Genomic DNA, 72089 nt, shown 5'->3' with positions numbered 1-72089 from the left:
TGAGGTTGAGCACCCTTTCATGTGCTTGTTGGCAATCTGTATATCTTCTTTGCAGAAATGTCTATTTAGGTCTTCTGCCCATTTTTTGATTGGGTTTTTTGTTGTTCTGATATCAAGCTACATGAGCTGCCTGTAAATTTTGTAGATAAATCCTTTGTCAGTTGTTTCCTTTGCAAATATTTTCCCCAATGCTGAGGGTTGTCTTTTGGTCTTGTTTATGGTTTCCTTTGCTGTGCATAAGCTTTCAAGTTTCATTAGGTCCCATTTGTTTATTTTTGTTTTTATTTCCATTTTTCTAGGAGGTGGTCAAAAAGGATCTTGCTGTGATTTATGTCATAGAGTGTTCTGCCTATGTTTTACTCTAAGCCTTTGATAGTGTCTGGCCTTACATTTACCTCTTTAATTGATTTTGAGTTTATTTTTGTGTACGGTGTTGGGGAGTGTTCTAATTACATTCTTTTACATGTAGCTGTCCAGTTTTCCCAGCACCACTTATTGAAGAGGCTGCCTTTTCTCCATTGTATATTCTTGCCTCCTTTATCAAAAATAAGGTGGCCATATGTGTGTGGCTTTTTCTTTGGACTTTCTATCCTGTTCCATTGATCTAGATTTCTGTTTTTGTGCCAGTACCATACTGTCTTGATTACTGTAGCTTTGTAGTATAGTCTGAAGTCCAGGAGCTTGATTCCACCAGATCCATTTTTCTTTCTGAAGATTGCTTTTGCTCTTCGGGGTCTTTTGTGTCTCCATACAAATTGTGAAATATTTTGTTCTAGTTCTGTGAAAAATGCCATTTGTAGTTTGATAGGGGATCGTTGTGTTTCATTGCCATTTGTTTCTAGGTATTTTTTTATTTCCTCTTTGATTTCTTCAGTGATCTCTTGGTTGTTTAGTAGTGCATTGTTTAGACTCCATGTGTTTGTATTTTTTACAGATTGTTTTCCTGTAATTGCTATCTAGTCTCATAGCACTGTGATCAGCAAAGATATTTGATAAAATTTCAATTTTCTTAAATTTACTGAGGCTTTATTTGTGACCCAAGATATGATCTATCCTGGAGAATGTTCCATGTGTACTTGAGAAGAAAGTGTATTCTGTTGTTTTTGGATGGAATGTCATATAAATAAAAATTAAGTCCACCTTGTTTAATGTATCATTTAAAGCTTGTGTTTCCTTATTTATTTTCATTTTGGATGATCTGTCCATTGGTGAAAGTGGGGTGTTAAAGTCCCCTACTATGATTGTGTTACTGTTGATTTCCACTTTTATTGCTGTTAGCATTTGACTTATGTATTGAGGTGCTCCTATACTGGGTGCATAAATGTTTACAGTTTTTATATCTTCTTCTTGGATTGTAATAGTCTTTATTTTAAAGTTTTCTTCTTGTAATAGTCTTTATTTTAAAGTCTATTTTGTCTGATAGGAGAATTGCTACTCCAGTTTTCTTTTGATTTCCATTTGCATCGAATATCTTTTTCCATCCACTCACTTTCAGTCTGTATGTGTCCCTAAGTCTGAAGTAGGTCTCTTGTAGACAGCATATATACATGTCTTGTTTCTGTATCCATTCAGCCAGTCTATGTCTTTTAGTTGCAGCATTTAATCCATTTACATTTAAGGTAATTATCAATATGTATGTTCCTATTACCATTTTCGTAATTGTTTTGGGCTTGTTATTGTAGGTCTTTTCATTCTCTTGTGTTTCCTGCCTAGAGAAGTTCCTTTAGCATTTGTTGTAAAGCTGGTTTGGTGGTGCTGAATTCTCTTAGCTTTTGCTTGTCTGTAAAGGTTTTAATTTCTCTGTCGAATCTGAATGAGATCATTCCTGGGTAGAGTAATCTTGGTTGTAGGTTTTTCCCTTTCATCACTTTAAATATGTCCTGCCAGTCTCTTCTGGCTTGCAGAGTTTCTGCAGAAAGATCACCTGTTAAACTTATGGGGATTCCCTTGTATGTCAATTGTTGCTTTTCTGTTGCTGCTTTTGATATTTTTTTTAATTTAATTTTTCATACTTTGATTAATATGTGTCATGGCATGTTTTTCCTTGGTTTTATCCTGCTTGGGCCTCTCTGCACTTCCTGTACTTGATTGACTATTTCCTTTCCCATATTATGGAAGTTTTCAACTATAATCTCTTCAAATATTTTCTCATTCCTTTCTTTTTCTCTTCTTCTTCTGGAACCCCTATAATTCAAATGTTGTTGCATTTAATTTTGTCCCAGTTGTCTCTGAGACGGTCCTCAATTCTTTTCATTCTTTTTTCTTTATTCTGCTCTGTGGTAGTTATTTCCACTATTTTATATTTCAGGTCACTTATCCGTTCTTCTGCCTCAGTTATTCTGCTATTGATTCCTTCTAGATAATTTTAAATTCCATTTATCATGTTGTTCATCATTGTTTGTCTGCTCTTTAGTTCTTCCAGGTCCTTGTTAGTCATTTCTTGTATTTTCTCTGTTCTATTTTCAAGATTTTGAATCATCTTTACTATCATTACTCTGAATTGTTTTTCATGTAGACTGCCTATTTCCTCTTCATTTCTTTGGTCTGGTGGGTTTTTACCTCGCCCCTTCATCTGCTGTGTGTTTCTCTGTCTTCTCATTTTGTTTAACTTACTGTGTTTGGGGTCTCCTTTTTTTCACAGGCTGCAGGCTCATAGTTCCCGTTGTTTTTGGTGTCTGCCCCCAGTGGCTAAGGTTATCTCAGTGGGTTGTGTAGGCTTCCTGGTAGAGGGGACTGGTACCTGTGTTCTGGTGGATGAGGCTGGATCTTCTCTTTCTGTTAGGCAGGACCACCTTTGGTGGTGTGTTTTGGAGTGTTTGTGACCTTATTATGATTTTAGGCAGCCTGTTTGCCAATGGTTGGGGTTTTGCTCCTGTCTTGCTCTTTGTTTGGCATAGGGTGTCTAGCACTGTAGCTTGCTGGTCGTTGAGTGGAGCTGGGTCTTAGCATTCAGATGGAGATCTCTGGGAGAGCTTTTGCTGTTTGATATTATGTGAGGTCAGGAGGTCTTTCATGGTCCAATGTCCTGAACTCAGCTCTCCCACCTCAGTGGCACAGGCCTTACACCCGGCCAGAGCACCAAGACCCTGTCAGCCTCAAGGTTCAGAAGAAAAGGGAGAAAAACAGAATGAAAGAAAAAAATAAAATAAAACAAAGTTATTAAAATAATTTTTTAATTAGTAAAAATAAAATAAATTAAAAAGTAATTTAGAAAAAGAAAGGAAAGAAGAGAGGAACCAAACAAAAAGCAAATCCACCAATGATAATAAGCACTAAAAACTATACTAAGAAGAAAAACAAAAGACAAACAGAACCCTAGGACAAAGGGTAAAAGCAAAACTATACAGACAAGATCACACAAAGAAGCCTACCCATACACACTTACAAACTGACCAAAAGGAAAAATAAATATATATATATATATATATACATATATTTATAAAAAAGGAAGAGAGGAACCAAATCAATAAACAAATGCACCAATGATAATAAACTCTAAATACTAAGGTAAGATAAACATAAAACCTGAAACAAATTAGATGCAGAAAGCAAACCCCATGTCTCCAATTGCTCCCAAAGTCCACCACCTCAATTTTGGGATGATTCGTTGTCTATTCAGGTATTCCATAGATGCAGGGTACATCAGGTTGATTGTGGAGATTTAATCTGCTGCTCCTGAGGCTGCTGGGAGAAATTTCCCTTTGTCTTCTTCGTTCGCACAACTCCTGGGGTTCAGCTTTGGATTTGGCCCTGCCTCTGCATGTAGGTCGCCTGAGGGCATCTTTTCTTCACTCAGATAGTATGCAGTTAAAGTAGCAGCTGATTAGGGGGCTCTGGCTCACTCAGGCCGGGGGTAGGGAGGGGTACGGAATGCAGGGTGAGGCTGCAGCAGCAGAGGCTGGCATGACGTTGCAACAGCCTGTGGTGGCACCATTTGTTCTCCTGGGGAAGTTGTCCCTGGATCACGGGACCCTGGCAATGGCAGGCTGCACAGGCTCCCAGGAGGGGAGGTGTGGCTAGTGACCTGTGCTTACACACAGGCTTCTTGGTGGCTGCAGCAGCACCCTTAGCGTTTTATGCCAGTCTCTTGTGTCCGCACTGATTGCCATGGCTCACGCCCTTCTCTGGAGCTCATTTAGGTGGTACTTTGAATCCCCTCTCCTTGTGCACCCTGAAACAATGGTCTCTTGCCTCTTAGGCAGTTCCAGACTTTTTCCCAGACTCCTTCCCCGCTAACTGTGGTGCACTAGCCCCCTTCAGGCTGTGTTCACCCAGCCAACCCTAGTCCCCTCACTGGGATCTGACTTCCGAAGCTGGAGCCTCAGCTCCCAGCCCCCACCCACTCTGGCGGGTGAGCAGACAAGCCTCTCTGGCTGGTGAGTGCTGGTCGGCACAGATTCTCTGTGCAGAAACCTCTCCACTTCACCCCCTTCACCCCTGTTGCTGCTCTCTCCTCCAGGGCTCCGAAGTTCCCCCACCACCACCCCCCGTCTCTGCCAGTGAAGGGGCTTCCTAGTGTGTGGAAACTTTTTCTTCTTCACAGGTTCCTCCGAGAAGTGCAGTTCCTGTCCCTATTCTTTTTTCTCTGTTTTTTTCTTTTTTCTTTTGCCCTACCCAGGTACATGGGGAGTTTCTTGCCTTTTGGGAAATCTGAGGTCTTCTGCCAGCGTTCAGTAGGTGTCCTGTAGGAGTTGTTCCACAGGTAGATGTATTTCTGATGTATTTGTGGGGAGGAAGGTGATCTCCACATATTACTCCTCCACTATCTTGAAGGTGTCACTTACTTTGGGTTTTATTTGTTCTTCTTTTTGTAGCTCCATTAGGTGTAAGTTTAGGTTATATATTTGAAATTTTTCTTGTTTCCTGAAGTCAGTTTGTATTGCTATAACTTTCCCTCTTAGAACTGCTTTTGCTTCATCCCATAGGTTTGGGATCACGGTTGTGTATATAGATGATTTTACTACTTTTGTCTTTTAACTTCCATACTAGTTTTGTGTGTGGACTATTTCCTACATTTCCTGTATGTTTGCCTTTACTGGTGAGCTTTTCATTTCATAATTTTCTTGTTTCTAGTTGTGGCCTTTTCTTTTTTACCTAGAGAAGTTCATTTAACATTTGTTGTGGAGCTGGTTTAGTGGTGGTGAACTCTTTTAGGTTTTGCTTGTCTCTAAATATTTTGATCTCTCCTTCAAATCTGAACAAGAGCAATGCTGGGTAGAGAATTCTTGGTTGTAGATTTTTCCCTTTCATCACTTAGATATATCATGCCACTCCCTCCTGTCTTGCAGACTTTCTGCTGAAAAGTTAGCTGATAGGCTTATGGGAGCTCCCTTGTGTGTAACTTAGTTTTTTTCCCTTGATGCTTTTAATATTCTCCCTTTATTTTTAATTTTTCCATTTTAGTTACAATGTGTCTTGCTGTGTTCCTCTCTGGTTTAATCTTGTATGTGACTCTGAGCTTCCTAGAGTTGGATGCTTGTTTCCTTTTCCAAGTTACAGAAGTTTCTGCTATTATGTCTTCAGTTATGTTCTCAGGCCCTTTCTGTCTCTCTTCTCCTTCTGGGACCCTTACAATGCAAATTCTAGTGCACTTGATGTTTTTCCAGGGGTCTTTTAAACCGTCCTCATTTCTTTTCATTCTTTTTTTCTTTTTTATCGTCAGCATCAGTGATTTCCAATACTCTGTACTCTGGGTCCCTGATCTGCTCCTCTCTATCATTTAGTCTATTGTTGATTTCTTCTAGTGTATTTTACATTTCAATTCTTGTTTTCTTCATCTCTGTTTGGTTGTTCTTTACATATTCCAACTCTTTGTTAAAAACTTCTAACTTCTCGTTCTGTACATCCATTCTTCTCCCAAGTTTTTGATCATCTTTATGATCACTACCCTGAACTCTTTCTCAGGTAGATTGCCTATCTCTACTTCACTTAGCTCTTCTTCTAGGGTTTTGTCTTGTTCCTTCATTTTGAACATGTTCTTCTGTTGCCTTATTTTGCGTATGTTGCTGTTTTTATTTTTATGTATCTGGTCGGGTGGTTACATTTCCCAAACTTGGAGAAGTGTCCTTCTATAGGAGATGTCCCATGAGTCCCAGTAGCACTCTCCCCTCTCATCACCAGAACTATACGCTCTAAGGATTTCTCCTATGAAGACTGCATGTGTCTTTCTTTTGTGACAGGCTGACCATGTGTGCAGTCTGGTAGGCTTGGTTGGCCTCCAGTCTGGTTAGTTGTCAGGCCCTGCCTCCTGCGGAGGCTGCTGGTTGCTGATTGGTGGGACCGTGTCACAAGGCAACTCGCGGCTGGATCCCAGGGGGCCCCAGGCTATTGCTGGGTTACTGGTGGGCAAAGTCAGGGTCCAGGAGACCCTGGGACTATTGCCCACCCTCTGATGGGTGAATCCAAGTATGGGGTTAATGCCAGCCTACTGGTGGGGAAAGTCAGGTCCTAGGGTCTGGTTGTAGGGCCCAGGGTTCCCAGAACTGGTGTGGGATTGCTGGTGGGTGGGGCCAGTTCCTGACAGAGTTGGCTGTGGGGTCTGTGTTTTCCCAAAGCTTGTGTTGGCTTATTAGTAGATGGAGCCAGGGCCCAGCCAGTCCCAGGGAAATATCTGGCCTGCTTTGGTGGGCCAAGTCCATAGGCTGTGGGGCTGCATTTTTCTTGCAGCTGTTATCTGCCCACTGGCTGGTAAAGCTGGGCTCAAGGCTAGAGAAGGCTCACTGGTGAACAAGACTGGGGTACGGCCAGTCCCAGGGCAGGGTCTGGCCTGCTGGTGGGTAGACTGCAACTGCAGATTGCCGACCTGTGGTTTTCTTGTGGCTGGTGTCTGCCCCCTGGTGGGTAAAGCTAGGCCCAAGGCTAGAGCAGGATCCTTTGAGGGAGGGTCCAGGGCTCAGGGCATTCTGGGCCTTGAGCCTGCCCACTGGTGGGTAGGGAGCTGTATCCTGGGGTCTCTGGCTGGAGAGCTTTGGGGTCCCAGGTCTAGTGCCTATGCACTGATGTGTGGGGTCAGGTCCTGCATCCTCTGGTGGGCAGGAATGTGACCAGGGTTTGCAGTGTGTTCAGGGGGTCTTAAGGCAGCCTGTCTGCTCATGGGTGAGGCTATGTCCATGCCAAGTTAATTGCTTGGCCTGAGGCATCCCAACACTGGTGCCTACAGGTTGTTATGGGGGCAGGGCTGGGTTCTGGGGCTAATAAGGTAGAGTGAGGATTTCAAAATGGTGCTTGCCAGCACCAGTGTCTACGTGGTAGAAGGAGCTCCTAAAAAGGGCTGCTGCTGGTATCTATGTCCCCAGGTTGAGCTGCAGTTGCTTCCTGTCTCTCCTGGAGACTCCCTAAGATCATTAGGTAGGTATGACCCAGGCTCCTATCAAAATTACTGCTTCTGCCCTGGGTCCCAGAGTGTGTGAGATTTTGTGTGCACCCTTTAAGAGTAAAGTCTCTATTTTCCCCAGCCCTCTGGGACTCCTGAAAGTAAGTCCCTCTGGCTTTTAAAGTCAAATGCTCTAGGGTCTCAAGTTCTTAGTGCAGCACTCCTGGGCTGGGGAGCCCAACCTGTGGCTCAGACCTCTCACTCCTTTGGGAGAACCTCTGCAATTATAATTATTCTTCTTTTTGTGGATTTCCCAACCTGGGCTATGGGACTTGACTATGTCATGACTTCACCCCTCCTACCTGTCTAGATGTGGTTCTTTCTTTATATCTTTAGTTGTAGATCTTTTCTGGCAGGTTACTTTCTTTTTCTTTGGTTGTTCTGAAAATAGTTGTGATTTTTGTGTGCCTGTGAGAGAAGGTGAGCTCAGGGTCTTTCTACTCCCCCATCGTGCCACCAACCTAAATTGTTTTTTAAATACCCAATTCAAATTTCATATCTTCTATAAAACCTTTGCTGATCACCCCAGCATGCATTTGTGCAACTTCCAAACTGACAACTGTCCTTTTTATTTGGATTTCACATTCACTGACTTGTCATATTTCTTCCAGTGTTTTCTCAAACAGTCCTTTAAATGTTGCTATTGAGCTTTCATCCATTGGTCCTATCTGCCTCTTCCCTTCATTAATTTGTAAAACTCTAAGACAAGAGCTCTTATTTTATTAATAGTTGTATCCTGAAACATTCAGCATAAATCTTGCACATAGTAGAAACTCAATGATTATTTATTGATTTGATTTTTTTAATAGCCTGATAATTTGCAAAGTTCCATATATTTTCATATAATTGGCCCATGCTATGCAGTCATTTTAAACAGTAAACCAATAGTGAACATAAGTCATTTGTAGCCTTCAAGTTCTTTTAAACTTTAACTTAATTTTAAATTTTAACCTTCTGTGTATTTGAAAGAGAATAGACTTTGAAAGTCTTGCACCATTATTGATCTTTTGGACAGTCTCCTCTTTGTACTTTCTGGTTTCTTTTAGTCTTCGTTGTTACAGTGATTTCATCCTTAGACTTACATATGCATCATTGATTCATTCAACATCTCTGGTTCTTCTCCACTGAGGACTAAATAATTTTCAATCTGTCTCTTTCATATATAAGTTATTTTTCCATTTTAGTTAGAGATAAATGCAGACAAAATGGATAGAATGATGCCATAGACATCACAACCCAGGGGATTTTACACTTGGCAAAACAGCTACAAATCCATATGCCTACTTTGTACCTTTCTTCCCTGCCTTTGTACACCTAAAGCATAGCTGTAGCTCTACTACAAGGACCTAGGTGAAGGATTCTGAGAGGTTGGTGGAGGGAGGATGGAAAAGACAAGTGAGGAAAGAAACAAGTAAAGCAGAATTCAGGTAGCAATATGAAATGCAGTACTAGAAGGGAAAATAAGAAGAAACTTTTCTTTTTCATGTTGAATACTTCTCAGGCACTAGTTTTTTTTTTTTTTAACATCTTTATTGGAGTATAATTGCTTTACAATGGTGTGTTAGTTTCCGCTTTATAACAAAGTGAATCAGTTATACATCTACATATGTTCCCATATCTCTTCGCTCTTGCATCTCCCTCCCTCCCACCCTCCTTATCCCACCCCTCTAGGTGGTCACAAAGCACTGAGCTGATCTCCCTGTGCTATGTGGCTGCTTCCCACTAGCTATCTATTTTATGTTTGGTAGTGTATATATGTCCATGCTACTCTCTCACTTTGTCACAGCTTACCCTTCCCCTTCCCCATATCCTCAAGTCCATTCTCTAGTAGGTCTGTGTCTTTATTCCCGTCTTACCCCTAGGTTCTTCATGACCTTTTTTATTCCTTAGATTCCATATATTTGTGTTAGCATACGGTATTTGTTTTTCTCTTTCTGACTTACTTCACTTTGTATGACAGACTCTAAGTCCATCCACCTCACTACAAATAACTCAATTTCATTTCTTTTTATGGCTGAGTAATATTCCATTGTATATATGTGTCAGGCACTAGTTTTATCTTTTTGTGATGTTCTCATTTTTAGGAAAGGAATTAAATGGGAGAAAACTTTATTCCTCCCTCTACCTACAGAGCAGAAGTTTTCTATTATAGGGAATTCCCTGGAGGTCAAGTGGTTAAGACTCAGTACTTTCACTGCCGTGGCCTGGGCTCCATCCCTGGTCAGGGAACTAAGATTCTGCAAGTCACACAATGTGCCAAAAAAAAATAAGTTTTCTAATATAGCTTTTTCACTCAAAAATGAAGTCCCTTGCTTTCAAAAATGACCAATTTGTCTCTCCTGTAATTTTTTCCAGTTTTATTGAGGTATGATTGATGAATAAACATTGTATATATTTAGGTTGTACAATGTGATGCTTTTCTAAGGTGTACAACATATGATGATTTAATATACATATACATTGTTAAATGTTTACCACAATCAAGTTAATTAACACATCCATTACCACACATGGTTACCTTTGTTTAACATCACTAATCATCAGGGAAATGCAAATCAAAACCACAATGTGATACCACCTCACACGTGTTAGAATGGCTATTATCAAAAAGACAAGAGATAATAAATTCTGGTGAGGATGTGGAGAAAACGTAATCCTTATACACTGTTGGGAATGTGAATTGGCACACCCATAATGGAAAACAGTATAAACGTTTCTTTCCTGTCATTTAACTATTTATTGGTAGTCACTACACCGAAGTACACTAATACCAGTTCTCACAAGGGGCAATGATGATTTCCCTGGCTGACTCCTATTTATCCAGCAGTCCAGGCTCCACTCTGGCATTGTAGGACATAGGCTTGCCTGCAAAATGGCTCTTTAGACATTTTCTCCCGGAGTGGTGTATCTATAACAGCCTGTTCTCAGCTTCAAGTGTGTTGATCTTAATTTCTCAAATATACAGAAACCATGCTCTACCAGTTACGTGGCCTCAGACAAATCATTTCCCCTCTCTGGGCCTCAGAACTTCCATCTATAAAATGAAATGTTTAGACTAGATGAACACTAAGGTACCTTTAGTTTCTATCAGTCCTTCAGTCAATGGTGTTTGTTGGTATCAACTTTCTCCTTCTCCCTCTCACTCACACACACACACCCCAATCCTATTCTTTTATAAAGCTGACACAATATGGTAACAAGGAAAGAACAGCAGATTTGTCCTCAGAAGAGCTCAGTTCCTATCCTAGCTCTGCTATCAAGTAATCTTGGAACGATGACATCATATCATATATCTGTACTCAAATTTTCAATCTGTAAAAGAGATATTTCAGTTAAGTAGATTTCTAAAGGTATAATATTTCCCTTCTAGCTCTGAGGATCCTACGTCTCAAAAGTGCAGCACTTTGCAAGCATCCTTCTGAAGTTCTTATCTTGTTTATTGGAAAAAGCATTTTCTTGGTTACCCAGGCTCTCTCCAATTCCCTATATCCAATCAATAACTAAGTCTTCCCAAATATCTCTTGCAAACATCTCCTTCTCTCTATTCTCACATTTACTATCCAGCTTGAGTTTGTCCCTTGCATTGTTGCCAGAGTTATCTTTCTGGAGGACATCTTGGAACATGTTATTCTACTGCTTAAAATCCTTCAATGGCTCCCCATTGCCTCTAATAAAATGATTGCCTCTAATGCAATGATATTCCCTCTGTCAACCAGCATTCTCCCTATAGCAACACTTTTTGCTTGCTGGATTCTATGCATCTTTTAAGATTCAGCTCACATTCTTATTGCCTCCATGAAGCTTTCTCTGATTTCCCAAATATATAAAACATCTTCTGATGCTTTAATCCCACAGTTCTGCTTCTGAATCTCTTTAATGGTACTCATTATAGTCTACTATGTATCAACTCATTTATGCATATTATACTGTCCCTCACTGGACAGCAATTTCTTTGAGACCAGGGTCCATGTTTTAGTCACTCCTGTTACTACTCTTACCTTTAGTACAGCATAGCTTGACACAGGGTCCTGCTGCTCTGCACATAATAAGCACACAAAGAAATTTAAAAGTAATGTAACTGACTCCAAACAAAGAACAGAGACAGTTTGAGTACAAATCTGTCCACCAGACCTGCCACAGAGTGGATGAATTATCCCAGCACTCAGAGGAAAGAAAATTCAGACATGCCAAGCCTATACAAAATCCAAGACCTGCACTGTGGGGTATTAAAAAGTAAGCTAATATACTGAGACCTCATGGGCAAGGAACTTTACAAATTCACAGGTCATCCAAAAAGTGAATAACAAAAGTGGAAAGTGAGTTTCATTCCCATCAAAATAAAGTAAGATGTCTCCTGACAGTTACCTTCTGATTGGTAAAGTCCAGAAGCATTTAATTACACCTGAAGCAAAACTGAACAATGAGCAATCAAGAGAATAGATACTAACCAAAAACTCATAGCACCAGACTGACTTAATCATTTTACATTGGAACAAATTAGAATCACTATAAAATGAAGGCCCTCATCAGGCATCCTTGATTTTAGAAAAAGCAGTCAACATGTGCTTACCTGGTTGTTCGTTGGGACACAGTTGGCCTCAGGGCTGATTTGCAAGCACAGAGGAATGAGAAGTGATGTTCCGATGATGGTTCCAGGAAGCACAGGGTCAAATAATAGTCAGGGATCATTGCCCACTTGTAAAGAAATATATAAATATATAAATATTTAGTGCACAAAAGAATTTCTCCAAATCCCAATATGGCCACATTAGTTGAAGGTAACAGCAAATAAAGCCATTCAAAGGCCACTGCTGCCTGGGGCCAGAACTGTGGAGTTGGGTGAATTAGTATTCATTGGCCATGCAATACTGTTTTCTATGCCTCTCTCTTTTTGTGCTATCTGTCCATTTTCCACAGCTCCCCAAGTGCTTTACAGCTTCGCATTGTCTCATGGTGACCCAGGATCCCCTTCTGTGACCTTTTTCCCTAAGAGTGGAAGCCCTAGACTTCCCTCTTCTCCCTCTGAACTCAAAAGTTGTCCTGCTCTGTCTCCTTTTCACCACAGTACTCAGCTCTCAAATGGTTCCATGTACCTGAGAGTACACAATGAGACATTGAGAATTTACAACAGCATGAGTTAGTTAACTCTTCTAAGAAGATCAGTGCGTTAACACAAAATAACAAAATCCAAAAAATTGAACTTCTAGTGGTTGTGGATTTTTCAAGCACAGCAGCAAGCTAGAAGAGTGATTTTTCCTCTTAAAACAAGAGAACTTAAAGACATGAGTCCCAGTGCTGGCTCTGCTGCTAGTACACAACATGGTTTTGTACAAGTCACTTGGTTTCTATGAGCGTCAGGTTTCCTCTCTGAAAATTGGAATGGAGTATCTAGATTCTTTTTTAGTTCTAATAATCTGTACTCAGTAAATCTCAACACATTTACTACTCTACTTATTTTACCTCTGCATAAGGTTGGTCCTGGTTGTCACTAATCACACTAATAGAGAGAGAGAAGCCTGCATTTTCTATGTTCCATGTCACTGCTACCAAACATATTTGACTCAACTCAGTAGAACTAAATCTACTATAATGGACACTAAGTAAAAGATACTGGCTAAAGTGGTATGAGATTTCATCTTCACAATAGGTGGATATACCTACAAAAGCACACATGTGGGATAAGATGTCTCTGACCTACAAAGGGAAGAATATTGGAGTTAAACTCAAGCAACCTGGATTCAAATCCTAGGTCTACGACTTAGTAGTTCTGTGATTAGCTCTAGGCGAGTCTCTTAACTTCTTGAACATCAATTTCCATGCTTTCTAAAACAAAGACTAGATATTCTTAATTTCCAAGTCTGAGGGTTGCTGCAAGTGTTAAATGAGAAAATGTACGTGCACTATTTGACACAGAGTCTGGAAAACAGGAGGGTCTCTGTTCACATTACTGGAATCTGGATTGATAACACGAATTGCTCAAGCTTTCATCTGAGAAAAACTTTGATGTAAATTAAACGAGTATAATGTCCTCAAGTTTCATCCATGTTGCATCATAGGGCAGGACTTCTTTGATTTTTAAGGCTGAATAATATTCCATTGTATGTATATACCACATTTTCTTTATCCATTAATTTCTCAATGTAAATTTAGGCTATTTCCAAATAGCCTAAATCATTCCACTCATATGAGGCAATTAAAAGAGTCAAACTCATAGAAGCAGACAGTAGAATGGTGGTTGCCCGGGTTAGGGGGCAGGAAATAGGGAGATGTTTTTCAGAGGGTATAAAGTTTCAGTTACACAAAGTGAAAAAGTTCTATAGATCTGTTGAACAACACTGTGCTTATAGTTCACAATACTGTATTATACACTTAAAAATGTGCTAAGGAGAGATCTTCAAGATGGCGGAAAAGTAAGACGTGGAGATCACCTTCCTCCCCACAAATACAAGAGAAATACATCTACAAGTGGAACAACTCCTACAGAACACCTACTGAACACTGGCAGAAGACCTCAGACTTCCCAAAAGGTAAGAAACACCCCACGTCCCTGGGTAGGGCAAAAGAAAAACCAGAGACAAAAGAATAAGGATGGGACCTGCACCACTGGGAGGGAGCTGTGAAGGAGAAAATGTATCCACACACTAGGAAGCCCCTTCACGGGCAGAGACTAGGGGTAGTGGAGGGAGAAAGCTTCGGAGCCACAGAGGAGAGCGCAGCAACAGGGGTGCAGAGGGCAAAGTGGAGAGATTCCCACACAGAGGATCTGTGACGACCAGCACTCACCAGCCAGAGAGGCTCGTCTGCTCACCCGCCAGAGTGTGTGGGGCTTGGAAGCTGAGGCTCGGGCGTCAGAGGTCAGATCCCAGGGAGAAGACTGGGGTTGGCTGCATGAACACAGCCTGAAGGGGGCTAGTGCGCCACAGCTAGCTGGGAGAGAGTCTGGGAAAAGGTGTGGAACTGCCAAAGAAGCAAGAGACGATTGTTTCGGGGTGTGTGTGGAAAGTGGATTCATAACACCATCTAAATGAGCTCCAGAGAAGGGCACAAGCCATAGCTATCAGTGCGAACACCAGAGACGGGCATGAAATGCTAAGGCTGCTGCTGCAGCCACCAAGAGGCCTGTGTGCAAGCACAGGTCACTATCCACACCTCCCCTCCAGGGAGGCTGTGCAGCCTGCCACTGCCAGGATCCCGTGATCCAGGGACAATTTCCCCAGGAGAACACATGGTGCAGCTCAGGCTGTTGCAACGTCACACCGGCCTCTGCAGACACAGTCTCACTCCACATTCCGTACCCACCCCTCCCCCCAGCCTGAGTGAGCCAGAGTGCCCGAATCAGCTGCTACTTTAATCCTGTCCTGTCTGAGCAAAGAGCAGACACCCTCAGGTGACCTACATGCAGACGCAGGACCAGATAGAAAGCTGAAACACAAGAACTGTGTAAACACAGAAGAGAAAGGGAAATTTCAGCCAGCAGCCGTAGACTAAACCTCCACAGTCATGTACCCCTCATCTGTGGAATACCTGAATAGAAAATGAATGAGCCCAAAATTGAGGGAGTGGACTTTGAGAGCAATGGAATATATAGATTTTTCCTTTTTCTCTTTTTGTGAGTGTGTATGTGTATGCTTCTTTGTGTGACTTTGTCTGTATAGCTTTGCTTTTACCATTTTTCCTAGGGTTCTTTCAGGTCAATATTTGAATTTTTTTGTATCGTTTTTAACACTTGTTATCACTGGTGGATTTGTTTCTTGGTTTGGTTGCTCTCTCCTTTCTTTCTTTCTTTTTTTGTTACATTTTAATTTTATTAATTTTAATACTTTATTTTATATTTTATTTTAATAATTTTTCTTTTCTTTTCTTTCTTTCTTTTTTTCCCACTTTTCTGCTGAGATCTGTGGCTGACAGGGTCTTGGTGCATTGGCCGGATGTCAAGCCTATACCTCTGAGGTGGGAGAGCCGAGTTCAGGACATTGGTCCACCAGAGACCTCCCAGATCCATGTAACATCAAATGGCAAAAGCTCTCCCAGAGATCTCCATCTCAAGGCTAAGACCCAGCTCCACTCAATGACCAGCAAGCTACATTGCTGGACACCCTATGCCAACCAACTAGCAAGACAGGAAGACAAACCCACCCATTAGAAGAGAGGCTGCCTAAAATCATAATGAGTTCACAGAACCCCAAAACACACCACTGGACGTGGTCTTGCCCACCAGAAAAACAAGATCCAGCCTCATCCACCAAAACACAGGCACTATCCCCCTCCACCAGGAAGCCTACACAACCCACTGAAACAATCTTAGCCACTGGGGGCAGACATCAAAAACAATGGGAACTACAAAACTGCAGCCTACAAAAAGGAGACCTCAAACACAGTAAGTTAAGCAAAATGAGAAGACAGAGAAGCACACAGCAGATGAAGGAGCAAGGTAAAAACCCACCAGAACAAACAAATGAAGAGGAAATAGGTAGTCTACCTGAAAAATATTTAAGACTAATGATAGTAAAGGTGATCCAAAATCTTTGAAATAGAATGGAGAAAATACAAGAAACGTTTAAGAAGGACTTAGAGGAACTAAACTGGAACAGACAATGATGAAAATCAAAATAAATGAAATTAAAAATTCTCTAAAGGAATCAGTAGCAGAATAACAGAGGCAGATGAATGGATAAGTGGCCTGGAATGTAAAATAGTGGAAATAACTACTGAAGAGCCAAAAAAAGAGAAAAGAATGAAAAGAATTGAGGGCAGTCTCAGAGATGTCTGGGACAACATTAAATGCACCAACATATGACTTATAGGGGTCCCAGAAGAAGAGAAAAAGAAACGGACTGAGAAAATATTTGAAGAGATTAGAGTTGAAAACTTCTGTAACATAGGAGAGGAAATAGTTAATCAAGTCAGGGAAGTGCAGAGAGATGGATACAGAATAAATCCAAGAAGAAACATGCCAAGACACATATTAATCAAACTATCAAAAATTAAATGCAAAGAAAAAATATCAAAAGCAGCAAGGGAAAAACAACAAATAACATACAAGGGACTCCCCATACGGTTAACAGGTGACCTTTCAGCAGATACTCTGAAAGCTAGAAGGGAGCGGCAGGACATATTTAAAGTGAAGAAAGGGAAAAACTTACAATGAAGAGTACTCTACCCAGCAAGGATGTCATTCAGATTTGATGGAGAAATCAAAACATTTACAGACAAGCAAAAGCTAACAGAATGCAACACAAACAAACCAGCATTACAAAAAATGCTAAAAGAACTTCTCTAGGCAGGAAACACAAGAGAAGAAAAAGACCTACAATAACAAACCCAAAGCAGTGAATAAATTGGTAATAGAAATATACATATCGATAATAACCTTAAATGTAAGTGGATTAAATGTTCCAAACAAAAGATATAGACTGGCTGAATGGATACGAAAACAAGACCCATATATATACTATCTACAATAGACACACTTCAGATGTAGGGACACAAACAGACTAAAAGTGATGGGGTGGAAAAAGATATTCCATGCAAATGGAAAGCAAAAGAAAGCTGGAGTAGCAATTTTTGTAACAGAAAAAATACACTTGAAAACAAAGACTGTTATAAGAGAAAAAGAATGACACTACATAAGGATCAAGGGAACAAACCAAGAACAAGATATAACAATTGTAAATATTTATGCACGCAACATAGGAGCACTGCAACACATAAGACAAATACTAACAGCCATAAAAGGGGAAATTGACAGTAACACAATCATAGTAGGGGACTTATACCCTACTTTCACCCAGGGACAGAATATCCAAAATGAAAATAAATAAGGAAACACAAGATTTAAATGATACATTAAACAAGATGGACTTAATTGATATTTATAGGACATTCCATCCAAAAACAACAGAATACACATTTTTCTCAAGTGCTCATGGAATATTCTCCAGGATAGATCATACCTTGGGTCACAAATCAAGCCTTGGTAAATGTAAGAAAATTGACATTTTATCAAGCATCTTTTCCAACCACAATGCTAGGAGACTAGATATCAACTACAGGAAAAGATCTGTAAAAAATACAAACACATGGAGGCTAAACAATACTAAATAACGAGGTGATCACTGAAGAAATCAAAAAATACCTAAAAACAAATGACAATGGAGACACAACAACCCAAAACCTATGGGATGCAACAAAAGCAGTTCTAAGAGGGAAGTTTATCGCAATACAATCCTACCTTGAGAAACAAGAAACATCCCAAATAAACAACCTAACCTTGCACCTAAAGCAATTAGAGAAAGAAGAACAAAAAAACCCCAAAGTTAGCAGAAGGAAAGAAATCATAAAGTAAAGATCAGAAATAAATGAAAAAGAAATGAAGGAAATGATAGCAAAGATCAATAAAACTAAAAGCTGGTTCTTTGAGAAGATAAACAAAATTGATAAACCATTAGCCAGACTCATCAAGAAAAAAAGGGAGAACACTCAAATCAATAGAATTAGAAATGAAAAAGAAGTAACAACTGACACTGCAGAAATACAAAGATCATGAGAGATTACTATAAGCAACTCTATGCCAATAAAATGGACAACCTAGAAGAAAGGGACAAATTCTTAGAAATGCACAACCTGCTGAGACTGATCTAGGAAGAAACAGAAAATATAAACAGAACAATCACAAGCAATGAAATTGAAACTGTGATTTAAAATCTTCCAACAAATAAAACCCCAGGGCTAGACAGCTTCACAGGAGAATTCTATCAAACTTTTCGAGAAGAGGTGACACCTATCCTTCTCAAACTCTTCCAAAATACAGCAGTGGGAGGAACACTCCCAAATTCATTCTACTAGGCCAACATCACCCTGATAGCAAAACCAGACAAAGATGTCACAAAGAAAGAAAACTACAGGCCAATATCACTGATGAACATAGATGCAAAAATCCTCAACAAAATACTAGCAAACAGAATCCAAGAGAACATTAATAGGATCATACACCATGATCAAGTGGGGTTTATTCCAGGAATGCAAGGATTCCTCAATATAGGCAAATCAATCAACGTGATATACCATATTAACAAATTGAAGGAGAAAAACCATATGATCATCTCAATAGATGCAGAGAAAGCTTTTGAGAAAATTCAACACAGATTTATGATGAAAATCCTCCAGAAAGTATGCATAGAGGGAACTTTCCTCAACATAATAAAGGCCATATATGACAAACCCACAGCAAACATCATCCTCAATGGGAAAAAACTAAAACCATTTCCACTAAGATCAGGAACAAGACAAGGTTGCCCACTCTCACCACTCTTATTCAACATAGTTTTGGAAGTTTTAGCCACAGCAATCAGAGAAGAAAAAGAAATAAAAGGAATCCAAGTTGGAAAAGAAGAAGTTAAGCTGTTACTGTTTGCAGATGACATGATACTCTACATAGAGAATCCTAAAGATGCTACCAGAAAACTACTAGAGCTAATCAATGAATTTGGTAAAGTAGCAGGATACAAAATGGATGCACAGAAATCTCTGGCAATCCTATACACTAATGATGTAAAATCTGAAAGTGAAATTAAGAAAACACACCCATTTACCATTGCAACAAAAAGAATAAAATATCTAGGAATAAACCTACGTAAGGAGACAAAAGACCTGTATGCAGATTATAAGACACTGGTGAAAGAAATTAAAGATGATACAAATAGATGGAGAGATATACCATGTACTTGGATTGGAAAAATGAACATTGTGAAAATGACTCTACTACCCGAAGCAATCTACAGATTCAATGCAATCCCTGTCAAAATACCACTGGCATTTTTCACAGAACTAGACAAAAAAATTCACAATTTCTATGGAAACAGAAAAGACCCTGAATAGCCAAATCAATCTTGAGAAAGAAAAACGGACCTGGAGGAATCAGGCTCCTGGACTTCAGAGTATACTACAAAGCTACAGTAATCAAAACAGTATGGTTGACACAAAAACAGAAAGATAGATCAATGGAACAGGATAGAAAGCACAGAGATAAACGCACGTACATATGGTCACCTTATCTTTGATAAAGGAGGCAAAAATATACAGTGGAGAAAAGACAGCCTCTTCTATAAGTGGTGCTGGGAAAACTGGACAGGTTCATTTAAATGTATGAGATTGGAATACTCCCTAACGCCATACACAAAAATAAGTTCAAAATGGATTAAAGACATAAAAGTAAGGCCAGAAAATATCAAACTATTAGGAGAAAACATTGGCAGAACACTCTGTGACATAAATCACAACAAGGTCCTTTTTGACCCACCTCCTAGAGAAACGGAAATAAAAACAAAAATAAACAAATGGGACCTAATGAAACATAAAAGCTTTTGCACAGTAAAGGAAACCATAAACAAGACCAAAAGACAACCCTCAGGATGGGAGAAAATATTTGCAAATGAAGCAACTGACAAAGAATTAATATCCAAAATTTACAAGCAGCTCATGTAGCTCAATAACAAAAAAGCAACCCAAACCCAAATTGGGCAGAAGACCTAAATAAACATTTCTCCAAAGAAGATATACATTTTGCCAACAAGTGCATTAAAGTATTCTCAACATCATTAACCATAGAGAAATGCAAATCAAAACTACAAAGAGACAACATCTCACACCTGTCAGAATGGCCATCATCAAAATATCTAGAAACAGTAAATGCTGGAGAGGGTGTGGAGAAAAGGGAACTATTTTGCACTGTTGGTGGGAATGTAAATTGATACAGCCACTACGGAGAACATTATGGAGGGTCCTTAAAAACTACAAATATAACTACCATACGACACAGCAATCCCATTACTGGGCATATACCCTAAGACACCCATAAATCAAAAAGAGTCATGTACCGAAATATTCATTGCAGCTCTATTTACAATAGCCAGGAGATGGAAACAAACCTAAGTGTCCATCATCGGATGAATGGATAAAGAAGATGTGGCACATATATACAATGGAATATTACTCATCCATAAAAGGAAACGAAATTGAGTTATTTGTAGTGAGATGGATGGACGTAGAGTCTGTGATACAGAGTGAAGTAAGTCAGAAAGAGAAAAACAAATACCGTATGATAACACATATATACGGAATGTAAGAAAAAAAATGTCATGAAGAACCTAGGGGTACGATGGGTAAAAAGACACAAACCTACAAGAGAATGGACTTGAGGATATGGGGAGGGAGAAGGGTAAGATGTGACAAATTGAGAGAGTGGCATGGACATATATACACTACCAAACGTAAAATAGATAGCTAGTGGGAAGCAGCCGCATAGCACAGGGAGATCAGCTTGGTGCTTTGTGACCACCTAGAGGGATGAGATAGGGAAGGTGGGAGGGAGGGAGATGCAAGAGGGAAGAGATATGGAAACATATGTATATGTATAACTCGTTCACTTTGTTATAAAGCAGAAACTAACACACCATTGTAAAGCTATTATACTCCAAAAAAGGTGTTAAAAAAAAACATGGACTTAATTTTTATTTGTATGACATTCCATCCAAAAACAGCAGAATACACTTTCTTTTCAAGTGCTCATGGAGCATTATCCAGGATAGATCAAATCCTGGTTCACAAATCAAGCCTTGGTAAATTTAAGAAAATTTAATTCGTAACAAGTATCTTTTCTGACCACAAATCTATGACTGGAAATATCAAATACAGGGAGAAATCTGTAAAAAATACATACACATGGAGGCTAAAAAATACACTACTTAATAACCAAGAGATCACTGAAGAAATCAAAAAATACCTGGAAACAAATGACAATGAAAACACGATGATCCAAAACCTATGGGATGCAGCAAAAGCAGTTCTAAGAAGGAAGTTTATAGTAATACAATCGTACGTCACGAAGCAAGAAACATCTCAAATAAACAATCTAAATGTACACCTAAAGCAAATAGAGAAAGATGAACAAAAACCCCCAACATTAGCAGAAGAAAAGAAATCATAAAGATCAGACCAGAAATAAATGAAAATGAAGTGAAGGAAACAATAGCAATGATCAATAAAACTAAAAGCTAGTTCTTTAAGGTAAAATTGAGAAACAATTAATCAGACTCATCAGGAATAAAAGGGAGAAGACTCAAATCAATAGAATTATAAATGAAAAAGGAGAAGTAATGACAGACACTGCAGAAATACAAAGGATCATGAGAGATTACTACAAGCAACTATATGCCAATAAAATGGACAACATGGAAGAAATGGACACATTCTTAGAAAAGCACAACCTTCCGAGACTGAACCAAGAAGAAATAGAAAATATAAACAGACCAATCACAAGCACTGAATTTGAGAGTGTTATTAAAAATCTTCCAACAAACAAGAGCCCAGGTGCATATGGCTTCACAGGTGAATTTTATCAGACATTGAGAGAAGAGCTAACACCTATAATCCTCAAACTCTTCCAAAATATTATAGAGGGGGAAACACTCCCAAACTCATTCTACCAGGCCACCATCACCATGAAAACAAAACCTGACAATGATGCCACCCAGAAAAGAAAACTACAGACCAATATGACTAAAAAACATAGATGCAAAAATCCTCAACAAGATACTAGCAAACAGAATCCTAAATCACGGTTAAAAGCATTATACACTCTGATCAAGTGGGGTTTATCCCAGGAACGCAAGGATTCTTCAATGTACACAAATCAATCACTGTGATAAACCATATTAACAAGTTGAAGGAGAAAAACCATGACCATCCAAATAAATGCAGAAAAAGCTTTTGACAAAATTCAACACCATTTATGATATAAAAAAAACCCTCCAGAAAGTAGACATAGAGGGAACTTACCTCAACATATTAAGGGCCATATATGACAAACCCACAGGCAACATTGTCCTCAATGGAGAAAAATTGAAAACATTTCTACTAAGATCAGGAGCAAGGCAAGGTTGCCCAGTCTCATCACTGTTATTCAACAAAATTTTGGAAGCTTAAACCATAGCAATCAGAAGAGAAAATGAAAAAAAAAAGGAATCCAAATAGGAAAAGAAGAAGTAAACCTGTCACTGTTTGCAGAAGACATGATACTATACATAAAGAATGCTAAGGACTCTACCAAAAAACTACTAGAGCTCATCAATCAATGTGGTAAAGTAGCAGAATACAAAATTAATGAACAGAAATCTCTTGCATTCCTATACACTAATGATGAAAAATCTGAAAGAGAAATTAAGGGAACACTGCCGTTTACAATTACAAGAAAAAGAATAAAATACCTAGGAATAAACCTACCTAAGGAGACAAAAGGCTTGTATGCAGAAAACTATAAGACACTGATGAAAGAAATTAAAGTGGATACAAACAGATGGATAGCTATACCATATACTTGGATTGGCAGAATCAACATTGTGAAAATGATTATATTACCCAAAGCAAACTACAGATTCAATGCAATCCCCATCAAAATACCACTGGCATTTTACACAGAACTAGAACAAAAAATTTCACAATTTCTATGGAAACAGAAAAGGCACTGAATAGCCAAAGCAATATTGAGAATGAAAAATGGAGCTGGAGGAATCAGGCTCCCTGACTTCAGACTAAACTACAAAGCTACAGTAATCAAGACAGTATGGTACTGGCACAAAAACAGAAATATTGATCAATGGAAAAGGATACAAAGCCCAGAGATAAACCCATGCACATGTGGTCACCTTATTTCTGATAAAAGAGGCAAGAATAGAAGAATGAGGGGAAGATGGCAGAAGAGTAAGACGCAGAGATCACCTTCCTCCCCACGGATACAGCAGAAATACATCTACACGTGGAACAACTCCTACAGAACACCTACTAAACGCTGGCAGAAGACCTCAAATCTCCGAAAAGGCAAGAAACTCCCCACGTACCTGGGTAGGGCAAAAGAAAAAAGAAAAAACAGAGACAAAAGAATAGGGACGGGACCTGCACCAGTGGGAGGGAGCTGTGAAGGAGGAAAAGTTTCCACACACTAGGAAGCCGTTTCATGGGCGGAGAGTGCGGGTGGTGGAGGGGGTGAGCTTCGGAGCCGTGGAGGAGAGCACAGCAACAGGGGTGCGGAGGGAAAAGCGGGGAGATTCCCGCACAGAGGATTGGTGCCGACCAGCACTCACCAGCCCAAGAGGCTTGTCTGCTCACCCACCGGGGTGGGTGGGGCTGAGAGCTGAGGCTCGGGCTTCCGTTGGATCACAGGGAGAGGACTGGGGTTGGCATCGTGAACAGGGCCTGAAGGGGTTAGCGCACCACGGCTAGCTGGAAGGGAGTCCAGGAAAAAGTCTGGAGCTGCCAAAGAGGCAAGAGACTTTTTCTTCCCTCTTTGTTTCCTGGTGCACAAGGAGAGAAGATTAAGAGTGCTGCTTAAAGGAGCTCCAGAGATGGGTGCAAGCCGCCGCTAAAAGCTCGGACCGCAGAGACGGGCAGGAGACGCTAAGACTGCTGCTGCCACCACCAAGAAGCCTGTGTGCGAGCACAGGTCACTATCCACACCTCCCTTCTGGGGAGCCTGTGCAGCCCACCACTGCCAGATTCTCGGGATCCAGGGACAACTTCCCCGGAAGAACGCATGGTGAGCCTCAGGCTGGTGCAATGTCACACCGGCCTCTGCCACCGCAGGCCCCCGCACTCCTTGCCCCTCCCTCACCCCCCAGACTGAGTGAGTCAGAGCCCCTGAATCAGCGGCTCCTTTAACCCCGTGCTGTCTGAGTGAAAAACAGACGCCCTCCGGCGACCTACACGCAGATGCAGGGCGAAATCCAAAGCTGGGCCCCTGGGAGCTATGAGAACAAAGAAGAGAAAGGGAAATCTCTCCCAGCAGCCTCGGAAGCAGCAGATTAAACCTCCACAATCAACTTGATGTACCCTGCATCTGTGGAATACATGAATAGACAACGAATCACCCCAAATTGAGGAGGTGGAATTTGAGAGCAAGATATATGATTTTTCCCCTTTTCCTCTTTTTGTGAGTGTGTATGTGTATGCTTCTGTATGAGATTTTGTCTGTATAGTTTTGCTTCCACCATTTGTCCTAAGGTTCTATCCATCCATTTTTTTATTATTTTTTTCTTAATAATCATTTTTTAATGTAATAACTTTATTATATTTTACTTTATTTTATTTTACTTTATCTTCTTTCTTTCTTTCTTTTTCCTTCCTTCCCTCCTTCCTTCCATCCTTAATTCCTCCCACCATCCCTCCCTCCCTCCTTCCTTTCTTTCTTTCTTTCCTTCTTTCCTTCTTTTCTTTTTTCTATCTTCCTTCCTTCCTTTCTTCTTTCCTTCCTTCCTTTCTTTCTTTCTGTCTACTTCTACTAATTATTTCTCTCTACTTTTTCTCCCTTTTATCCTGAGCCATGTGGATGAAAGGCTCTTGGTGCTACAGCCAGGAGTCAGAGCTGTGCCTCTGAGGTGGGAGAGCCAACTTCAGCACACTGGTCAGCAAGAGATCTCCCAACTCCACATAAAATCAAACGGCGAAAATCTTCCATCTCATGCCAGCACCCAGCTTCACTCAATGATCAGCAAGCTACAGTGCTGGACAACCTATACCAAACAACTAGCAAAACAGGAACACAACCCCACCCATTAGCAGAGAGGCTGCCTAAAATCATAATAAGTCCAAAGACACCCCAAAACACACCACCAGACGTGGACCTGCCAACCAGAGAGACACAATCCAGCCTCATACACCAGAACACAGGCACTAGTCCCCTCCACCAGGAAGCATACACAACCCACTGAAACAATCTTAGCCACGGGGAACAGATACCAAAAACAAAGGGAACTATGAACCTGCAGCCTGCAAAAAGGAGACCCCAAACACAGTAATATAAGCGAAATGAGAAGACAGAAAAAACACACTGCAGATGAAGGAGCAAGATAAAAACCCATCAGGCCTAACAAATGAAGAGGAAATAGGCAGTCTACCTGAAAAAGAATTCAGAATAATGATAGTAAAGATGATCCAAAATCTTGGAAATAAAATAGACAAAATGCAATAAACTTTTAACAAGTACCTAGAAGAACTAAAGATGAAACAAACAACGATGAACAACACAATAAATGAAATGAAAAATACTCTAGATGGGATCAATAGCAGAAAAATTGATGCAGAAGAACTGATAAGTGACCTGGAAGATAAAATAGTGGAAATAACTACTGCAAAGCAGAATAAAGAAAAAAGAATGAAAATAACTGAGGAGAGTCTAAGGGACCTCTGAAACTACATTAAACACACCAACATTCGAATTACAGGGGTTCAAGAGAAGAAGAGAAAAATAAAAGGACTGAGAAAATATTTGAAGAGATTATAGTTGAAAACTTCCCTAATATGGAAAAGGAAATAGTTAATCAAGTCCAGGAAGCACAGAGAGTCCCATATAGGATAAATCCAAGGAGAAATATGTCAAGACACATATTAATCAAACTGTCAAAAATTAAATACAAAGAAAGAATATTAAAAGCAGCAAGAGTGCTTCCCTGGTGGCGCAGTGGTTGGGTGACTGCCTGCCAATGCAGGGTACATGGGTTAATGCCCCAGTCCGGGAAGATCCCACATGCCGTGGAGCAGCTTGGCCTATGAGCCATGGCCATTGAGCCTGCATGTCCAGAGCCTGTGCTCTGCAACGGGAGAGGCCACAACACTGAGAGGTCTGTGTACCACAAAAGAAAAAAAAAAGAAGCAGCAAGGGAAAAACACAAATAGCACACAAGGGAATCCCCATAAGGTTAACACCTGATATTTCAGCAGAAACTCTGCAAGCCAGAAGGGAGTGGCAGGACATATTTAAAGTGATGAAGGAGAAAAACCTACAGTCAAGATTACTCTACCCAGCAAGGATCTCATTCAGATTTGATGGAGAAATTAAAACCTTTACAGACAAGCAAAAGCTGAGAGAGTTCAGCACCACCAAACCAGCTTTATAACAAATGCTAAAGGAACTTCTCTAGGCAAGAAACACAAGAGAAGGAAAAGACCTACAATAACGAACCCAAAACAATTTAGAAAATGGGAATAGGAACATACATATCGATAATTACTTTAAATGTAAATGGACTAAATGCTCCCACCAAAAGACACAGAATGGCTGAATGGATACAAAAACAAGACCGATATATATGCTGTCTACAAGAGACCCACTTCAGACCTAGAGACACATACAGACTGAAAGTAAGGGGATGGAAAAAGATATTCCATGCAAATGGAAACCAAAAGAAAGGTGGAGTAGCAATTCTCATATGAGACAAAATAGACTTTAAAATAATTACTATCAGAAGAGACAAAGAAGGACACTACATAATGATCAAGGGATCGATCCAAGAAGAAGACATAACAATTCTAATATGTATGCACCAAACATAGGAGCATCTCGATACATAAGGCAAATAATCACAGCCATAAAAGGGGAAATCGACAGTAACACATTCAGAATAGGGGACTTTAACACCCCACTTTCATCAATGGACAGATCATCCAAAATGAAAATAAATAAGGAAACACAAGCTTTAAAGGATACATTAAAGAAGATGGACTTAATTGATATTTATAGGACACTCCATCCAAAAACAACAGAATACACATTTTTCTCAAGTGCTCATGGAAGATTTTCCAGGATAGATCATATCTTGGGTCACAAATCAAGCCTTGGTAAATTTAAGAAAACTGACATTGTATCAAGTATCTTTTCTGACCACAATGCTAGGAGACTAGATATAAATTACAGGAAAAGATCTGTAAAAAATACAAACACATGGGGGCTAAACAATACACTACTTAATAAAGAAGTTGTCACTGAAGAAATTAAAGAGGAGATTTAAAAAATACCTAGAAACAAATGTCAATGGAGACACGACAACCCAAAACTTATGGGATGGAAGTTTATAGCAATACAAGCCCACCTTAAGAAATAGGAAACATCTCGAATAAACAACCTAAACTTGCACCTAAAGCAATTAGAGAAAGAAGAACAAAAAAACCCCAAAGTTAGCGGAAGGAAAGAAATCATAAAAATCGGATCAGAAATAAATGAAAAAGAAATGAAGGAAATGATAGCAAAGATCAATAAAACTAAAAGCTGGAGGAGTTCCGGGAAGATGGCGGAAGAGTAAGACGCGGAGATCACCTTCCTCTCCACAGATACACCAGAAATACATCTACGCGTGGAACAACTCCTACGGAGCACCTACTGAACGCTGGCAGAAGACCTCAGACCTCCCAAAAGGCAAGGAACCCCCCACGTACCTGGTTAGGGCAAAAGAAAAAACTAAACAGAGACAAAAGAATAGGGACGGGTCCTGCACCAGCGGGAGACAGCTGTGAAGGAGGAAAAGTGTCCACACACTAGGAGCCCCTTCGCGGGTGGAGACTTCGGGAGGCGGAGTGGGGGAGCTTGGGAGCCGCGGAGGAGAGCACAGCAACAGGGGTGCGGAGGGCAAAGCGGAGAGATTCCAGCGCAGAGGATCGGGCCGACCGGCACTCACCAGCCGAGAGGCTTGTCTGCTCGCCCGCCGGGGCGGGCGGGACTGGGAGCTGAGGCTCCGGCTTTTGTCGGAGCGCCGGGAGAGGACTGAGGTTGGCGGCGTGAACACAGCCTGCAGGGCGTTGGTGCGCCGCGGCTGGCCGGGAGAGAGTCTGGGGAGGGGTCTGGACCTGCCGAAGAGGCAAGAGACTTTTACGTCCCTCTTTGTTTCCTGGTGCACGAGGAGGGGGGATTGGGAACGCTGCTTGGGAGAGCTCCGGAGGCGGGCGCGAGCCGCGGCTAAGAGTGCGGAGCCCAGAGACGGACATGGGACGCTAAGGCCGCTGCTGCCGCCGCCAGGAGGCCTGTGTGCGAGCGCAGGTCACTAGCCACACGCCCTTCCGGGGAGCCTGTGCAGCCCGCCGCTGCCGGGGTCCCGGGATCCGGGGACGGCTCCCCCGGGAGAGCGCACGGCGCGCCTCAGGCTGCAGCGTCACGCTGGCCTCTGCCGCTGCAGGCCCGCCCTGCACTCTGTGACCCTCCCTACCCCCCGGCCTGGGTGAGCCAGAGCCTCCGAATCAGCGGCTCCTTTAACCCCGTCCTGTCTGAGCAAAGAACAGACGCCCTCCGGCGACCTACACGCACAGGCGGGGCCAAATCCAAAGCTGAGGCCCTGGGAGCTGTGAGAACAAAGAAGAGAAAGGGAAATCTCTTCCAGCAGCCTCAGAAGCAGCGGATTAAAGCTCCACAATCAACTTGATATACCCTGCATCTGTGGAATACCTGAATAGACAACGAATCATCCCAAATTAAGGAGCCCTGTGGATGAAAGGCTCTTGGTGCTGCAGCCAGGACTCAGTGCTGTGCCTCTGAGGTGGGAGAGCCAACTTCAGGACACTGGTCCACAAGAGGCCTCCCAGCTGCACATAATATCAAACAGCAAAAATCTCCAAGAGATCTCCATCTCAACGCCAGCACCCAGCTTTACTCAACGACCAGCAAGCTACAGTGCTGGACATCCTATGCCAAACAACTAGCAAGACAGGAACACAACCCCACCCATTAGCAGAGAGGCTGCCCAAAATCATAATAAGTCTACAGACACCCCAAAACACACCACCAGACGTGGACCTGCCCACCAGAAAGACAAGATCCAGCCTCATACACCAGAACACAGGCACTAGTCCCCTCCACCAGGAAGCCTACACAACCCACTGAACCAACCTTAGCCACTGGGGACAGACTCAAAAAACAACAGGAACTACGAACCTTCAGCCTGCAAAAAAAAAAAAAAAAAAGGAGACCCCAAACACAGTAAGATAAGCAAAATGAAAAGACAGAAAAACACACAGCAGATGAAGGAGCAAGATAAAAACCCACCAGACCTAACAAATGAAGAGGAAATAGGCAGTCTACCTGAAAAAGAATTCAGAATAATGATAGTAAGGTTGATCCGAAATCTTGGAGATAGAATGGACAATAGAATGGACAAATTGCAAGAATCAGTTAACAAGGACCTAGAAGAACTAAAGATGAAACAAGCAACGATGAACAACACAATAAATGAAATTAAAAGTACTCTAGATGGGATCAATAGCAGAATAACTGAGGCAGAAGAACGGATAAGTGACCTGGAAGATAAAATAGTGGAAATAACTACTGCAGAGCAGAATAAAGAAAAAAGAATGAAAAGAACTGAGGACAGTCTCAGAGACCTCTGGGACAACATTAAACGCACCAACATTCGAATTATAGGGGTTCCAGAAGAAGAAGAGAAAAAGAAAGGGACTGAGAAAATATTTGAAGAGATTATAGTTGAAAACTTCCCTAATATGGGAAAGGAAATAGTTAATCAAGTCCAGGAAGCACAGAGAGTCCCATACAGGATAAATCCAAGGAGAAATACGCCAAGACACATATTAATCAAACTGTCAAAAATTAAATACAAAGAAAACATATTAAAAGCAGCAAGGGAAAAACAACAAATAACACACAAGGGAATCCCCATAAGGTTAACAGCTGATCTTTCAGCAGAAACTCTGCAAGCCAGAAGGGAGTGGCAGGACATATTGAAAGTGTTGAAGGAGAAAAACCTGCAACCAAGATTACTCTACCCAGCAAGGATCTCATTCAGATTTGATGGAGAAATTAAAACCTTTACAGACAAGCAAAAGCTGAGAGAGTTCAGCACCACCAAACCACCTCTACAACAACTGCTAAAGGAACTTCTCTAGGCAAGAAACACAAAAGAAGGAAAGGACCTACAATAACAAACCCAAAACAATGAAGAAAATGGGAATAGGAACACACATATCGATAATTACCTTAAATGTAAATGGACTAAATGCTCCCACCAAAAGACACAGATTGGCTGAATGGATACAAAAACAAGACCCATATATTTGCTGTCTACAAGAGACCCACTTCAGACCTAGAGACACATACAGACTGAAAGTAAGGGGATGGAAAAAGGTATTTCATGCAAGTGGAAACCAAAAGAAAGCTGGAGTAGCAATTCTCATATCAGACAAAATAGACTTTAAAACAAAGACTATTAGAAGAGACAAAGAAGGACACTACATAATGATCAAGGGATCAATCCAAGAGGAAGATATAACAATTGTAAATATTTATGCACCCAACATAGGTGCACCTCAATACATAAGGCAAATACTGACAACCATAAAAGGGGAAATCGACAGTAACACATTCATAGTAGGGGACTTTAACACCCCACTTTCACCAATGGACAGATCATCCAAAATGAAAATAAATAAGGAAACACAAGCTTTAAATGATACATTAAACGAGATGGAGTTAATTGATATTTATAGGACATTCCATCCAAAAACAACAGAATACACATTTTTCTCAAGTGCTCATGGAACATTCTCCAGGATAGATCATATCTTGGGTCACAAATCAAGCCTTGGTAAATTTAAGAAAATTGAAATTGTATCAAGTATCTTTTCTGACCACAACGCCATGAGACTAGATATCAATTACAGGAAAAGATCTGTAAAAAATACAAACACATGGAGGCTAAACAATACACTACTTAATAATGAAGATATCACTGAAGAAATCAAAGAGGAAATCAAAAAATACCTAGAAACAAATGACAATGGAGACACAACGACCCAAAACCTGTGGGATGCAGCAAAAGCAGTTCTAAGGGGGAAGTTTATAGCAATACAAGCCCACCTTAAGAAGCAGGAAGCATCTCGAATAAACAACCTAACCTTGCACCTCAAGCAATTAGAGAAAGAAGAACAAAAAAACCCCAAAGCTAGCAGAAGGAAAGAAATCATAAAAATCAGATCAGAAATAAATGAAAAAGAAATGAAGGAAACAATAGCAAAGATCAATAAAACTAAAAGCTGGTTCTTTGAGAAGATAAACAAAATAGATAAACCACTAGCCAGACTCATCAAGAAAAAAAGGGAGAAGACCCAAATCAATAGAATTAGAAATGAAACAGGAGAGGTAACAACTGACACTGCAGAAATAAAAGAGATCATGAGAGATTACTACAAGCAACTCTATGCCAATAAAATGGACAATCTGGAAGAAATGGACAAATTCTTAGAAAGGCACAACCTGCCAAGACTGAATCAGGAAGAAATAGAAAATATGAACAGACCAATCACAAGCACTGAAATTGAAACTGTGATTAAAAATCTTCCAACAAAGAAAAGCCCAGGACCAGATGGCTTCACAGGCGAATTCTATCAAACATTTAGAGAAGAGCTAACACCTATCCTTCTCAAACTCTTCCAAAATATAGCAGAGGGAGGAACACTCCCAAACTCCTTCTACGAGGCCACCATCACCTTGATACCAAAACCAGACAAGGATGTCACAAAGAAAGAAAACTACAGGCCAATATCACTGATGAACATAGATGCAAAAATCCTCAACAAAATACTAGCAAACAGAATCCAACAGCACATTAAAAAGATCATACACCATGATCAAGTGGGGTTTATTCCAGGAATGCAAGGATTCTTCAATATACGCAAATCTATCAATGTGATAAACCATATTAACAAACTGAAGGAGAAAAACCATATGATCATCTCAATAGATGCAGAGAAAGCTTTTGACAAAATTCAACACCCATTTATGATAAAAACCCTGCAGAAAGTAGGCATAGAGGGAACTTTCCTCAACATAATAAAGGCCATATATGACAAGCCCACAGCCAACATCATCCTCAATGGTGAAAAACTGAAAGCATTTCCACTAAGATCAGGAACAAGACAAGGTTGCCCACTCTCACCACTCTTATCCAACATAGTTTTGGAAGTTTTAGCCACAGCAATCAGAGAAGAAAAGGAAATACAAGGAATCCAAATCGGAAAAGAAGAAGTAAAACTGTCACTGTTTGCAGATGACATGATCCTATACATAGAGAACCCTAAAGATGCTACCAGAAAACTACTAGAGCTAATCAATGAATTTGGTAAAGTGGCAGGATACAAAATTAATGCACAGAAATCTCTGGCATTCCTATATACTAATGATGAAAAATCTGAAAGTGAAATCAAGAAAACACTCCCATTTACCATTGCAACAAAAAGAATAAAATATCTAGGAATAAACCTACCTAAGGAGACAAAAGATCTGTATGCAGAAAATTATAAGACACTGATGAAAGAAATTAAAGATGATACAAATAGATGGAGAGATATACCATGTTCTTGGATTGGAAGAATCAACATTGTGAAAATGACTCTACTACCCAAAGCAATCTATAGATTCAATGCAATCCCTATCAAACTACCACTGGCATTTTTCACAGAACTAGAACAAAAAATTTTGCAATTTGTATGGAAACACAAAAGACCCCGAATAGCCAAAGCAATCTTGAGAACAAAAGAAGGAACTGGAGGAATCAGGCTCCCAGACTTCAGACTATACTACAAAGCTACAGTTATCAAGACGGTATGGTACTGGCACAAAAACAGAAAGATAGATCAATGGAACAGGATAGAAAGCCCAGAGATAAACCCACGCACATATGGTCACCTTATCTTTGACAAAGGAGGCAGAAATGTACAGTGGAGAAAGGACAGCCTATTCAATAAGTGGTGCTGGGAAAACTGGACAGCTACATGTAAAAGTATGAAATTAGATCACTCCCTAACACCATACACAAAAGTAAGCTTGAAATGGATTAAAGACCTAAATGTAAAGCCAGAAACTATCAAACTCTTAGAGGAAAACATAGGCAGAACACTCTATGACATAAATCACAGCAAGATGCTTTTTGACCCACCTCCTAGATAAGTGGAAATAAAAACAAAATAAACAAATGGGACCTAATGAAACTTCAAAGTTTTTGCGCAGCAAAGGAAACCTTAAACAAGTCCAAAAGACAACCCTCAGAATGGGAGAAAATATTTGCAAATGAAGCAACTGACAAAGGATTGATTTCCAAAATTTACAAGTAGCTCATGCAGCTCAATAACAAAAAAACAAACAACCCAATCCAAAAATGGGCAGAAGACCTAAATAGACATTTCTCCAAAGAAGATATACAGAGTGCCAACAAACACATGAACAAATGCTCAACATCATTAATCATGAGAGAAATGCAAATCAAATCTACAATGAGATATCATCTCACACCTGTCAGAATGGCCATCATCAAAATATCTAGAAACAATAAATGCTGGAGAGGGTGTGGATGAAAGGGAACACTCTTGCACTGCTGGTGGGAATGTGAATTGGTACAGCCACTATGGAGAACCCTGTGGAGGTTCCTTAAAAAACTACAAATAGAACTACCATATGACCCAGCAATCCCAGTACTGGGCATATACCCTGAGAAAACCATAATTCAAAAAGAGTCATGTACCAAAATGTTCATTGCAGCTCTATTTACAATAACCCAGAGATGGAAACAACCTAAGTGCCCATCATCGGATGAATGGATAAAGAAGATGTGGCACATATGTACAATGGAATATTACTCAGCCATAAAACGAAATGCAATTGAGCTATTTGTAATGAGGTGGATAGATACAGAGTCTGTCATACAGAGTGAATTAAGTCAGAAAGAGAGAGACAAATACCATATGCTAACACATATATATAGAATTTAAGAAAATAAAATGTCATGAAGAACCTATGGGTAAGACAGTCATAAAAACACAGACCTACTAGAGAACGGACTTCAGGATATGGGGAGGGGGAACGGTGAGCTGTGACAAAGTGACAGAGAGGCATGGACATATATACACTACCAAACGTAAGGTAGATAGCTAGTGAGAAGCAGCCGCATAGCACAGAGAGATCAGCTCGGTGCTTTGTGACTTCCTGGAGGGGTGTGTTAGGGAGAGTTGGAGGGAGGGAGGTGCAAGAGTGAAGAGATATGGGAACATATGTATATGTTTATCTGATTCACTTTGTTATAAAGCAGAAACTAACACACCATTGTAAAGCAATTATACTCCAATAAAGATGTTAAAAAATAAAATAAAATAAAAAATAAGAGGCAAGAATATACAATGAAGTAAAGACAGCCTCTTCAATAAGTGGTGTGGGAAATCTGGACATCTACATGTAAAAGAATGAAAGTAGAACACTCCCTAACACCATACACAAAGCTAAACTCAAAATGGTTTAAAGACCTAAATGTAAGGCTAGACACTTTAAAACTCCTAGAGGAAAACATAGGCAGAACTGCCTATGACATAAATCACAGCAAGGTCCTTTTTAACCTCCCTCCTAGAGAAATGGAAATAAAAGCAAAAATAAACAAATGAGACCTAATGAATCTTAAAATCTTTTGCACAGCAAAGGAAACCATAAACAATACAAAAAGACAACCCTCAGAATGGGAGATAATATTTGCAAATGAAGGAACTGACAACGGACTAATCTCCAAAATTTACGAGTAGCTCATGCAGCTCAATATGAAAAAAGCAAACAACCCAATCCATAAATGGGCATAAGACCTAAATAGACATTTCTCCAAAGAAGATATACAGATTGCCAACAAACACATGAAAGGATGCTCAACATCACTAATCAGTAGAGAAATGCAAATCAAAACTACAATGAGGTATCACCTCACACCAGGCAGAATGGCCATCATCAAAAATTGTACAAATAATAAATGCTGGAGAGGGTGTGGAGAAAAGGGAACCCACTTGCACTGTTGTTTGTAATGTAAATCGATACAGCCACTGTGGAGAACAGTATGGAGGTTCCTTTAAAAAATAAAAATAGAACTACCATGCAACCCAGCAATCCCACTACGGAGCATATACCCTGAGAAAGCAATAATTCAAAAAGACTCATGTACCACAATGTTTATTGGAGATCTATTTACGGTAGCCAGGACAAGGAAGCAACCTAAGTGTCCATTGAAAGATGAATTGATAAAGAAGATGTGGTACATATATACAATGGAATATTACTCAGCCATAAAAAGAAACTAAATTGAGTTATTTGTAGTGAGGTGGATGGACCTAGAGTATCATACAGAGTGAAGTAAGTCAGAAAGAGAAAAACAAATACCGTATGTTAACACATACATATGAAATCTAAAAAAAAATATGGTTATGAAGAACCTAGGGGCAGGATAGGAATAAAGATGCAGACATAGAGAATGGAGTTGAGGACACAGGGAGGGTGAAGGTTTAGCTGTGACGAAGTGAGAGAGTGGCATTGAGTTATTTATACTACCAAATGTAAAATAGATAGCTAGTATGTAGCAGCTGCATCATACGGGGAGATCAGCTCAGTGCTTTGTGACCACCTAGAGGGCTGGGATAGAGAGGTTGGGAGGGAGATGCAAGAGGGAGGAGATATGGGGATATATGTATATGTATAGCTGATTCCCTTTGTTATAACTCAGAAATTAACACACAATTGTAAACAATTACACTCCAATAAAGATGTTAAAAAAATCTAAAATTAAAATCTTTCTCTGCTCAAAAAAAGAAAACAGCCCATGGTAAGTGTTCATTAGAAGAAAATAATAAATTATAGTATTTGTCAAAAAATGTGCTAAATAGGTTGATCTCATCATAAGTGTTCTTGCCACAATTTAAAATTGATTGTATATGAGTGAAATTAATAGGCTCATCTGGAAGAACTGATCTGTGGAAAAGATTCATGAGATATATTCTCCATATAGTGTTATTAAAAAATATAAGGAAGATCTTTAGCCATTGTGAAATCCAAAGAAATGTCACAAGGATATTTATGTATAAATTTCTTCCTTTCTGTTTAGAGACAAGGAAAAGAAAAAGTGGAGAAGAAAACGTTTTATCCTTCTGGCGTATCACGTCTACTTTTCTGTGTCCCAGAGATTGTTACTATTGTTGTTATTTTGTATTTATCAAAACAGAACTATGAAATGCTTCCTCGGATAGGTAAGAGAAATCTATATTGGAAGCATTTGCGATAGCTAATTCTTGACTAGATTTTGTAGAGTAATACTTTCTGGTACTTTTTGAAGAAACTTTCAAGATCTTTATTTAAATACACACTGAGTTTTTTGTTTTTGTTTTTGTTTTTGCGGTACGCGGGCCTCTTACTGCTGTGGCCTCTCCCGTTGCGGAGCACAGGCTCCGGATGCACAGGCTCAGTGGCCATGGCTCACGGGCCCAGCCTCTCCGCGGCATGGGGGATCTTCCCAGACTGGGGCACGAACCCGTGTCCCCTGCATCGGCAGGCAGACTCTCAACCAGTGCACCACCAAGGAAGCCCCACAATGAGTTTTTAATCCTCAAACTAGAATATTACTGACAGAGATACATACAGTGAGGCAGAAGATACACAATTGCTTTTATTTCCATATAAGAACTCAAGTGTTTTCAAAACAATGGAGATAATTTTAATCATAAGTAAACCATGCATAACTTGGTCTCATGTCAAGTATTAATTTCATGAAATAAGCAATTTAACTACATATGTGCTAAGCACATTGTTATTTTTGTCTATATGTGACTTTAGCCTTGCACTATATTTAGACACTAAAAGCAAGTTATCATCAATTTAATAAACTTTTATATGAATACCTTCTCTTATTATTTGAGGAACTGGGCTACTCGTTAGGGAATCCAGAAATGAATGAGATATTATCTCTTCCTTTCAAGAAGCACACAGATTCATTGTTAGGGAGATGGATAAACATGACTCTGAGTATTCTAGCTTAGGTAACTGAGTGATACCATTAGCTAGGAGAAGAAAGTCAGGAGGGAGAAATAGTTTGAAGGAAAGGGATGAGTTTGGTTTTGAACAGGTTGTGTTTGATGTGCCTATAGGGCATCTAGATGGAGAAGTCTAGTATATAGATGAATGGTTTGGGGCTCAGGAAAAAATTCAGGGCTGAAGACATAGATTATTGAGTCATATTCATAAGGGACATAGTTGAAGACAAGGGAGTGAATATGATCACCCAGGGGAAACATATAAGGCATGTGTTTAAGGGCCAAACAGAATAATAAAAGACATAGAAAGAGAATGGCAGTTCCAAACAAATATCACTGATTGAACCTAAGTATCTAAGATTTTTCCCTCCTGAAACCCCACTAATATAACAGTATGGATATCTTTAGAGTCATAAACCCACAAATACAAAAAGAACAAGAGAGGATACAACAACATAATTCAGAAGCTGAAAAGCAGTTGGTAACTAATTTGACACCTAGAAGTATTGAAAGTGATTGCCTCTGGGAAATGGAAGGGAGAAATACAGGCAACTACTAATTTTTGTAACTCTTTTGTGACAAGCCTAGTAGAACTCCAGGGGTCAACATCTGAATACATATAGGTTGAGTAGTAAATCAAAGGTGAAGAATTAGAAACATCAAATAGTAACTACACCTTCAAAATATTTGGTTATGAAAGGAATGAGGTGGATGTAGCTAGAGGATTAAGGAGGAGAAATAAAAGGTTTGGTGCCTCTGTAAAACAGTGGAGACTAGAACACATTTGTAAGCTGTGAGAAAAGATAAGAAGAGTTAAAATGAGGTTCAATAATACAGGAGAGGAGAGTATTGTCACCTTGTGGCATTTTTTTTGTGAAATAGAAATGTAAGTCATTTGCTCAAAGTGAGGAGGCCAGAACTGGGGCCTTGAAAGGGGAATAATGTTTTGGAACAGCTGCAATAGGAAATGGAAGAAGGAGCCAACTACAGATGAGGAAAGGATTAAGGATGAGAGTTGATGGTCCAGATGAAGTTGGAAAGCAAACATTTATAGTGGAGCCAATGAACATGGATATGCAGTTTTCTCCAGATAGGTCTTCAGAAGCCTGGAAAAAAGAACAGGCAAAGTGGATCACTGAGCTGAGCCAGACCTGGGCAGAGATTGCCAAAGCTATGAGATGGAAGATGAAGGAATCAAAGAATGAAATATGCCTGTGAGAGTGCCCATTGAAATGGGTTGAATAGGGAGGAATGGAGATAACAAGATGTGGCTGCTAGCCAAAGGGATTATGTAAGAGAGCCGGGAATGGAGGTCACAATAAAGAACAATTTGATTGATCACAAGGCCATTCCTCAATGTTTTACATACAAGTTCAGGTAACTATTACCTCTATGACCAAACCTCTGAACCTCTTTTAGTTGGAGAGCTGTCAATTTTCCAGCAAGTGTAGTGTTAATGAGATTTAAATGACTCCTTCCTACCATGAGTTACTTCAATGTGGTGACCTTTATTCCAGTTTTCCCATTGTTTTTAAGGTATTTCTCTTAAATCATCTTAGCTAATTCATCCTCGGTTGGGGGGAGTCTGCGGCTGAGGCACAAGGAGGGGAAGTAATCTTTAATGATCTCCTTTTGTGTATGGCTCTAGGTTTGGCTCTGCCCCAGAAACCCTTTGATTTGAGAAAAGCAAAGAACATTTAGAATCTATCAATCGTCTGAAGGTCCCAAAGTGCAGCCTGCCCTGAACAGAAATCCTGGCTAACCCCCTTTTCAGTCCTCTTCTAGAAGGCAGCTGTTTCCATCATTGCTTTGGAAGCACATCTCCTTGCCCATAGAGCTGTTCACCATTTGCACACTCTGATTTTACAGCAGTGGGGAAGTGGGGTGTGAAGGGGGGTTATTCTTTCAGAGAATGCAGAGGACTTAAGGCCTATCAATGCACAGTCCATAAAGGCCTCTTCCAGCCTTCTGGATCATGATTTCAGGAGAAACTTTTATTTCTGCCCACAAAGCTGTGATGGATTCATAATTATTTGCATCAGTAATAATTGCTCCTTACTAGCAAACTGAATAGGAGTAACTTCTTCAGCCTTCCTTCAATTATGCAAAAATGTCCCATATCCCTATTTCTTCATTATTACCTGATTGACTTAAGCAATATTTTCAAGGGAAAAACATTTGCAATTATTTTAAGACTACCTACTCCGGTGTATGGCAACACAACCTTTAATAAGTGCTCCTTACATTTTCATGCACAAAAGCTTATGCTCACAGAAACTATAGCATACTAACAATCCATCATTTTGGTCTCCCACTACTTACTGTTGGAAAACAGGAACTTACTGGGGCTACTCAAAACAGTCCTCTCACTTACAACAAATACCGTATGCAAACACATATATGGAATCTAAGAAAAAAAATTTAAAATATCATGAAGAACCTAGGGGTAAGACAGGAATAAAGACACAGACCTACTAGAGAATGGACTTGAGGATATGGGGAGGGGGAAGGGTAAGCTGTGACAAAGTGAGAGAGTGGCATGGACATATATACACTACCAAACGTAAAATAGATAGCTAGTGGGAAGCAGCTGCATAGCACAGGGAGATCAGCTCTGTGGTTTGTGACCACCTAGAAGGGTGGGATAGGGAGGGTAGAAGGGAGGGAGACGCAAGAGGGAAGAGATATGGGAACATATGTACATGTAGAGCTGATTCACTTTGTTATAAAGCAGAAACTAACACCATTGTAAAGCAATTATACTCCAATGAAGATGTTTAAAAAAAAAGAAAAAAAAACAGGCCTCTGTTTTTACGCTCAAATACATAAAAGTTCTAAATGTTTTTCTGGCTACTCAATTCCACTGAAGCTCTGTTATTAATCCTATATATTGCAGTGTGACCACTGTTTATCCAATTGGAAGGTAAAATCCAATGAGAGCCTTGAAAAGACAATATCAATTGTTCATAGAACAAATGTTCATGAGCTGTGTAAAACAGTTGTTAAAGAAACAGGTAGGCTAACATAATTTCGACTATAACTCTTCTCCATCCTTGGAATATTAATAGCCAATTTTGGTATCAATATGTCAGTTTTGTTGACAGAAAAAGCTTTGCAGATAAAAATTTGTAAAAGTAACACAGCTCTTATAGAATACATAGGTCTGCAAGACATTTTTAAGAGTCTGTAATTAAAGGAGCAGAAATAGGACTGTAGGTCTGCACAAAAGTGGGAATATTTGCAGTTTTATAAGTTTAAACAAAATCTAAATAACCTAGTTCTGTATAAAATGTAAAAGGCATTTGGCTTACCTGGGGGCTAAATTATACCAGTGATAAAGCCCTCTGAAGACCTAACTGAATGCTCCTTCAGAAGATAAATCTAGACTGTACATATACATATACAAAATGTATATAGTACTATATATAAACAATTCATACAACTCAATATGAAAAAACAGATTTAAAAAATGGGCAGAGGAGCTGAATAGACATTTTTCTAAAGAAGACACACATGGCCAAGTCTCATGAAAAGATACTCAACATCATTAATCATCAGGGAAATGCAAAACAAAACCACAGTGAGATGTCACCTCACACCTCTAGAATGGCTATTATCAAAAAGACAAGACATAGCAAGTATTAGAAAGGATGTGGAAAAAAAAGGGAACCCTCCTTTATTGTTGGTGGGAATGTGGTGTGGCCACTGTGTAAAACAGTATGGAAGTGCCTTAAAATGAAAAATGGAACTAACATATGAATCAGCAATTCCACTCCTTGGTGTATATCTGAAGAAAATGAAAATACTAATTCAAAAAGATACAGGCACCTCAATGTTCATTATGGTATTATTTACAATAGACAAGATATGGAAACAACCTAAGTATCCACGATGGATGAATGGATAAAGAAGAAAATAAGATGTATGTGTGTGCATACACACACACACACACACATATGCATGCAATGGAATACTACTCAAACTTTAAAAAGAATGACTAAAGGATCATACACCATGATCAAGTGGGATTTATCCCAGGGATGCAAGGATTTTTAATATCCACAAGTCAATTAATGTGATACATCACATTAAAGAATTGAAGAATAAAATTGAAGAATAAAAATCATATGATCATCTCAACAGATGCAGAAAAAGCTTTTGATAAAATTAGCATGCAGTTATGATAAAAACTCTCCAGAAAGTGGACATAGAGGGAACCTACCTGAACATAATAAAGTCCATATAAAATACCTAGGCATAAGCCTACCTAAGGAGGCAAAAGATCTGTACTCCAAAAACTGTAAGACACTGATGAAATAAATTGAAAATGACACAAACAGATGGAAAGATACACCATGTTCTTGGATTAGAATAATCAATATTGTTAAAATGACCATGCAGATTCAATGGAATCCCTATCAAATTACCAATGGCATTTTTCACAGAACAAGAAAAAAATATAAATTTGTATGGAAACACAAAAGAACGCAAATAGCCAAAATAATCTTGAGAAAGAAGAACAGAGCTGGAGGAATCAGGTTTCCTGATTTCAGACTATACTATAAAGCTACAGTAATCAAGACAGTATGGTACTGGCACAAAAACAGATACATAGATCAATGAAACAAGATATAAAGCACAGAAATAAACCCATTCACATATGGTCAGTTAATCTATGACAAAGGAGGGAAGAATATACAATGGAGAAAAGACACTCTCTTCAATAAGTGGTGCTGGGAAAATTGGACAGCTACTTGTAAAAGAATGAAATTAGAATATTCTCTAGTACCACATACAAAAATAAACTCAAAATGGATTAAAGACCTAAATGTAAGACCAGATACTAAAAAATTCCTAGAGGAAAACACAGGCAGAACACTCTTTGACACAAATCACAGCTGTATTTTTTTGGATCCATCTCCTAAAGTAAAGGAAATAAAAGCAAAACTAAACAAATGGCACCTAAGTAAACTTAAAAGCTTTTGCTTTTGCTGAATGGGAGAAAATATCCGCAAATAATATGACCAATAAGGAATTAATATCCAACATATATAAACAACTCAACATTAAAAAAAAACCCTAGGGCTTCCCTGGTGGTGCAGTGGTTGAGTCCGCCTGCCGATGCAGGGGACATGGGTTCGTGCCCTGGTCCGGGAAAATCCCACATGCCGCGGAGCGGCCGTGCCCGTGAGCTATGGCCTCTGAGCCTGTGCGTCCACAGCCTGTTGCTCTGCAACAGGAGAGGCCACAACGGTGAGAGGCCCGTGTACCAAAAAAAAAAAAAAAACCCTATTAAAAGATGGGCAGAAGAACTGAACAGATATTTTTTTCCAAACAGGAAATACAGATGGCTAACAGGCACATGAAAAGATGGTCAACTTTGCTAACGATCAGGGACATGCAAATAAAAAACACAATGAGACATCACTTCACACCTGTCAGAATGACTGTCATCAAAAAGAACACAAATAACAAATGTTGGAGAGGAAGTAGAGAAAAGGGAACACTTCTACACTGTTGGTGGGATTGTAAACTGGTGCAGCCACTGTGGAAAACAGTATGGAGGTTTCTCAGAAAACTAAAAATAGAACTACCATATGATATAGCAATTCCACTCCTAGGTATATATATGAAAAAAATAAAAACACTAATTGAAAAGATACATGCACCCCAATGTTCAGTATTTACAATTGCCAAGATATGGAAGCAACCTAAGTGACCATCAACAGATGAATGGATAAAGAAAAAGTGTTATATATACACAGTGGAATGCTACTCAGCCATAAAGAATGAAAATTTGCCATTTGCAGCAACATGGATGTACTTAGAGGGCATTATGCTTAGTGAAATAAGTCAGACAAAGACAAATCTATATAATATGTATATGTGGAATCTAAAAAATGCAATAAACTATTGACTATAACAAGAAGGAAACAGACTCACAGATATAGAGAACAAACTAGTAGTTACCAGTGGGGACAGGGAAGGAGGGCAATATAGGGGTGGAGGAGTGGGAGGTACAAACTATCGGGTGTAAGATAGGTGACAAGGATGTATTGTACAACATGCGGAATGTAGCCAATATTTTGTAATAACTGTAAACGGAGTGTAACCTTCAAAAACTGTATAAAATTTTTTTTTTAATTTTCCTAACAAGAAGGAAATCTTTCCATTTTTGACAACATGGACAAACCTTGAGGACATTATACTAAGTGAAATAAGTCAAAGAAAAACAAATACTTCATGACCTGACTTGTATGTGGAACCTAAAAAACTAAACAAACATGCAAAAGCAAGCTCATAGACATAGAGAACAGATTGGTGGTTGCCACAGGGGAGGGATGGTGGGGGTGGGGGAAATGAGTGAATGGGATCAAAAGATATAATCTTCTAGTTATAAAATAAATGTATCATGGGAATATAATATAGAGCATAGTGACTATATTTAATAATACTGCATTGTATTTTTTAAAGTTGCTTAAGAGAGTAAATCTTAAAATTACTCTTCACAAGAAAAAAATTATTATAACCATGTATGGTAAAAACTGGTAACTAGACTTATTGTGATTATCACTTCACAATGTATACATATATCAAAGCATTATGTTGTACACATGAAACATATAATGTTATATGTCAATTATACTTCAATTAAAGAAAAAGATGGTACATGCACATGACTTCAGCCTGCTGGCTAGTTCTTTGCTAATTCTAACTTGTATTCATTTTCTAACCTCACTCTCAATTTGCAACAAAAAATTGTGTAAACTGTGCTTGATGAAACTTAAATGTAAGACACTTGTTCCCCTTCAGTTTTGATGGAGGAAAAACATGTGCTTTTGCCATTCCTCTGGAATATTCTGGCTCTGACTTTAAATGAACTCAGCCCACTAAAACTATCCACAGCAACTTTCATTTTACTTTTGACTCTTATATCCTCTTGCTTATTTCATATAAATGTTTCTGAACTTGGCATCTCTTTCCATAACAGAATCTTTGGTTTATTGGATTTCATTCTTCAAAGTACAGCATACCATGAAGAAAAGGTCTTTCAACAATCTTATATATACTGTTTGACCATGGAAAGGCCCATTCTAGGATGCATTTATTAAAAGAAAAAATCCTCTCTTACCATAAACCAGAGTATACTCTTGGTTGGGGATTGGGGGCAGGGCAGAGAATCTCCTCAGCTGCAATTACTATGAGAGGAAAGAAAGAAAAACAGCAGTCACTTTTCGATACATATGTGCATGTCACAGTTTTTGTCAGGCTGACTTGGCAGCTCAAAAAACTAAACCAGGGCTCCCCTGGTGGCACAGTGGTTGAGAGTCCGCCTGCCGATTCAGGTGACACGGGTTCGTGCCCCGGTCCGGGAGGATCCCACATGCTGCGGAGCGGCTGGGCCCGTGAGTCATGGCCGCTGAGCGTCCGGAGCCTGTGCTCCGCAATGGGAGAGGCCACAGCAGTGAGAGGCCCGTGTACCGCAAAAACAAAAACAAAAAAAACAAAACTAAACCATTCTAATATGTTAGGGGGATTACAAGACTACTATATTTCAAAATGTTTATAGGTTAGTTTCACAGAAAGAAAGAACAGCTTCATCTAATGGATCAGGGACATTTACAGCAAAAGAAGCCAGGAAATTTGTTTTCAAGAATATTTGCAATAGGAAAAAGTACCCAAAAGACAGCCCTTTTTGTAGAGAGGCTGGAATCCTTTCCTGGGTGATTCAAACTGCTCTCTAGTGAACCATGGCCAATTTATGATTAAAAGCAGAAATAACAACTGAAATAAAACTGCAAAATGTCCTTTTGGTAGGGTTTTCTTTTCAGAAATCTATAATAGGTCTGACTTATGTCTTATCCATATCCAATGTGCTGGTAAGTCACTGAAATTTCCTTTAAAGAGGCAATTTATGATTAAGGATTCAAGCCCTAACTATGAGACCAGAGTAAATGTGAATAAAAAATAACTGTCAGTAGTTGGTAGCAGGCCATTTTAATACCTCAAAAGTGGATAAGCCAGTGTATGATAACAAAGGCTAACTCATTGTTTAGGCCAAGTAGGTATTCATGTACATGTTATTATTTGGAGATCCCTAGTAAGACTATCCTGACCCAAAATATCTCCCCAGAAGCCTGCTTTGCTGATTGAAATTTCCACCATGACAGTCTACCTTTTGGGTTACAGATGCTGTTACAATAGGTCTACCCTTGAGAAGTAACATACATATTACTACAAACAAATTAATGTCTTTGTTATTTATTTCCTATTAGAGAGCAAAGCTTTGACAGTGCTGGAGAAATACAAAGGATCTGCATCTAAAATAAAACAATGAGTAAGAGAAACATCTGAGTTTGTTCTTGGTTTCCACTTGGAAGGGGAGCCTGAGTTCTAAGGACATGGGAGTTTGACAGACTCTAAAAGGAAAGGTGGAACAGGAATACCATAAACACCGTGATGTAGTAATTCTTTTTCTTCCCCCTTGTTCCTTCTCTTCTGTCATTGTTTTGATTGCTGAAACTAACTGGCTACCTATTAACAAATTCCATGCCAGTTTCTCTATCTGACACAACAAATTCATGAAACATTTTTTTCTAGCTTCATTTTATCACATTTCATTTACTGATGACCCAAGACTTACCAAATCAAATTCTTCTAATAAATGTGAACCTCATGTGAAAAGCATTCACCAAGGGATCTGGCTGTGTTTGACACAGTGACTCTCCTGGCATATTTTGGAAATAATAAATTTGGAACAAGGGAAGTACAGAAGTTCTGAGGCACATCAAGGGCTCTATGGATCATCCAAAAACCAAAACATACCAACTATGTTCAGGTCATTGTGATGTACATAAAGATATATAAGCATTGTTTCTGCGTTCAAGGTGCTTAAGAAAAATAAGTTATTTGTCATAAAAAGCATAGTCCAAATATGGTAAATACCATTTAAAGAGGTACAAATTGTTAATAGGGTTCAAAGAACATAGATTGATTCCAGATGTAGAAATCTTCAGTAGCTGACTCAGTAACCAAAAATTAAATATTTGTTGAATGAATGGGTAAATGAATGATTGCATGTGGAGGATATGGCAGGTACTTCAACTGAACCTTGAAGAATATACAGGATTCAGATGGAAAGAGATGGGGATGGTACATTCCAAAGAAAGGAAAAACCATGAAGCTTCCTGAAGGGTAAGTTGTGGTCATACTATGGAGAGATTAAAATGCAAGAATAAACTCTTGAGTGTACACGTGTGTTTTTTCACAACACCCTCCTTCTCTATGACACATACTAGAGTCCTGTTTATTGTCTGTAACTCTTTTGCCTGCCTGCACTTCTGTCAGAAACACATATTGCTCAGCTCTGACCTCAAAGCAGGGCAGTCATCAAAAGGAAGCTCATGCCTTTACCCTCAATTCCTGATACCTGATATATATCCCCACTACAGAGGTTCACTATGGCATACCCTGACTAGATTATGGTACTATTATAATGACAATCTGTACTAGTACCTACTACAGCAGGCTTGACTCCAATAATATCCAGAAAATTGACCACTCTAGCACTCCTTTTTCCCCACATATGATATCTTTCTCCACTCACTCCTTCCTACAATGTCAAATAATAAGTTTCTATCTTCATGTAAGGTTAAATGCAGTCTGTAAATATAGGGATGGTCCCAACCCCTTCACATCCTGTTTATTTCATTGAAGTTAATAGTTTGCACCCATCATTGAATCAAGCAAGGGAAGTCATACTGAATTAGAAGTGGCATTAGTTTCACATGCTGTACACAAATGTACATTCAAGGGAACAAATCATTCTACAAGTCCAGAGAACTTGAAAGACTCAGTGCTTCAAGGACATGATTATTTCATTTCTAAGGTCCACAAATGAGTTTTCAGGACAGTTGAATTGCCACTATGTTCCACAACTCTTTAAGTCATTTCTACAAACTTACATAATATGCCAATCATGCTTGATTCTGCTTATATTGGAAATCTAACATTTTGTAAACTTAGCTATACTAGGTATAAAGGATGATTGCATGATGTAGGAGTGCAAGGCCAAAAGTTTACTGATTTATGTAAAGTTTCTCCCAAATGTTAGGTGGCATGATTATATTATATTTTATAATCCCAAACTATAAATTCCTCAAGGACAGGACCTTAACATTTTCTGCATCTCCAGTATATAAGACATAGTAACTGCATAGAAATATGTTACTACTAATCAATGATACTGAAGAAAAGAGATAACCACTTGCAAAAATAGATGCATAAAGCATGGTTTGATCATCCTCTTCCACTCCCTTCCACCCTTAGATCTCCATTGAACCTGACTTTGCCCCTCAGTTAGGAACATTGTATAAATTGGAAAAAGGGGTTTCCTCCTCAAGTAAAAATAAATAAATAAATAAATTAGTATATTATTGTACAATCTGAATAAGCATACATGGCATCCCTGTGTGGAAGAAAACCCCAGGCTGAGTGTAATAATGCACCTATACTCACGCCAGCTCACATATACCCTGGATAGGTGTTAAGGCACACATTTAATAGGAAGTATCCATATTTTAACTTCCTCTCCCTGACTCCAAATAAGGTGACTGCATCAGGTTTGGAATCTTTTTGAGAGGTTAGAATCAGACACTGAGAGTGGTGAGCAAGAGAGAAAAGTAACCTCAGGGTACACATCTTAAGTTCAACAGGGACAAGGTGCAGCTTCATGCATGTCTTTGCCAGTGAGTGTGTGCATGTGTGCTTTCTCAAATGTGTAAGTGGCTGTATGTGCCAGTGTGGGTTTACATAGGATGATGCTCTCTTCTGCTCTAGAATTTGGTTGCAAGGTGTAGAATTTCCATGCCTCCTCCCTCTTCTAATATAACTTATTATCTAGCCATAATGTAAAGAATGTCCCTTAGATGGAATATCCTTGGGCTGTGCACAACCTGAACATCCATACAGAGCAGCCCTGCCCTCATTCCTGAGTTTTATCTGACCTTTATGCTATGAACTACATTAAGGGAAATATGGTCATCTTTTCTTTTCTTCCTTTCTTCCCTTCTTTCTTCCTTCCTTTTTTTTTTTTTTTTTTTGCTTTTATTATCTTTGGATAGTGGGGTAGGGGTGATTGTGCCCTGTTCAACCTGCTTCACTAGAGCAACTAGAGCTAAATTTTCCAACTCAGTACTCTTTTGTGGCACATTACAGGCCAATTTCATTGGATATTACAAAATGTCTGTTCATCAGGGGAAGATGATATTCCTCCTCATTAGTCACAGCTTACTAATATTAGCCTGGAACTTAGGCTTCAGGTTAACACATTTTTCTGAATAGCTTCCTTGTGATGATTTTTTTCATCCATCTAAATACAGTATATTCTTGGTAAGTCAACCATAAACAGAGCCATTTATTTATTTTAAAAAGACAATACTACTCTCTTATAAGATATAAATAATACTACTCTCTTATATAAATAATGCCTTTTTTAAAAGCCAGTGCATTAGATTCTATTTTGCAATGTGGATGAGTTAACCCATGAGGCTGGTTTGCACTTGTTCAATGAATTTCACCTCCAAATGATGCTTTCTACAGAACAAAGCCTTCTCTCTGGGGATTCACTTTGTCAACTCAGTCAAACATATAGATATTTTATAAATTTACTGGGAACTTACAGATATAAACTTCTAATGCTAGGTACTACAAAGGATGAAAAAAATGAATGAGACACTTCCTAGTCTTAGAATAGTTTGATGGTTGAGGACATGTACTTTGAAATGACACATGACTGGGTTCTGATAGCTCATTCATCACTTTTCAGCTATGTAATCTTGAAAAAAAGTACATAATCTCTCTAAGCCTCAGATTCCACATATGCTGAAAATAAATAGTAATATCTACCTTATAGAGTCTGCTAAAATAATTAAATGAGAAGGCCATTATATTAAGGTGGCTCTAGTACTTGGTAGCCTGCATAAGCAAACCTAAACCTAAGCCATTGTCAATGTACTCAAATCCAAGAAAATGAAACTTAAGGACAATCAATTGCAAACAGCCAACTAGGCTTTCCTCAAAAAGGCAACCACTTAAGTTACAGCCAATAAAATAATGCCCTTTCTTTCCTTCTGCATCTTTTCTATAAAAACCTCTCCCCTAGCTCTGGTTGGTGGAGTGCTCTTAACCACTTTTAATTTGGTGTTGCCAAATTTGAAGCAACTTATGCACAACTGAACTCGAAAATGTTAAGGTGCCTCAGTTTATATTTTACCAGTTCTGGTGTCAGAAGTGGGATCCATAGGGGACCTACCCGCCCCACCCCCAACAACCCCCAGGAACAACAAGCAACCAGGCATAGGTACACACTGAGCCCTTTGTGTTTACTGCTTTGTTGCTGTGCCTGAAGTCCTTCTCAAATATATGTGTTCCACAGCTTTTGTGTTATGAACTCTCTGAATTTACTTGAGAATTTCTTTGTTCAGACTGGGTCTAGAGTTGGACTGGGTCTGAGTTAATTTGGTCTGGGTCCAGTGTCAGACTTGGTCTGATTTAAACTGGACTGGGTTCAGTGTGAGGTCTCTGCTTTTTTTTTTTTTTTTTTAACATCTTTATTGGAGTATAATTGCTTTACAATGGTATGTTAGTTTCAGCTTCACAACAAAATGAATCAGTTATATATATACATATATTCCCATATCTCTTCCCGCTTGCGTCTCCCTCCCTCCCACCCTCCCTATCCCACCCCTCCAGGCGGTCACAAAGCACCGAGCTGATCTCCCTGTGCTATGCGGCTACTTCCCACTAGCTATCTACCTTACGTTTGGTAGTGTATATATGTCCATGCCTCTTTATCGCTTTGTCACCGTTTACCCTTCCCCCTCCCCATAGCCTCAAGTCCATTCTCTAGTAAGTCTGTGTCTTTATTCCTGTTTCACCCCTAGGTTTTTCATGACATTTTTTTTTAATTCCATATATATGTGTTAGCATACGGTATTTGTCTCTCTCTTTCTGACTTACTTCACTCTGTATGACAGACTCTAGGTCTATCCACCTCATTACAAATAGCTCAATTTCGTCTCTTTTTATGTACCAAAATGTTCATTGCAGGTCTCTGCTTTTTTAAAGGAGAAACCGTTTTAAAAAAGAGTTCTTCGGGCTTCCCTGGTGGCGCAGTGGTTGGGAATCTGCCTGCTAATGCAGGGGACACGGATTCGAGCCCTGGTCTGGGAAGATCCCACATGCCGTGGAGCAACTAGGCCCATGAGCCACAACTACTGAGCCTGCGTGTCTGGAGCCTGTGCTCCACAACAAGAGAGGCCGCGATAGTGAAGAGGCCCGTGCACCGTGATGAAGAGTGGCCCCCACTTGCCGCAACTAGAGAAAGCCCTTGCACAGAAACGAAGAACCAACACAGCCAAAAATAAATATAAAAATAAATAAATAAATAAAAGATTACTATTTAAAAAAAAAGAGTTCTTCTGAGTCTAAACATTGTGGAACTCCTCTATCTGGGACTCCAGCTAACTATATGTTTAAAAGTTATAGGCCCAGAATCTATGTTATCTGAGCAAGTGGGTTAACCTTACCAAAGATAGTTCTGAACTACAATGGCCATAGTGGGAAGCCTTTAAGCTAGATAAGCTTATTTATGAAGTGCCTTAGAGAAAAAGGGGTCCCAAACTTCTCAAAATGAGATGCATTTATGCTTGGTATGCAGAAGCTTCTAAGAAAGAATAAATCAAAATGTGCCTATTTAAAAGAGTTCAGGGACTTCCCTGGTGGTCCAGTGGTTAAGATTTCACACTCCGAATGCAGGGGGCACGGGTTCAATCCCTGGTCAGGGAACTAGATCCTGCATGCCGCAACTAAAGATCCCACATGCCACAAAGAAGACCCTGCACACAGCAACGAAGATCCCACGTGCCACAACTAAGACCCAGTGCAGCCAAATAAATAAATAAATGTTAAAAAATAATAATAATAAAATAGGAGTTCAATACCGCCAGGAATATTTACTGCTTGTCCTGGTTGAAACCTAATCATAAGATATTTGAAAGAATTTTTTTCTTTAAAAAGAACTCTGTGGTCAGAAGTTGGCCAAATTGGAGACTAATATTCAGAGCCTGATAGGAACTTTTTACAGACTTTCTTTCCTAAGCTAAAATGAAACTATGTACCTAGAGGTAACATTCTGAAGCCTCTTGGAACAATTTATTTAGACATTCCAAAGACACACAGCTCTAAATCTAGAACATAGGAATCTTGATTTTCATCTTAGTTGAAAATCTTCTCCCTGATATAAAGAAGCAAACTGGGGGCTTCCCTGGTGGCGCAGTGGTTGAGAGTCCGCCTGCCGATGCAGGGGACACGGGTTCGTGCCCCGGTCCGGGAGGATCCCGCATGCCGTGGAGCGGCTGGGCCCGTGAGCCATGGCCGCTGAGCCTGCGCGTCCGGAGCCTGTGCTCCGCAATGGGAGAGGCCGCAACAGTGAGAGGCCCGCGTAACGCCAAAAAAAAAAAAAAAAAAAAAAAAGAAAAAGAAAAAGAGGCAAACTGAAGATACTGTATGTAGTTGAATGGGTGGGTCAGCCCCTTGACATTATTCAGGCTGCTACTCTATTCTTTCAGGAATGAAAACCAACTGTATTTGTTTTACAAATCAAGTCTTTACAAGAACAAAAATGCAGCTCTAGAAGCAATTCAAGGCCACCTGTTGTTTGTACTTATCCCAAGGGAGAAAAGTACCATGCACTGATTATTAATCCCAGGGGAGGACACTTCTGCCTACTGCATCTTGGTATCAGAGTCACAAAGAAAAACACAACACAGTCAAATACTGCTTTGCTTACATAAAAAAAGATACAGAGTAAGATCCGCTTCCATAGTAAGCACCGGTCTCCCATGGTCAGTGGGTCTTTCTTGGGAGCCAACACAGGACAGTTGGCCTATGTGCATCCCTCTTGTGCTGCAGTGGAAAAACCCTTTCCCCTCCCAGCAGAGGGAACACCTCAAAAGATTTGCTCTCTCTCCTTATAAAAGGGAGATGTTAAACTAATTAGGCCTGTTTGATATGTTAAAGTACTTGAGAAGCATTGTCAAATAAAAAGTGATGCTAAACCTGCTTTAGATTATATTTGTATAAATACATGTTATTGATGTAACTATTCTAGAAATTATATGGAATTCCTAAAGATCTGATATGTCTTGGTATAATGTTATCAGTTATTATTCTAGTTATTATTTCAAAATGTTTGTCATAGAAATAATGAGATTAACTTTTCAATTGCATTATAATGAACTGTCAGATCTTTAATCATGGCCACTTTCAAGTCTTTTGACATTTACTGACAGTTATTGTATTACTCTGGATACTTTTACAAAAGTGCTTCCTCTTCAAAGCAACTCATGGAAAGGACTTTTGACAAGTACACAGTTTCTGATAATTTTACGATTATACCACTGAACTAGGTAAAAAAAAAATGTTTAGAACTCTAATGGAAAAACTGATTGTTTCATAAAACTGCCAACCCAATATCAAGCATTAATCAAGAATTAATTTAAAAAATAAAAGGATTAATTACATGAGACTAAATAAATTTATGAGGACGACTATAATTTATATGACTTTGAAACATTGCTAGTCCTTTAATGTTTTGTTGTCCAGATTTAAAGAACCCTTTTTTTCCTTACCTTTAAGCTGTCTATAACTTACAGCAATTTGATAAAGTATACTTTTGTGAACAAAAAATAGAATATGTATCTTTTCCTGTCTACTTAATCCCTCCAGTATTTGGAAATTTAAAGCATTCTTATTTTTCATGACATTGTAGGTGTTTGCATAAGTTCAATAAGAAATTGTTCTCCTTGCAACAGGACACAATTGGGCAAGTCTTTGGCTTGGTTTCTCAGCCTAACGAGGTTTTTAAAAATCTAATCTAAGATTTCTTATTATCAGATATTTTTAAGAAACTAAGGTTAACAAAGTCCCATAAATATCACCAAAGCTTTAACTGGAATATCATATATTTAAGAATGTACATAAAATCACTATTCTTGATCCACTTATATAAGTAATCAGGCCAACTTTAATGAAACTAGCTCTTATTTACTAAAGATGTACTCAGTGACTTATGTTTGAGTTTCTACAATACCAGAAGTGTTGATCCATGTACAGCAGGAGGTATTTGCTAATGCACAGCACTCTCCAGCACCAGGAACAGGAGAGTGCAGACATTATGAATAGTAATGGGATTTCGGTGCCAACATTCAAAACATACAAGGTAATAGGTCTTGTAAATCACATCTTTACTGAAGGCATTTTTTTAAAAAAGTAAATATTTCAAATTTTGAAATTGGACACATAAAGTACACTACTGCGGGAATCTGAATTGGAGAATTAATCAAACACTTCATGGGAAAATATTTGTGGCATATACTTGTGAATTGATAAATGTTGTCCCATTAAGGAAAAAGTTTTGTGTCATGGTATTGATCCTAAGTACCCAGTTACTAGTGTATAAACGTCTTCAAGAATGAGACAAAATTCCAGAATGAGTATCAAGGACTAAAAACTTGATGAAGAAGGCATCTATGGCATAGTCCCTGCTTATATTTCACAAAGATCCTAACTATGCATTAGTCATCCTATTACTGTGACTTACATAAATTCAAAAGGGAAATTTAAAACCTACAGAAACAGAAAGGTGGATGGTGATTTCAGAATCTTGTAGTTTCTTATCTATGTGTGTAGCTTCTTACCTATATGTGTAGCTTCTTACAGTGTGTTGCCATGAAGTCTTGCCTAGAGAAATTGAGAAAGTATCCAGATATTATGCCCAAACTCTTGATATTATATTAAGGTCTGAGGAAATAAAATCGTTCTTTGTATCTTTGAATTGTTTATTTTGAAAAGCAAGATGGCATATTTGAAGACCATACAGTAAGATATTGTGGTCAGCAGCTGGCAATAAACACCTGTAAACAGAATTTGATAAACACTTTTCCTGAATTTGCTATGCTTGAGGTTCTTGGTTACTTAGGAAAGTGTGTACTTTCATATGTGAAAGTGTTGTATAAAAACTGGTAGATAGAAAAAGGTTTCATGCAGTCAATATGCAGGAAATGTTACATTTAACCCCCCTCTCTTGCTTGCTACACATCTCCTAACTTGACCTAACTTCTTACAAACTAATTAAAGGAAGAAACTTAATTATGATGCATCTTGGAATAGATTTCTTTGTGCTTATCTTGTTTTGAGATTCACTCAACTTCCTGAGTACATAGTCAGGAAGTATTTATGTCTTTTTCAGCCTCTCTCTCTCCACCCCCCTCCCTCCCCTACCTCTGTTACTCCAATGATAGCAATGTGGGATATTGTTATTATTCCACAGTCCCCTGTGAGCTGTTACCTTTTTTTCAGTGTATTTTCTCTTTAATTTTCAAGTTGGGTAATTCCTATGTTCTGTCTCCTAGTTTACTGATTCTATCCTCTCCATTCTCCTCTCAAGCTCATTCGCTGAGGTGTTTTTTTTTTTTCAGTTACTATACTTTTCAATTCTAAAACTTCCATTTGGCTCTCCTTTATATCCTCTTTCCTTTACTGAAATTTGATCATTTTTATTTGCTTCAAGTGTTTGTACTTGCTCATTGAAATATTTTTATCATAGTTACTTTAAAATCTTTATCAGATCATTTTTAGCAACTCTATTATCTCAACGTTGACATCTATTGATTCTACTTTTTCATTCAGTTTGAAATCATCTGGCCTTTGGTACAATGAGTGATTTTCTATTGAGAACTGGATATTTTCTAATTTCATTATGAGTTTTTGGATTTTTAATAAAATCTTCTGTTTTAGCTGGCTTTCTCTGCCTCCACCTGGCAGGGGAAGGGGAACACCTCATTACTGCCAGGTGGAAGTAAAAGCCTAGGTTTCCCGCTTGGTCTCCTTTGCAACTGATGTGTGTGGGGAGGGAGGGATCCTCTCTACTGTTAAGTGAGGGTGGGAGTTCTGGTTCTGAATGTAGTCTCCACTGACACCAAGTGGAGATGACATTATTACTGTGGCAATGTTGAAAGTCCTGACCATCCACTAGGCCTCAGCTGACATCATCTCAGCAAGGAGGTAGAGGAAGATCTTGTGCTGTCAGGTGAGGGTGGAAATCCAGACTCCTCAAGTAGTCTCCACTTATATTGTAGTGGGATTTACTGGCCAGTGGAGATAAAAGACTTGGCTCCCTACATCTAGCACCTTGGCTTTCTTTGACATCATCCTCATGGACATGTTGGAGCACCTCATTACAGGCTCACAATGGTATAAATTTAGGATCTCCACTTAGCCTTGCATGGTGTGGGTGGAGCAATAGTTACTCTGTAGTGTTTGACTGGAGTAGAGAGATTATTTTCTAAAAGTTTTCCTCTTATTAAGCTGCCCCTTCACTGGTCTTTTGACTAAAGAGATAAAGCTTTTGTCGGGGCATTTTTTTTGTCTGTACTTACTGGCATTCCAGCTTCACATGTTTCTCCAAGTCTGAGATATAAGAGGCCAAATGAAAACATGGGAACTCACCACCGTGTTGTTCCTCAAGTCCTGAAGTCTCACACTGGTCAGACATCTCCCTCCACTTTTCAGAGTCTCCTTATGTTTATTTTATATATTATGTCCAAGACTTTTAGTTATAGGAGGAATAGAAAAAGCACAATTACTCCATATTTGGGGAAGTATGCTTGATTTTAATAATAAAATAATTTTAATAATTAGGGAAAGTACTAAACCAAAATCTCTAATTTGATGCTTTTGTTTTCCATTGTTTTTATTTTGTTTTATTGAGATACTTTTATAACAGAAGATAGTATTTTGAAGGTTTGGTAATTTTACAGATTTCTTAATATTTTTACACATGGCCTATTATAAGTTTCAAACTCTGAATTAAATCACAATTTTAGAAGCTGGAAATGAATTACAAGAAGAAAACTGAAAAATTCAAAAACAAGTGGAGATTAAATAGCATGCTACTGAACAACCAATTGGTCAAAGAAGAAATCAAAAGAGAAACTAAATAGTGACAGTTTTAATTTTTTCTTTTTAATTTGGATGCCCTTTATTTCTTTTTCTTGCCTAATTGCTCCATCTAGGAATTCCAATACTATGTTGAATAACAGTGGCAAGAGTGGACATATTTGTCTTGTTGTTGATCTTAGGGGGATAGCTTTCAGCTTTTCACTGTTGAGTGTGATGTTAGCTGTGGCTTTGACATATATGGCCTTTATTATGTTGAGGTATTCTTCTTTATATACCCATTTTATTTATAAATGGCTGTTGAGTCCTGTCAAATGCTTTTTCTAGATCTATTGAAATTATCATGATTTTTACCTTTAATACCATAGTGTACCATGTTGATTGTTTTGAAGATGTTGAATCATTATATCCCTGGAATAAATCTCACTTGATCATGGTTTATGATCCATTTGATGTATTGTTAAATTTGGTTTGCTAATATTGTATTGAGGATTTTTTTATCTATGTTTATCAAAAATATTGGCCTGCAATTTTTTTTCTGTGTTGTCCCTGTCTGGTTTTAGTATGAGGGTGATTTTGGGCTTGTTAAATGAGTTAGGATGTGTTTCCTTCCTTCAATTTTTTGAGAAGAGTTTGAGAAAAATAGGTATTAAATCTTCTTTGAATTTTTGGTAGAATTCACCTATGAAGCCATCTGGTTCTGGATTTTTTTGGGGGGGAGGTTATTGATTACCATTTCAATCTCTTTACTAGTGATCAGTGAACACAGATTTTCTATTTCTTCATGAGTTAGTCTTGGAAGGTTGCATTATTCTAAATATTTGGATATTAATGTCATTATACCACAAGTCCCTGTGAGCCCTGTTAGGACTTTTTTTTTTTCACTGTTTTTTTTCTCTCTGTTGTTCAGCTTGGGTAATTTCTGTGGTTCTGTCTTCTGGTTCACTGATTGTTTTCTTTGTCCCCTTCATTCTGCTCTCAAGCTAAAAGAAATGGATAAATTCCTAAAAATATACAATCTTCTTAGACTGAATCATGAAGAAAGAGAAAATCTGAGCAGATCAATTACTAGTAGGGAGGTTTAATCAGTAATCAAAAACCTCCCCCCCAAAAATTCCAAGACCAGACAGCTTCACTGGTGAACTCTACCAAACATTTAAGGAAGAATCAATACCAATTGTTCTCAAACTCTTCCAAACAATAGAAGAGGAGGGAACACTTCCAAACTCATTTTATGAGGCCAGAATTACCCTGATACCAAAATCAGACAAGAGATCCACAAGAAAAGAAAATTACAGACCAACATCCCTGATGAACATAGATGCAAAAATCTCAACAAAATGTTACCATAACCGAATTTAAGAGTACATTAAAAGGAGCATACACCATGATTAAGTGGGATTGATTCCAGGCATGCAAAGATGGTTCAACATCTGCAAATCCATCAGTGTGATACAAAATTGATAATGATACACATTAACAAAATGAAAGGTAAAAATCAAATGATCATCTCAATAGATACATAAAAAAAACACTTGACAAAACAATATCCATTTATGCTAAAAACTGAAGAAAGTAAGTGTCGAGGGAACACAGCTCAAAGTAATAAAGACCATATATGAGAAGCCCAGAACTAATATCATACGCAACAGTGAAAAGCTAAAAGCATTTCCTAAGATAAGGAACAAAACAAGGATTTCCACTCTTTCTAATTCTATTCAACATAATACTGAAAGTCCTGCCAAGAGTAATTAGGCAATAAAAAGAAATAAAAGGAATCCAAATTGGAAAGGAAGAAGTAAAATTGTCACTATTTGCAGAAGACATGATATTATATGTAGGAAACCCTAAAGACTCTACTCAAAAATGCTGTTAGAACTAATAAATGAATTCAGTAAAGTTGCAGGATACAAAATCAATATACAGAAATCTGTTACATTTTTATACTAAATGTAAAAAAAGTTTTACATTTATAGTTCACTAAAAATGAACTATCAGAAAGAAAAATTAAAAATCAATCCTGTTTACAATTGCATCAAAAATACCTAGGAACAAATTTAAACAAGGAAGTTAAAGATCTGTACATTGAAGATAATAAAATATTGATTAAAAAAACTGAAGAAGACATAAATGGAAAGATATTCTGTGAACATGGGTTAGAGTAATTGTCAAAATGTCCATATTTCACAAATCTACAATTCAATCTACAGACCAGTCTACAGATTCAGTAAAATCCTTATCAAAATTCCAATGGCATTTTTCACAGAAACAGAATAATACTAAAATTTGTGTAGAACAACAAAAGACTCTGAATATCCAAAGCAATTTTGAGAAAGAAGAGCAAAGCTGGAGGCATCACACTCCCTGGTTTCAAACTATAGTTATCAAAACAGTATGGTATTAGTATAAAAACAGAAACATAGATCAATGGAACTGAATAGAGAGCCCAGAAATAAATGCACACATATATGGCCAATTAATTTATGACAAAAAAGCCAAGAATATAACAATGGGAAAATGACAGTCTCTCCAATAAATGGCATTGGGAAACCTGGACAGCCACATGCAAAAAAAATGAAACTGGATCACTATCTTACACCATACAGAAAATAAATACTCAAAATGGATTAAAGACTTAAGTGTATGACCTAAAAGCATAAAACTCCTACAAGAAAACATAGGCATTAGCTCCTTGACCTCCGTCTTGATGATGATTTTGTGAACTTGACACCAAAAGCAAATGCAACAAAAGCAAAAATAAACAAGTGAGAATACATCAAACTAAAAGGCTTCTGCACAGCAAAGGAAACCATCAACAAAAAGAAAAGGCAATCTGCAGAATGGGAGAATATATTTGCAAATCATACATCTGATAAAGGGTTAAATTCCAAAATATATAAAGAACTCATACAACTCAATAGAAAAACAAATAAAAAACATGATTTTTCAAATGGGCAGAGGATCTGAATAGAATATTTTTCCAAAGACACACAGACAGTCAACCAGCATATGAAAAGATGTTCAACATCACTAGTCATCAGGGAAGTGAAAATCAAAACCACAATGAGATATCATATCACACCTGTTAAAATGGCTTTCATCAAAAGACAAGAGATAACAAATGCTGGCAAATGGAATTCTTGTACACTGTTGGTAGGAATGTAAATTAGTGCAGCCACTATAGAAAAAGGATGGAGGATCCTCAGAAAATTAAAAATAGAGCTACCATATGATCCTTTAACTCTACTTCTGTGTATTTATCTGAAAAATAATGAAAACACTAACTGTAAAAGATATATTCAACTCCATGTTCATTTCAGCATTATTTATAATAGCCAGGATAGTGAAACAACCTAAATGTTCATCCATGGATGAATGGATAAAGAAAATGTGATATATATATCTAAATAAAATGGAATATTTTTTAGCCTTTGTAATCTTGCCATTTGACACAACATGGACAGACCTTGAGGGCATTATGCTAAGTGAAATAAGTCAGAGAAAAACCAATGCCTTGTGATCTCAATTATATGTGGAATTTAAAAAACAAAAGTTCATAGATACAGAGAACAGATTGGTGGTAGCCAGAGGCTGGGGCTGGGAGAAATGGGTGAAGGGGGTCAAAACATACAGACTTCCAGTTATAAAATAATTGAGTCATGGGGATGTAAGATAAAGCATATTGACTATAGTTAATAATACTGTATTGAAGGGGTCCCCAAACCCTGGGCCTCAGACCGGTACCCATCTGCAGCCTGTTAGGAACTGGGCTGCACAGCAGGAGGTGAGCAGCTGGTGAGCAAGCAAAGCTTCATCTGCTGCTCCCCATCGCTTGCATTACCACCTGAACCATCCCCCACCCCCACCATCCATGGAAAAATTGTCTTCCATGAAACCGGTCCCTGGTGCCAAAAAGGTTGGGGAGCGCTGCTGTATTGCATATTTGAAAGTTGCTAAGACAGTAGATCTTAAAAGTTCTCATCATAAGAAAAGAAAAATTCTGTAACTATGTGTGGTGTTGGATGTTAACTAGACTTAGTATGCTGATCGTTTCATAATATATACAAATATCAAAACATTATGTTGTTCCTGAAACTAATTTAATGTTGTATGTCATTATAACTCAATATAAGTAAATAAATAAATAGATGGCAACTTTGACAATTTAACCTGAAGTGCAGTTTAATTGCTTCAAAAATTATGTAAATAGAATATTATAAGCTGCAGATAAAATAAAATGTGTTTTCACAGGATATATTTTGTAGTGAACTAAACTAAGCCTACTTTTCTTTTTTTAGTTCGGTACATTCTTTAATAAAGATATGGTTAAGATACGTGTTATGGAGGAAGGATGCATTGGTTCATATTTTGGGTGTTCAAGGAAAGGCTAAGCCTACTTTTGAGGGACCTCTTTTTGATGCCTTTGTGACAAATGTATTTGATAAGTATGTTAAAAATGCAAAGTGTCTGAGTTTCTTTACTTTTCCCCATTAATCTTTTCTATATATATATATATATATATATATATATATATATCACATATCTTTTCATTCAACTGTTATTCATACTCTGGAAAAGTTTTATGTCTATTCTTGATTACAAGCAACAGTCCTAACCCTCAAAATGTTGTTTAACTTTCCTTGTCTTTTATAATGAACATATGGCTTTGCTTAGGATAAGCTGGAGTTTCATGTTAAATATAACTTGAATGTGTATGGGACATGTCTAGTATTTGCCAAAGTAATTTCTGCTGCCCACAGTCATTTATATTTCCATGTATATATTTTCCAGCTGCTGGTTTCTACCTTTTAGTGATGATTCCATTTTTGCCAACGAAGAAATTATCTCTGATTTAAGTAGACATTCTGTCCATTGATGTAGTAATGGGGTGAGAAGTTAACTCTGTCACCTCATAGATTATTCCATCACAGTTACAGTGTTACAAATGACATGCCAGAAGCCCCTGGGGCATGAACCCCCAGCCCCTAGATGTACTACTAGAATTATAAGCAGGTTAATTCTGCCATGTAACCCTTTTGGATATTTGCTGGGAATTACCATGTCAAGGAAAGTACACACACACACACACACACACACACACACACACACACACACATACACAGTTACTTTCCTAGGGAGATTTATGATTAGCAGTACCCCAGTTTCCATGTGAGTCCCTAATTCCCTCATTCCAATGAGCTCATGTCTTCAATGAAATCTAAAGTAATTGCTCCTCATGAAAATATCAGAAACATCTGACCATAATGTGATTCATATAAGAATCATTAAAACTTTTCACAAAGAAAGGGGCTCTGATAGAGTAGTCTTATAATCAGCCTCAAGACCAGTTTATTGGGGTAAAAGATTCCACTCACCATCTACATTACTGCCTTTTTAAAAAGTCCCTCCCAAGAATTAATTAGAAGACTGGTATCATTTCTAATAAGACAATGATGTAATACATAAATCTGATTCAATTTGCCTAGGTCAATTAATAATTCATGACAGAAATAGGACAACTACTCTCATGTTTTGTTTTGTTTTGTTTTGTTGTGGTACGCGGGCCTCTCACTGTTGTGGCCTCTCCTGTTGCGGAGCACAGGCTCTGGACGCACAGGCTAAGCGGCCATGGCTCATGGGCCTAGCCGCTCTGCGGCACGTGGGATCTTCCCGGACCGGGGCACGAACCCGTGTCCCCTGCATCGGCAGGCGGACTCTCAACCACTGCGCCACCAGGGAAGCCCCTACTCTCATGTTTTAAGCACAAATATTATTAATAGCCTGACCCAAGGACTCCCAATGAAAAAGGCAGAAAGGTCCCAATGGTGTTCTACTATCCTGGAGATTAGTGAACAATAACAATGTTAGATAAGTCAAGTGAACAGAGGAGCATAAGAAGAGGGGAAAATTTAGCTGGTAAAAAGTTGTTGGAATTCAGAACAAAGAAAAGCATGAAAATAGGTGAGGGGCTTGAAATTTCTGATGAGAAAAAGGATAGAAGAAATAGGAATGCAATTGGTATTGGGTAGTGAGAGAGAGATATAGAGATATATCTATATAGATATATAGATATATATCTATATAGATAGATAGATAGATATAGAGAGAGGTATATATAGAGATATAGATAGATAGATAGAGAGAGAGAGAGAGAGAGAGAGAGAGAGAGAGAGATAAGAGAACAAGATATAGGAGTATTTACAGTTCCTTCTAAGGGACTTCTGAGCTACAACGTTGCTCCCCTTTATCCTTACTTTCCTCTAGTGCCTCATAAACAGGTGAAAATGGAAGGTTGTAACATGATAAAAATAATTGCTATCACTAACATAATGCATACTATTTGTCACGGACTGTAAGTATTTTTTATATATTTTCACACTTTATCCTCAGAACAGCCCTATGAGGTAGGGATTATTATTATCTCTATTTTACGGATGAATAAACCCAGATATAGAGAAGCTAAATAATTTGTCCAAAGTCACATAGTAAGTAAATGGTGGAACCAAGATTCCAACATAGGCAGTCTTACAGCAGAGTTTCTCCTCCATGCTCATCTCTCCTACAGTTGCTGAAAGGGACACATCGAGAAAGGCCAAAGACTAACAAGTTGGGACTAAAAATCAGAAAGAAGGTTGAACACAAATAGAAAGAGTGGAGAACTCATCTGTTGGAAACAGTCTTTTGTGTACACAGATTAAGCATACTGCCAATGCCCATGGGGGGAAAAACCTTCTCAAAGAAATTGTATCATTAGTAAGTAATTCTTCTGGCTTAAAACTTGAACCTTTGAGAAACTGTAAATCCATCTTAAAAGAGATAACCCAGCAAGATTTTCCAGTTAGTACATCTCAGTGCACATCCACATATTAGTTTCTTTACAAAAAAAATCCATCTTGATAGTGGAACAAGAGAATGAGAAGAGTAAGAGATCACTGTGGACCTGAAAGTGAAGGCTGAACTAAGGACCTACCCTGGAAAAAATGAAGAGATATAATCTGGTGCATTACAGTCCAGCTGTGAACATCAACCTTTGTGAAAGCAGAAAGTTTGGGCAAAGAATAAAATAATATGAAGCTAATGAGGTATGTTGACAGAGATTCAGACATATGCTAGGTCAATTGTCTTTATAGCAGGAGGTACAAAGTCTCACCTACAGCTGCCCCAAAACCCAAGAGGAAGGGAAATAAAACAGTAGTTATAAAAAGAGAGGGAAGTAATGGCAATATGTGTAACCAGATTGCAAGCGTTATAGGGGAATGTTTTCTGTATTAATTTATTCTTTATCTTTTTCCTAGCAAAAGAAAATATAGGTATAAATGTGGAAAAATGGGGAAAAATCCAGGCTGTGTAATCATTTGCGTGTTCCCCAAAATCCAGGCTTACAGTTTTGCTGAAAGGATACCTTAGCCTCATTTGTATCAACAACCTCAGTTTAACACATGAATAGTCACTACAGCTGGAAGACATTAGTGTTGTCCAAGTCAACAATTTTCCATAAGCCACGGAGAAAAGAATTTTCAGTTTGTTGTGACACATGAAAATTGGAGTCTTAAATACTGCTTAGAATTAAAGTGACTTAAGATAAGAGGAAATGAGAAAGAAAAAAAATGTTGAAGTTTTATAACAAGGGCAATCACTGCTGGACCACATTAAAAATAGAACCAAGCAGAAAACCGCATCAGATCCATAGGTAACTTGCTGTAAATGGGTGTTAAAAAGGCTAATGGGTTTTGAATTAGCCTAAAAGTTTGGTTTTGTTTGGATAGTATATATGTAATTGGATCTTTCACGTCATTGCTGCCTTCTCTACTGCTCAGGTGCTCACATACATCACCAGTGCAATTACTCTATCCAAGACAAGCCCTCTGCTAGATTGAAGAAGTCAGCGAAGTTTTATATCAACCTCTCAAGTTTACCTTTATGGGTTCCTTTTCATTGTCCCCCATTTTCACTTCCCTTACCCAACCAGGGCTGAGACTTGTTCCTGTGAAGCACTCCATGTTAAAAGTGGCTTTTTTTCGGGCTTCCCTGGTGGCGCAGTGATTGGGGGTCTGCCGATGTAGGGGACGCGGGTTCATGCCCCGGTCCAGGAAGATCCCACATGCCGCGGAGCGGCTGGGCCCGTGAGCCATGGCCGCTGAGCCGGCGCGTCCGGAGCCTGTGCTCCGCAACGGGAGAGGCCACAACAGTGAGAGGCCCGCGTACCGCAAAAAAAAGGAAGGAAAACAAAAGTGTTTTTTTTCATTCAGCAGTTAGTCATCAGTGCCTTCAAGGAGAAAAAGCCAGTGCCAGGTGCTGGGGACAGTGAAATAATCCATACCTGAATTCTACCTTAAGGAGCTTATAGTCAATGATAATCACATTTCCTTGCATTTGTCTCTAAAATCTGGTATTCTGGTATGATTTCATTGCTTCACTTGAATCCGTGTAGAAAAGGGAACCCTAAAAAGTCAAATTTACATGTTCTATTCTTTGCACATCTCATTAAAGATGAAAAGGCAGAGAGGTAAAATTAAACATTTTCATTTTATAATTTTTCAGGCTCTGTTCAAAAGTTTACTAAGGTATAATTATGGAAAGAATGTGGAATGATTGTTTATTTTATTCTGTAGGCCAGAAGAAGCACAGCTCTGATCCCACCAGGTTGGGGAATTTTAAACACCTTCCTCCTTCAATAGGAAATGGTAAAATAGAACTTAAAATTTATTTGTTCATGAAATCATTCAGCAAGAAGTTATTGAGAACAGACTGTGTGTCAAGTGTGGAATTAAACCGAGTTTCAAACAAGGACACAAAGCAAGTTCCATACTTGGGTCTTTTGCCAATGTCTCACTAAACATTTATTGAGGGAACAACAAAACACTTCTCTTGTCTGAGCACATATCTTTGTACCCCACCTATTACATTTTCCCTATTCTTCCTTAAAGTATAGTGATTGATGAATATTTCACTTACAGGGGACTGAAAGATTAAACAAGTCAGCTGTATTGGTATCAAAGACCTAGTAATAATAACAGAGGCAGTTCACATTTATTGTGCATTTGACATGTTCGAGGCACTGTAATAAGTGTTTTATGTGCATTTATCTCATTTAATCCTACAAAAACTCTATGAAGATTGTTCTGTTGTTATCCCATTGGTCAGATGAAGAAACCGAGTCGCAGAACAGATAAGTAAGTGGCTGAACCAGGATTTGAACCTAGACTATTGGACTCCAAAGCCTGCACTTGAAATTGTTACACTACACTGTGCTTCAAAATAGAAAAATAAATTATACCGGAGTTTAAAAGAATAGGGTAAAAATCATCCAATACCTTCCCTCTCTTGTCTCCAAATCAACTGGAGGATTCAACTGAAATGATAACTCTTGCATTCCCTCAGTCTCTGCAAGAGCCATCACTTCCTTTTCTGATTTCTTATTACCCCGTATATTAACCTTTCTTAAGGCACTTTTCACTTTCAACCTAAAAGACAAGGCTCCATGGAAACAGGGGCCAAGAGCTTATATATATGATTTATTTATTTTCTACCTCAGCCACAGCCTGTATTAGCACAGTGCCTTGCATGCTATATGTTAAGTGAATGAACAGCATGAAATGGGGTAACAGATAAATTGCTCAATGACTGTTATCTTTTTCTAGATTATATGCCTCTTTGTATCACTCATAATGCCATACACAAAGTAGAAACATAATATTTCTTGAAACTGTTGAAAAGTCTCTAAATTTCTATATACGAATGAACACTTTACTCAGAGTAGAAAAGCATGTTTGGTATTCTATAAAACTTCTGTGAAGGCCACTTCCATTCAGAGTTAACATTACACAGGGGTAAGAAGCCCAAAGCAATAAAATCTGGAAGTAGGCTCCTCATCCTGACACACTTCCTTTCTCCCAATCTGATAAAATTCTTAAAATAACAACAATAATATCAACAAATATAATTCCAGCAGATACCGCAAGTTTGATATCTTTTCTTTTCCAAGCACTTAACATTCATCACCTTGTTTAATACTTATTACAACCCTATGAGGTAAGTATTTTTATTTCCAATTAACAGATAAAGAAACTAAGGCCCAGAGAGCTTAAGTGACTTACTTAAGGTCATACACCTAGCGACTGGCAGAGCTGGGATTCAAACCAAGTTCTCTTAGATTCTTAAGACTGTGCTCTTTCTACTACATCCACTATGTCTCCTGACAGACCCATGAGGCTCTTATTTCTGTTCCCCAAGCTACTACTCAAATACAGTTTCTGTAGACAGAGCACTAAATTTTGTCAATTTTTTCCAATTTGGAGATAGCATGGTTGTACTCAAGAGTGCAAATGCTGAAATCAGACACACCTGGGTTTGAATACCAGCTTCACCACTAATAAGCTATATATCCTTGGATAAGTTACTTTCTCAGAGTCTCAGTTTCCTTATATACTAAAGCAGAGCAAAACTAGTACCTCATAGGGCTAGTGTGAGGGAAAAAAATGAGACAGTGCATATATAGTGCCTCAGATATAATAAATCTGAGCAAAGCATACTTATATTTGCTACCCTAAAATATCATTGCTTATTTGTCATAATTACACCAGGTGTTGATAACCTGTCACCATTTTTCTGATAGGAGGAAGATGAAAGAGTTGTGTAACTGTCAATTCCTACAAGCCAGTGCAATGGAAAATATAATCAATTCTGCTGAATGGGAAAATGGAGACACAGTTGAGGTAAGACTTCACCAGAAGGCAGGGAGAACAGAGGTACTATTAAATCAGCCCCCATGTTATGGCTGATAAAACAAGTCATGGATTGCCAGTCCTTAACTCCACACTCCAGACTATACTCAGCTCCAGTATACAAAAGAGGGTTTGCTTTTTCAAATTGAGACAGACTTCTCCACAAACAAATTAAGTTTTCTCTCCACTAACGAGAAAAGAAAATCCTGGGAATAAGAGGCCTATTCTCTTGGGATTCAATAATATGTGGTGAATTTCCAGTTGCTTTGAGGATGGAAAAAAGCACAAATTGAAGCATGGTGCAAAAGAGTCTCTGTTCACTAATCTTAACCTATCTGTAGCACAGGTGCACACAAGAAATTTTGGATCACTCTTTATAATCACCCCCTACTATCTTTAGTCCCAAGTCAAGAGACATATTTATTTATTAGAGATTCGGTATTTATATTTTTTTAGTGTTAGCAATTATTATTACTTAGCCCCCAATCTGTAGGGTTTCCCATCACTTCCAATTTCTCATGAATGCCAGAGTCCATTCCAGTGTCCACATTTCTGCTTGTACAGTTCAGGTGACAGAGAACTCACCAGCTCCCAAGGTAGTTCAGTGCACAAAACCTGTTAGAAGACTTACCCTGGCATGGAGCCCAAAACTTACTTGACTTTCTTTCTACCTATTATACGCAGGCCACCTAGAACTAACTGGTCAGCTCTTCCCAGCAAGGTACTAAAAAACTTACTTTTTAATTTGTATTGGAGTGTAGTTGATTTAAATGTTGTGTTGGTAACCAGCATACAGCAAAGTAAGTCAGTTATACATATACATATATCCACCATTTTTTAGATTCTTTTCCCATATAGGTCATTATAGAGTACTGAGTAGAGTTCCCTGTGTGATGCACTAGGTTCTTATTAGTTATCTGTTTTATATATAGTAGTGTGTATGTGTCAATCCCAATCTCACAATTTATCCCTCCCACCTCATTCCCCCTCAGTAACAAAAAAATTGTTTTCTACATCTGTAACTCTATTTCTGTTTTATAAATAGGTTCATTTATACCCATTTTTTAAAATTCCAAATATAAGTGATATCATATGATCTTTGTCTTTCTCTGTCTGACTTACTTCACTCAACATGACAATCTCTAGGTGCATCCATGTCACTGCAAATGGCATTATTTTGTTCTTTTTTTATAGGTAAGTAATATTCCATTGTATGTATGTATCATATTTCTTTATGCATTCCTCCATCGTTGAACATTTAAGTTGCTTCCATGACCTGGCTATTGTAAATAGTGCTGCATTGAATATTGGGGTGCATGTATCCTTTCAAATTATGGTTTTCTCCAGAAATATAGCCAGGAGTGGGATTGCTAGATCATATGATAGCTTTACTTTTAGTTTTTTAGGAACCTCCATACCGTTCCTCAGAGTATTTGTACGAATCTACATTCCCATCGACAGAGTAGGAGTGTTCCGTTTTCTCGACACCCTCTCCAGAATTTATTGTTTGTAGATTTTTTGATGATGGCCACTCTGACCGGTGTGAGGTGATACCTCAGTGTAGTTTTGATTTGCATTTCTCTAATAATTAATGATTCTGAGCATCTTTTAACGTGCCTTTTGGCCATATGTATGTCTTCTTTGGAGAAATGTCTATTTAAATCTTCCACCCACTTTTTTTTTTTTTTTTTTGGCGGTACGCAGGCCTCTCACTGCTGTGGCCTCCCCCATTGCGGAGCACAGGCTCCAAGGCCATGACTCACGGACCCAGCCGCCCCGCGGCACGTGGGATCCTCCCAGACCAGGACACGAACCAGCGTCCCCTGCATCAGCAGGCGGACTCTCAACCACTGCGCCACCAGGGAAGCCCCACCCACGTTTTTGATTGGATTTTCTGGGATTATTTTTGTTTTGTTTTTGATATTGAGCTATATGGGCTTTTTGTATATTTTGGAGATTAATCTCTTGTCAGTTGCTTTGCTTGCAAATATTTTCTCCCATTCTGTGGGTTTTCTTTTCATTTTGTTTATGGTTTCCTTTTCTGTGCAAAAGTTTTTATATTTTTAAATTTCTTAACTTATTAATTGGAGTATAATTGCTTTAAAATGGTGTGTAAGTTTCTGCTTTATATCAAAGTGAATCAGCTATACATATACATATATACCCATAACTCCTCCCTCTTGCATATCCACCCACCCTCCCTATCCCACCCCTCTAGATGGTCAGAGAGTACCAAGCTGATCTCCCTGTGCTATGTGGCTTCTTCCCACTAACTATCTATTTTATATTTAGTAGTGTATATATGTCCATGCCACTCTCTTACTTCATCCCAGCATACCCTTCCCCCTTCCCGTGTCTTCAAGTCCATTCCCTACCTCTGCGTCTTTATTCCTGTCCTGCCCCTAGGTTCTTCAGAACCACTTTTTCTTTAGATTCCATATATACCTGTTAGCATACGGTATTTGTTATTCTCTTTCCGACTTTCTTCACTCTGCATGACAGACTCTAGGTCCATCCACCTCACTACAAATAACTCAATTTTGTTTCCTTTTATGGCTGAGCAATATTCCATTGTATATATGTGCCACATCTTCTGTGTCTATTTATCTGTTGATGGACAATTAAGCTGCTTCCATGTGATACCTATTGTAAATAGAGCTGCAATGAACATTGTGGTACCTGACTCTCGTTGAATTATGGTTTTCTCAGGATATATGCCCAGTAGTGGGATTGCTGGATTGTCTGGTATTTTTATTTTTAGTTTTTTGATGAACCTCCATACTGTTCTCCAGAGTGGCTGTATCAATTTACATTTGCACCAACAGTGCAAAAGCATTCCCTTTTCTCCACACCCACTCCAGCATTTACTGTTTGTAAATTTTTTGATGATGGCCATTGTGATTGGTGTGAGGTGATACCTCATTGTAGTTTTGATTTGCATTTCTCTAATGGTTAGTGATGTTGAGCATCCTTTCATGTGTTTGCTGGCAATCTGTATATCTTCTTTGGAGAAATGTCTACTTAGGTCTTCTGACCATTTTTGGATTGGGTTGTTTTATTTGTGATATTGAACTGCATGAGCTGCTTGTAAATTTTGTAGATTAATCCTTTATCAGTTGTCTCATTGGCCAATATTTTCTCCCATTCTGAGGGCTGTCTTTTGGTCTTGTTTATGGTTTCCTTTGCTGTGCAAAAGCTTTGAAGTTTCATTAGGTCCCGTTTGTTTATTTTTGTTTTTATTTCCATTTCTCTAGGAGGTGGATCAAAAAGGATCTTGCTGTGATTTATGTCATAGAGCATTCTGCCTATGGTTACATCTAAGCTGGCCTTACATTTAGGTCTTTAATCCATTTTGAGTTTATTTTTGTGTATGGTGTTGGGGAGTGTTCTAATTTCATTCTTTTACATGTATCTGTCCAGTTTTCCCAGCTCCACTTACTGAAGAGGCTGTCCTTTCTCCATTATATATTCATGCCTCCTTTATCAAAGATATGGTGACCATATGTGCATGGGTTTATCTCTGGGCTCTGTATGCTGTTCCTTTGATCTATATTTCTGTTTTTGTGCCAGTACCATACTGGCTTGATTACTGTAGCTTTGTAGTATAGTCTGTAATCAGGGAGCCTGATTCCTCCAGCTCCGCTTTTCTTTCTGAAGATTCCTTTGGCTATTCGGAGTCTTTTGCGTTTTCATACAAACTGTGAAATTTTTTGCTCTAGTTCTGTGAATAATGCCATTGGTAGTTTGATAGGGATTGCATTGAATCTGTAGATTGCTTTTGGTAGTATATTCATTGTCACAATGTCAATTCTTCAAATTCAGGAACATGGTATATCTCTCCATCTATTTGTATCATCTTTAATTTCTTTCATCAGTGTCTTACAGTTTTCTGCATACAGGTCTTTTGTCTCCTTAGGTAAGTTTATTCCTAGGTATTTTATCCATTTGTTGCAATGGTAAATGGGAATGTTTCCTTGATTTCTCTTTCAGATTTTTCATCATTAGTGTATAGGAATGCAAGAGATTTCTGTACATTAATTTTGTATCCAGCTCCTTTACCAAATTCATTGATTAGCTCTAATAGTTTTCTGGTAATATCTTTAGCATTCTCTATGTATAGTATCATGTCATTGGCAAACAGTGACAGTTTTACTTCTTTTCTGATTTAGATTCTTTTTATTTCTTTTTATTTTCTGATTGCTGTGCCTAAAACATCCAAAACTATGTTGAATAATAGTGCTGAGAGTGGACAACCTTGTCTTGTTCCTGATATTAGAGGAAATGGTTTCTGTTTTTCACCACTGAGAATGATGTTGGCTGTGGGTTGGTCATATATGGCCTTTAATATGTTGAGGTAAGTTCCCTCTATGTCTACTTTCTGGAGGGGTTTTATCATAAATGGGTGTTGAATTTTGTTGAAAGCTTTTTCTACATCTATTGAGATGATCATATGTTTATTCTCCAATTTGTTAATATGGTTTATCACACTGATTGACTTCTGTATATTGAAGAATCCTTGCATTGCTGGGATTAACCCTACTTGATCACGGTGTATTATCCTTTTGATGTGCTTTTGGATTCTGTTTGCTAGTATTTTGTTGAGGATTTTTGCATCTATGTTCATCAGTGATATTGCATGTAGTTTTCTTTCTTTGTGACATCTTTGTGTGGTTTTGCTATCAGGGTGATTGTGGCCTCATAGAATGAGTTTGGGAGAGTTCCTGCCTCTGCTATATTTTGGAACAGTTTGAGAAGGATTGGTGTTACCTCTTCTCTAATTGTTTGACAGAATTCGCCTGTGAAGCCATCTGGTCCTGGGCTTTTGTTTGTTGGAAGATTTTTAATCACAGTCTCAATTTTAGTGCTTGTGATTGATCTGTTCACATTTTCTATATCTTCCTTGTTCTGTCCCTAAAGATTGTGCTTTTCTAGGAATTTGTCCATTTCTTCCAGGTTGTCCATTTTATTGGCATATAGTTGCTTGTAGTAATCTCTCATGATCCATTGTATTTCTGCAGTGTCAGTTTTTACTTCTCCATTTTCATTTCTAATTCTATTGATTTGAGTATTCCCCCTTTTTTTGATGAGTCTGTCTAATGGTTTATCAATTTTGTTTATCTTCTCAAAGAACCAGGTTTTAGTGTTATTGATCTTTGCAATTGTTTCCTTCATTTCTTTTTCATTTATTTCTGATCTGATCTTTATGATTTTTCCCTTCTGCTAACTTTTGGGGTTTTTTTGTTCTTCTTTCTCTAATTGCTCTAAGTGTAAGGTTAGGCTGTTTATTTGAGATGTTTCTTGAGGTAGGATTTTATTGCTAGAAACTT

This window comes from Leucopleurus acutus (assembly GCF_964270905.1).
Source record: "Leucopleurus acutus genome assembly, chromosome: X".
In the NCBI taxonomy this organism is placed as follows: Eukaryota; Metazoa; Chordata; class Mammalia; order Artiodactyla; family Delphinidae; genus Leucopleurus; species Leucopleurus acutus.
The sequence above is the reverse complement of the archived record's forward strand: the minus strand, read 5'-3'. Positions refer to the sequence as shown.